At 45.3% G+C, this 60,285-nt stretch overlaps 2 protein-coding genes across 3 annotated transcripts; both read left to right on the forward strand.

Moving 5' to 3' along the window:
• The first annotated feature begins 4,889 nt into the window (after nt 1-4,889).
• prpf8 (pre-mRNA processing factor 8) lies at nt 4,890-27,042 on the forward strand. The gene is made up of 43 exons (XM_046314062.1): nt 4,890-5,075; nt 5,681-5,801; nt 6,024-6,192; nt 6,478-6,642; nt 6,846-7,064; nt 7,396-7,608; nt 7,735-7,860; nt 7,993-8,098; nt 8,489-8,679; nt 8,970-9,089; nt 9,283-9,472; nt 9,878-9,997; nt 10,384-10,518; nt 10,718-10,847; nt 11,155-11,351; nt 11,696-11,902; nt 12,263-12,426; nt 12,590-12,716; nt 12,953-13,145; nt 13,372-13,559; nt 13,809-14,047; nt 14,235-14,381; nt 14,563-14,773; nt 15,088-15,204; nt 15,394-15,641; nt 15,957-16,136; nt 16,413-16,548; nt 16,762-16,931; nt 17,324-17,453; nt 17,550-17,696; nt 17,971-18,131; nt 18,359-18,550; nt 18,807-19,044; nt 19,271-19,399; nt 19,759-19,872; nt 20,129-20,302; nt 22,088-22,281; nt 22,494-22,733; nt 23,075-23,216; nt 23,497-23,637; nt 23,892-24,031; nt 24,955-25,157; nt 26,233-27,042. The coding sequence occupies exons 2-43, from the start codon at nt 5,693-5,695 to the stop codon at nt 26,385-26,387; spliced, it is 7,017 nt and encodes a 2,338-aa protein (XP_046170018.1). The 5' UTR covers nt 4,890-5,075; nt 5,681-5,692; the 3' UTR covers nt 26,388-27,042.
• A 4,135-nt stretch (nt 27,043-31,177) lies between these two features.
• LOC124006534 (RILP-like protein 1) lies at nt 31,178-59,844 on the forward strand. Of its 2 annotated transcripts, none has more exons than XM_046316607.1 (8): nt 31,178-32,157; nt 32,741-32,870; nt 41,703-41,824; nt 44,829-45,017; nt 46,169-46,338; nt 47,607-47,729; nt 47,920-48,018; nt 56,771-57,213. In XM_046316607.1, the coding sequence occupies exons 1-8, from the start codon at nt 31,786-31,788 to the stop codon at nt 56,847-56,849; spliced, it is 1,284 nt and encodes a 427-aa protein (XP_046172563.1). In that variant the 5' UTR covers nt 31,178-31,785; the 3' UTR covers nt 56,850-57,213. The 2 variants fall into 2 exon arrangements, with proteins under 2 accessions (XP_046172563.1, XP_046172564.1); XM_046316608.1 differs by lacking the exon at nt 56,771-57,213 and adding an exon at nt 59,369-59,844 and having other exon boundaries at nt 31,181-32,157.
• Nucleotides 59,845-60,285: the final 441 nt, after the last annotated feature.

Below are 60,285 nucleotides of genomic sequence, written 5' to 3' on the forward strand. Positions count from 1 at the left end.
TGACTGTGCAATCCACTGTCTCATCCGCCCAGGCAGGGAAGTTATAAACTTGATCTCCACTCTAAAAACATTTAGACATGATCTCACATTTCTTTTAGACTAACATTTAGTTTAACTGTGGAGATTTGTATAAACCTCGCTGTCTGTCTAGCTGACATTTGCAACATTGTTTCAATATTCAAATTCTATCTCCAACTGTCCCATAGTAATGTAATGAACATGTAGGGGTCGGGAGTAGGGATGAGAGAGAGAGATGCAGGCAGCATTTCTCAGCCAGTCGAAATCATGAGTCGGCTGGCATAATTTTTATGGATATACAGTGGGGCAAAAGAGTATTTAGTCAGCCACCAATTGTGCAAGTTCTCCCACTTAAAAAGATGAGAGAGGCCTGTAATTTTCATCATAGGTACACTTCAACTATGACAGATGGTAAGTGCTTATGGACCACAAAAATCTGGAGTATATCCAGCAGGCGAAGCGGTTGAACTCTAGACAAGCTAGATGGTCTCTTTTCTTCAATCGATTCCAGTTTATCCTCACCTATCGGCCCGGGTCGAAGAATCTCAAACCGGATGCCCTGTCCCGAGTCTACGCTCCTGCCATTCGAGATGACACGGACATGCCTGTCCTTCCTGCTGCTAAGATCGCGGCTCCGATCTCGTGGCAAGTTGAGGATACCGTGAGACGAGCTCAAGCTATTGAACCGGACCCGAAAGGAGGTCCTGCCAATCGGTTGTTTGTCCCCAAGGCAGTGAGGACTCAGGTCCTTCTGTGGGGGCACTCCTCTCGCCTCACCTGTCACCCGGGCGTAGGTCGCACCTTGGAGTTCATCCAGCGTAAGTTCTGGTGGCCTACCATAAGAGAAGACGTTGCCACTTTCGTCAATGCCTGCCCCGTGTGCTGCCAGGGCAAATCTTCTCACCTCCGCCCGCAAGGACTCCTTCACCCTTTACCTGTTCCCCACAGACCCTGGTCCCATATCTCGTTGAACTTTATTACTGGCCTTCCTCCATCCCATGGCGATACTACTATCCTAGTCATAATCGACAGGTTTTCAAAGGCGGCCAGGTTCGTCCCTCTGACTAAGTTACCTTCTGCCAAGGAAACGGCTGAGTTGGTAATTAATCATGTGTTCCGAGTCTTCGGCATTCCTCAAGATATGGTTTCTGACAGAGGTCCCCAGTTCGCCTCTAGGTTTTGGAAGGCCTTCTGCCAACTCATGGGGGCTTTTGCCAGTCTATCTTCAGGGTACCATCCGGAGTCCAACGGCCAAACTGAGAGGATGAATCAAGAGCTGGAAACCACCCTCCGATGTATGACTCGTAACAACCCGTCCACATGGTCGTCCTTCATTGTTTGGGCCGAATACGCGCACAACACCTTGCGCTCCTCCTCCACTGGTATGTCCCCGCACGAGTGTCAGTTTGGCTATGCCCCTCCATTGTTCCCGGACCAAGAGGCAGAAGTCAGAGTGCCTTCAGCCTTGAAGTTCGTCAGACGCTGTCGGCTTATGTGGAGGAAGACCCGTCTTAATCTTATGCGTTCCTCACAGAGGTACCAACAACAAGCCAACAGATGTCGCCGTCCCGGGCCTACCCTGCGCCCCGGCCAGAGAGTCTGGCTCTCCACAAGAGACTTACCACTACGGGTGGAGTCTCGCAAGCTGTCCCAAAAATACATCGGTCCCTTTAAGGTTGCCAGGAGAGTTAACCCAGTTTCTTATCGCCTACACTTACCCAGATCCCTTAATATTAATCCCACGTTTCACATTTCCTTATTAAAACCTGTTGTTTTTTTCTCCCCTTGTCCCGGCAGACAGACCTCCCCCTCCGCCTCGTGTCATTGGAGGCCAGCCCGCTTATACCGTCCATCGGATACTGGATTCCCGCCGGGTGCAGCGGTCCTGGCAGTATCTGGTGGACTGGGAAGGCTACGGTCCCGAGGAGCGCTCCTGGGTTCCTGCCAAAGACATACTGGACCCTGACCTCATTCGTCAGTTCAGGCCCCTCCACCCTGAGAGAGCTGGTAGGAACGTCAGGAGCCGTTCCTAGGGGGGGGGATTCTGTCAGGATTTGGCCAGGGTTGTTCCGGTTTTTGGTCACTAGATGCCCCCATTGTGCCTTTTGACCTTTTGTTTTCCCTTGATCCCCATTATTATTTGCACCTGTGCCTCGTTTCCCCTGATTGTATTTAAACCCTTTGTTTTCCTCAGTTCTTTGCTCTGTGTTTGTATGTTAGCACCCAGCCCTAGTACTCTGTGAGCTCTTGTTGATCCCGGTAGACTCTCTTGTGGAATTCTGTTTTTTGTTCTTGTTTATTTTTGAGTATCTTTTGAGGCTTTTTTATGCTATACCTTCCACCTTGTGGATTTACCTTTTTGTCTTGGAGGATTACCTTTGTTCTTGTGGAATTCCTTTTGAGGTTGTGGAGTTACATGTTTTCCTGAAGAACTTCACTTTTTACTTCATTAAATACACCGTCTCAAGTACTGCTGTGTCTGCCTCATCTTCTGGGTTCTGCCGACTATTCGTGGCTCAGTTGGTTAAGTGACTGTTTCTCACTCCGGAGACCCCGGGTTCGTAACCGGGTCCTGACACAGGAGTTTTGCTTACCTGGCTGGCATCAAAATGAAACATGGGAAAACATCCTGCATTCACAATTTAAGTGCAGTCATGTATTTGATTCCCTCTGCCCCTGTTTTGAGACAGGAACATGATAATGGTCCACTCTAAATCAAAACAAATTTCACACATACAGTACCAGTCAAAGGTTTAGACACACCTACTCATTCAAGGATTTTTCTTTATTTTTTACTATGTTCTACACTGTAGAATAATGGTGAAGACATCAAAACTATGAAATAACACATATGGAATCATGCACACTCAACTCTCAACCAGCTTCACCTGGAATACTTTTCCAACAGTCTTGAAGGAGTTCCCACATATGCTGAGCACTTGTTAGCTGCTTTTCTTTCACTCTGCGGTCCAACTCATCCCAAACTATCTCAACTGATACAGCACTCCATCACTCTCCTTCTTGGTCAAATAGCCCTTACACAGCCTGGAGGTATGTTGGGTCATTGTCCTGTTGAAAAACAAATGATAGTCGCACTAAGTGCAAACCAGATAGGATTGCATATCGCTGCAGAATGCTTTGGTAGCCATGCTGGTTAAGTGTGTCTTGAATTCTAAATAAATCCCCTGTCACACCACCTCCATAATTCACAGTGGGAACCACACATGGAGAGATCATCCGATCACCTACTCTGCATCTCACAAAGACACAGTGGTTGTAACCAAAAATCTCACATTTCTAATGTCCATTGCTTGTGTTTCTTGGCCCAAGCAAGTCTCTTCTTATTATTGGTGTCCTTCAGTAGTGGCTTCTTTGCAGCAATTCGACCGTGAAAGCCTGATTCATGCTTTTTCCTCTGAAAAGTTGACGTTGAGATGTGTGTTACTTGAACTCTGTGAAGCATTTATTTGGGCTGCAATATCTAAGGCTGGCAACTCTAATGAACTTATTCTCTGCAACAGAGGTAACTCTGGGTCTTCCTTTCCTAAGGCAGTCCTCATGAGAGCCAGTTTCATCATAGTGCTTGATGGTTTTTCCTACTGCACTTGAAGAAACTTTCAAAGTTCTTGAAATTTTCCGTATTGACTGACTTTCATGTCTTAAAGTAATGATGGACTGTCGTTTCTCTTTGCTTATTTGAGCTGTTCTTACCATAATATGGACTTGGTCTTTTACCAAATAGGGTTATCTTCTGTATACCACCCCTACCTTGTCACAACACAACTGATTGGCTCAAACGCAATATAAAGGAAAGAAATTCCACAAATGAACTTAACATGACACACCTGTTAATTGAAATGCATTCCAGGTGACTACCTCATGAAGCTGGTTGAGAGAATGCCAAGAGTGTGCAAAGCTGTAATAAAGGCAAAGGGTGGCTACTTTGAGAAATCTCAAATATAAAATATATTTTGATTAGTTAAACCCTTTTGTGGTTACTACATGATTCCATAATGTGTTATTTCATAGTTTTGATGTCTTCCCTAGTATTCAACAATGTAGAAAACAGTAAAAATAAAGAACAAACTCTGGAATGAGTAGGTGTCCAAACTTTTGACTGGTACTGTATATTATCTAGAATATGTTACGTTTAAATCAAAAATAGCCTGATGGGTGACAATATTAGCCTATCACTTGTGAATGATATATTACGGCTTGTGAATGATGGCCAGCTTAAGGCAAACAGTGCATGCTTTTTTTTGCAACTTTTTCTAATCAGTCACACATCTCATGTAGCCTAGCCCATAGGTCTATATGTTTTGATAAGGTTTGTATCACAACTAAAGTTGCAAAATAACTTCTTAAAATTAATCCGATTTACAAAGGGTGTAGAGCCTGACATACATACGCAGCATGTGAGTTTCATGTTTGGGGAAGATAAGAATTCTCCTTTATAATAAAAGCATTACATGCATAATCTCATTTGTGGTTCCTTTTGAGAATGGTGTTTCCTGGTAATACTGCTGTGTACGCATTGATGAATTTATATTGTGAAGAAATTGCCTAATAGCTTATCAACATTTTAAACTAACCGTTCTCTGTAGCTACATACATGGTTGTAGTCTGATAACAAACCTACCTTGACATTGTCATGCAATTGTTTACGTGTTGACAAATGTATGTTTTTTAGAGGCAGACACAGGATGAACTTTGAAACCCAAACATCCTGTCCAACTGACGAAACTTCCGTTTCTTCATCCGGGGACTTTGAATTAGTGCGCTTGTCTTCTACGTTTGTGCATATTCTTGCGTAGCCCTCTTTGTTTGTGTTGTTCGAAAGCCATCAAACAGCGTACTGTACGTTCGTGAATTCAAGAGAAGTGCGCGCAACGTGCGGTGTCGTTTACACTGCGTGCTTTGGGCAGGAGGAAGGCTCATCAACACAATCGTGAAAGCAGGAAAAAGTTCATATAATTCTTTACCGAGAGATGTTGTTATAATCGTGTGCAAATCGAGGCTATTTTCAATACAAAGCAGTTGCCCTGGACGTGGAGGAGGTACGTTTTGCCAGGTCCTCTGGTTGTGCAATTGATCCGGTTAGCATTAGCAGACTAACGTTAGCACTTTCATTCTGGGCCTTCACAAAAAAAAGTTGTTGCCCAACTAATAAAGACTAGCCAACTAACGTTAGTTAGCTAAATCAACTCACGTATGATGGGTTAGAATTGTATTAATCGATTGGTCAATTAATTTGCCCTCCTGTGCTTTTCCCCATTGTGTGTGCTAACGACACACTTGAATTTGTACGCGTGCTACAGCTAACGTTATAAAACATCCGCTAATTAAGTTAGCTAGCCAGCGACCAAGCTAGCTTTCCAGATTTTGCACTGCTCAATATTTCACCTGCTAGCTAACATTATGAAATATTGACACACTTACTCTCTTAGTTGATTTAGTTGATTTATATTTACCAGAAAACAGCAGCCATTGTAAACGTGTTGGTAAATCGAAACATTTCATGATGAATTGAGCACAGTAAGCTGATGCATTACTTGTTATTGGCACTCATGGACTATGTTCGTTGCTGAAGTACTACCGAACTAATAATACATGATTATTGTTTGACCCTTTTATTATTATTTTAAATTATAAATATTTCTAGTTGTGAGCCGCAATGGCAGCTGCATTCCCTTATCGAGGGGTACCTGGTGGAATGCCCCCAGGTATCCACCCTCCAGCCCAGGTTCCAGATTACATGTCTGAGGAAAAACTGCAAGAGAAAGGTGGGTTCAGCTCAAGGGGAACGTTTGATCAATGTGTTTTATCTAATGTACAGCTACTGGACTGGCCTCATGTGTCTGTCATCTACCAAAAACCATAACATTTCATTGCCTCTTGGCCAAGGATTTCCATGGGGTGGTTGTTCAATTAATGAAATATAAAATTCCATTGCATGAAACTATAATTCAACCATTATTGATTTTGTTATTTTCACAATACAACAGCCAGAAAATGGCAGCAGTTGCAGGCGAAGCGCTACTCTGAGAAGAGGAAGTTTGGGTTTGTTGACGCCCAGAAGGAAGACATGCCACCTGAGCATGTCCGTAAGATCATCAGGGACCACGGTGACATGACCAACAGGAAGTTCCGTCACGACAAGAGGGTCTACCTGGGGTATGAAGCAACTTCTCAGTGTCTCTATGGAACTCTGGGGATTTTGAGAAGAATTTGGAAAATGTTGTGTATGATATCCAGGGGTGAATGTACGGTGGTATGGTGTCCCTGCAAAATAAATAGTGGTGGTATGCTGTACCGGTAAATCATAAACCTATCACAATAATTAAAACAATTGTAGTTTGCTAACCATGCCTCCCCTCCCTTTCCTCTTTTCATCCATCTCCCAACACTCACACACCTCTTCCTCACTTCCCTTCCCTCTTTGTGCGGTCTTCTCCACAGAGCCCTGAAGTACATGCCCCACGCGGTGCTGAAGCTACTGGAGAACATGCCCATGCCTTGGGAGCAGATCAGAGACGTGCCTGTTCTATACCACATCACTGGAGCCATCTCCTTCGTCAACGAGATCCCCTGGGTCATAGAGCCTGTCTACATCGCCCAGTGGGGGTGAGACTGGTTAATATTCTGTTCAAGCTATTTTTTATTTCTGTTTTTGTATATATTTAAAGTGAAGTAACAATTGAGGTCTGTTTTTGGATTGAAGCATGCCTAGTTTCCACAAAGTCCTCTCTACGAATTGTTAGAAACTAGAGTTAGCCATAGATGCCTCAAACCACCTAGATGATCCTTGTTCTCTCTTGTCTTCATAGCGCCATGTGGATCATGATGCGCCGTGAGAAAAGGGACCGTCGTCACTTCAAGCGTATGCGTTTCCCTCCCTTTGATGACGAGGAACCTCCACTGGACTACGCTGATAACATCCTGGATGTGGAGCCGCTGGAGGCCATCCAGATGGAGCTGGATGCAGAAGAGGACTCCTCTGTGGCGGAGTGGCTCTACGAACACCAGCCCCTTAAGGACACCAACAAGTGAGTCACAGCAAAGGATGTTTTGTTTTCTCTCTGGATGGTCCTGATGCAGAAAGGACACCTGCACACAGAGTTTTGCTCTATTTTCAAATAAGCATGGTTTATACTATTGCCTGGTGGTCATCAGAACATTATCACAGTGTACCAAAGACCTGAAACCTATTAACGTAGGCCACAATGTTTAAACACAAGTCTTGGTTGGTTTAGCACAAGTTCTGGGTAAGTTGAAATCAGTCAAGTATTCTTCAAGACAAAACATGACTGAAATGGATGTCAATTTTCTTTTAGTCCTTGTATGAACCTGCCTTCCTCTTCTTCCCTCCAACTCCAGGTATGTGAACGGGACCACGTACAGGCGTTGGCAGTTCACCCTGCCCATGATGTCCACGCTGTACCGTCTGGCCAACCAGCTGCTGACTGACCTTGTGGACTACAACTATTTCTACCTGTTTGACCTGAAGGCCTTCTTCACCTCCAAGGCCCTCAACATGGCCATCCCTGGGGGACCCAAGTTTGAACCCTTAGTTAGGGACATCAACCTCCAGTAAGAGTATGGGTCTTTCGGCTGTTACCCCTTAGTGGTAGTAGCCTAGTACTGTCTACCATGTGGTGGCTTTTGGGCATTACACTGTTGACGTATCTGTTCCTGAACTCTCTTCTCCCATCTCAGAGATGAAGACTGGAACGAGTTCAACGACATCAACAAGATTATCATCAGACAGCCAATCAGGACGGAGTACAAGATTGCCTTCCCATACCTGTACAACAACCTTCCCCACCACGTTCACCTTACCTGGTGAGAAATATGCCCTCTACTGACAATCTCATACAGGCCCCAGAACAACCTCCCAGACTCCTTGAAATGTAAACCTTTTGATATGCACACATTTGGGTGATACACCACCAATGCTAACTAGTGTTTCTGTAGGTACCACACTCCCAACGTGGTTTTCATCAAGACTGAGGATCCTGATTTGCCAGCGTTCTACTTTGACCCCCTGATCAACCCCATCTCCCACAGACACTCAGTCAAGGTATGTGTTGTTTTTAGTGTACTGTACGTAATGCACTGCCGCCAAATTGCCTTCGGGGACAAAGTTCTCTTGAATTGTTATGAACCCTGCCCCAGCAGCGCCTTTTAACTCTGTCTAGGGAACAAAAATGTTTTCTAAAATTATATCTACCTGGCTACTAGCCCTCCTACAAAGGCAAGCAAACCAATGCAAGTGAGTAACGACCAAAGGAGAATTGAATGGTGGATTACTGGTTGAGCTGAACCTGTGTTGCAGTTAGTCCATCAGCATTCAAAGACTTATTTTGAGAATGGGAGAATGGGAAAGTCAACTAATAGTGGATATCTCTATTGCAGTGTGTGTGCTCCTGTTGCTGTCCCCTCACTCGTTCTTTCACACATACTCACACAGAGTCAGGAGCCTCTGCCAGATGATGACGAGGAGTTTGAGCTTCCAGAGTACGTGGAGCCCTTCCTGAAGGAGACGCCCCTCTACACAGACAACACAGCCAATGGAATCGCTCTGCTCTGGGCGCCACGCCCCTTCAATCTGCGATCTGGGAGGACCAGGCGGGCCATCGACATCCCACTCATCAAGAACTGGTGAGGATTCACTCAAAGAACATGATTTGGTAATGTATATGTAGTATGGGAATTGTTGTTGCTGTATAAAAGTATTTATTGCCTTTTTTAATTAGGTAAGTTATTGGAAACATTTCTCTAATATGATAAAACTAAGTAACTTGTCCTACATAGACCTGTAATGACTGAAGATGACTGCTATATCTGTGAACTCTTGTCTCTGCTGATATTGTAAACCTAATAAAGATGGCATATTAATACAGAATTAAAATCTAATTAGTGAGTGTCTGCCTGACTGCCTCCCCTATCAGGTATCGTGAGCACTGCCCGGCCGGCCAGCCAGTGAAGGTGCGTGTGTCTTACCAGAAACTGCTCAAGTACTACGTACTCAACGCTCTCAAACACAGACCACCCAAGGCCCAGAAGAAGAGGTAAGCATCAATGATGATTCTCAAGTTCTTCTTAAATTACCATACGAACCACGAATTTCGGCAATGTTTGTTATTTGGTGTTTCATACGGAAAAAGAACTGAAATCTACTATTATTTGCAGCACCATTTTGGGGGGGGGGGGGGGGGGGGGATGTACAACAACCTGACCAGCCTCCTCTGTCCTCCCCTACAGGTACTTGTTCCGTTCCTTCAAAGCCACCAAGTTCTTCCAGTCGACTAAGCTGGACTGGGTGGAGGTGGGCCTGCAGGTGTGCAGACAGGGATACAACATGCTGAACCTGCTCATCCACCGCAAGAACCTCAACTACCTGCACCTGGATTACAACTTCAACCTCAAGCCTGTCAAGACCCTCACCACAAAGGTAACCAGTCAAACCAGATGCCAGCTGGTGTAAAAAAGGTGCAAGACAGAGCAAAGTAGACCCAAGCCTGGTCCAAAAACAACACCTTGCCTCTGCTTACCATGGCCCTTCTTGCTTAGTTGTCTAAATTGCATAACTAAATCCTAATCTGTAGTAGCTCAATATCAAGGGGTGCTTGTGTCATGCTACATTGCAAGCATTTTTTTATCTGACCTGTACTGAGTTAACAGCTTAGGGGTTTTCGGGGCCACGTTCAGTAGGCAAACTTTGTGGAACGTTGCAGATAGAAATATGATATATAGAACGAACATGCCTCTTTGACAAGTAGAATCATGGCAGTTCTATCTAAGCCAGTTCCACAATGTTGTACCATGCTGAATGCGCCCGTGGTGTCTGTCCCTTCAGGAACGTAAGAAGTCCAGGTTCGGGAATGCCTTCCATCTGTGCCGAGAGGTGCTGCGTCTCAGCAAGCTGGTGGTGGACAGCCACGTACAGTACAGACTGGGCAACGTGGATGCTTTCCAGGTCAGTAACACACATTTGAATCACATTAAAGCTCAAATAAAATATTTTTATGTGGTGTTTAAATAGCATGATTTGATTTTGGCTCACAGTTAGAAGTGTTAATGTCATGTTTTAAGTATCCCTATATTTCCGTTATTACGGGGCTATCACTCTGTTATTAGTGCACCTGTGCAGCAGTCTCGTTGTTGATGAACCTGGCCTGAGTGCAATGGCAACCATGTAGTATGCTAAAACAGTTTAGTAAACGTTGTTAAACTGGAACCTTGTTGTTGTGTCATTTCGAGTTACCAGGAAGTACCTGTTTTTATCAAATGAGTCAAACCTATTTCAATTTAAAGTCTTTCCTAATAGTTATTGTTTCTCCCTACTTCCTCCTTGGTCTGTAGTTGTCAGACGGGCTGCAGTACATCTTTGCCCACGTGGGCCAGCTGACTGGCATGTACCGCTACAAGTACAAGCTGATGAGACAGATCCGCATGTGCAAGGACCTCAAGCACCTCATCTACTACCGCTTCAATACTGTGAGTACTGAGTATACACACAGAGACAGATCTATGTAAATGCACACAAACATTACCTTTATTGCAGATTTAGTAAAGTAAATATGTCTGAAGACACTAAGTAACACACCTGCCCTAATAATGTATTGGTGGTTATTTTGGGACAGAACTAAAGCCTGGGTTTGTTGTTGAAGGTGTGCGTTTTCCTGTGTGTTCTCAGGGTCCGGTGGGTAAGGGTCCAGGCTGTGGGTTCTGGGCCCCAGGATGGAGGGTATGGCTGTTCTTCATGAGGGGCATCACCCCCCTGCTAGAGAGATGGCTCGGCAACCTGCTGGCCAGGCAGTTCGAAGGTAAGGCCTTTTAACTTCCCCTTTGTCATAGGTCATGTTAGAATTGTTTGTGTGAAATGAATCATTATCAACTGATGCGGTATGGCCCATCAATGAACTACTCGTTTGCCAAGTTGCTTTTGTGTCCTTGAGCAATTGTAAATATTTAGATGTGTCTGTGTGAAGGGTTATGAAAAGGGAGGACTGTGATGATAAGAAAACCGTGATGAATTAACTATGGATCATTGATTTACTCACATGAGAAGCTCTTGTACCTATTGTGTTCTCAATTAGTCTATCAACCAATCATGAATGTCCCCTTCAACAGGTCGTCACTCCAAGGGCGTGGCGAAGACTGTGACGAAGCAGCGCGTGGAGTCCCACTTTGACCTAGAGCTGCGTGCGGCTGTGATGCACGACATCCTGGATATGATGCCTGAGGGCATCAAGCAGAACAAGGCCAGAACCATCCTGCAGCACCTCTCTGAGTCGTGGCGCTGCTGGAAGGCCAACATTCCCTGGAAGGTATGATGACATAGAGGGGATGTATAGGGATGAGGAGGCAGCATATAGAGGGAAAGGAATGTTGGGGGCTTCATTCCAGGGGTGTGTGTGCTTGGTTTGACTGCTGAAAAGGTAGGGGCAGTTCAGGGAATGCAGAGTAGATGATTGCTTTAAGAATATTTATTGGTGAAATGTTATAGAAATATAATCTTTCATTAAACGCAGTTGGCATCAGCAATAACAATATTGTAAGCAATAACAATATTGTAAGCAATAAACGCAGTTTGATTCCCTGGAAGGTACTTCATTTACACCTATCCAGTACTGACAGCTTTTGACCTGTCTAATCCGTGTCCTCCCTCCAGGTCCCAGGCCTGCCCACCCCCATCGAGAACATGATCCTACGGTATGTGAAGGCCAAAGCTGATTGGTGGACCAACACGGCCCACTATAACCGCGAGCGAATCAGGCGCGGCGCCACCGTGGACAAAACTGTGTGCAAGAAGAACCTGGGCAGACTGACCCGTCTGTACCTGAAAGCTGAGCAGGAGAGGCAGCACAACTACCTGAAGGTAATACAATGCACACTGTGGTCCTCATTTATGGGAAAGAATGCACTAGTTAACTGCATAGCTGATGCAACCATGGAAGTAAAACACAGTTTTATCTCTATGGTGCAACTACCTACTCGGCTGTGAGAAGTGTAGACAATTCAGATATGCAACAGCAAACCAGCAGAGTTAACAGGGCCACCAGTCTCTCAAGAACAGGCTGAGTCGGTAGTATAATACTCTGACACTTGTTTTTGTCTTTTTCTATAATTTAAAGGTGTAGTTATTATTTGTTTAAAAACTGGTAACTTGGTTTCTATGACTTCATATTGCCATATCCATTTAGAGCAGTGTGTATAATATATAATCTGTCTCCCCCAGGATGGTCCATACATCACAGCAGAGGAGGCTGTGGCCATCTACACCACCACAGTCCACTGGCTGGAGAGCAGACGCTTCTCCCCCATCCCCTTCCCCCCGCTGTCCTACAAACACGACACCAAGCTGCTCATCCTGGCCCTGGAGAGGCTCAAAGAGGCCTACAGGTAACACACCAACTCCCTGTAGCCTCCTGTTAGGGAACATGTACTGTAATGCTACCTTGGATAGCTTATTGGGTGATGAGATGCCTGTAGATTCTTTCTGCTGAGGTATGTTATTTATTTGATCTTGCAATGACTTGATCGTGTGGTTGTTTTCTCTTCCCAGTGTGAAGTCCAGGCTGAACCAGTCCCAGAGAGAGGAGTTGGGGCTGATAGAACAGGCTTATGACAACCCTCACGAGGCCCTGTCCAGAATCAAACGTCACCTGCTCACACAGAGAGCCTTCAAGGAGGTTAGTCCCAGGACCAACTCTATATACACACTGAGATTTTTGCCTCATGATCGGTTTATTAGCAACTTAAGTTACTCTGAAAACACAAGTTAACCTCTAGGTTCCCCCCCAATTTTGTCTAACGAGATGGAGATTATTTGAACTTTCAGTTGACAAGGACAACTGTATCAATACCCAAATCTATCTCTGTTCTATGAACTTAACAATCACCTATTCCTCTCTCCCCTCCTCTCTAGGTGGGCATAGAGTTCATGGACCTGTACAGCCACCTGGTGCCTGTGTATGACGTGGAGCCCCTGGAGAAGATCACAGATGCCTACCTGGACCAGTACCTGTGGTATGAGGCTGACAAACGACGTCTCTTCCCCCCCTGGATCAAACCAGCTGACACAGAGCCTCCTCCACTCCTTGTCTACAAGTGGTGCCAAGGTGAGGACTATGTTGGGTAGACAACATTGCTTTCAAAAGTCCCAAAATGTTGCGTGTTGCTTATAGCAGTTGTATATGTGTATTCACAAAGCCAATGCAGCCAATGCATATTGTATAATAGGAAAACGTATCTACAACCACTTCAATTGTTTCTGTTAGACGCTTTCATTATATATCCATTACTGATGGCCAAAAACACTGTTTGTACCCTATGTTTTGTTGCCAGGCATCAACAACCTGCAGGATGTGTGGGAGACGATGGAGGGAGAGTGTAACGTGATGCTGGAGTCTCGCTATGAGAAGATGTATGAGAAAATAGATCTGACGCTGCTCAACAGACTGCTGCGTCTCATCGTGGACCACAACATCGCTGACTACATGACCGCCAAGAACAACGTGGTCATCAACTACAAGGTGAGAAGACCTTGCCATCTTGAAGATGGGTTTGTTGTGCAGGGTTTAGATCAATTACATGTCAGTCAAATCATGAAGTAAACTGAGATTCCAATATTCCTCATTCAAAAGCAATGAGGAAGATATTGTATTTGCATTGTGAATATCTTTTTGTTGTTCAGCGATGGCATTGTTCACTCTTCTCTACTAACTGTTTAGTTGCGTATATATATAGACCCAGCGTCATATCCTTCCTCTCTCCCATCCCAGGACATGAACCACACCAACTCGTACGGTATCATCCGTGGTCTGCAGTTTGCCTCGTTCATCGTGCAGTACTACGGCCTCGTCATGGACCTGTTGGTGCTGGGCCTCCACCGGGCCAGTGAGATGGCCGGACCCCCTCAGATGCCCAACGACTTCCTGTCCTTCCAAGATACAGCCACAGAGAGCGCTCACCCCATCCGCCTCTACTGCAGATACATCGACCGCATACACATCTTTTTCAGGTACACAAATTAGACCACACCTTAGATAGGACGTAGTACTCCTTAACTGACTCTACATCAAATACCTGAGTAGGAGCAGGAGAAACGCACACCAAAGTTTTACTTGGTTCAGACTAACCGTTTAGACTTATCCATGTAGGTATCTGTAGAAGCTCAGTGGTTGACATGTCCTCCTATCTCCTTCCAGGTTCTCAGCTGATGAGGCCAGGGACCTGATCCAGAGGTACCTGACGGAGCACCCTGACCCCAACAATGAGAACATTGTGGGCTACAACAACAAGAAGTGCTGGCCCAGAGACGCCAGGATGAGACTGATGAAGCACGACGTCAACCTGTGAGTCGTCCCCCCGTTGTTAGTTCTTTAAGATGGAGTTGATATGGAACCGTAGTGGAGTAGCTGAGAAAATAATGCAGTCCTTGTGTGAGATGTACTGACGTGAGACCTGCACATGTTATTTTCCCTGAAGATACTTGTAATTGAAATAATGGTGGTTCCTCCCTGTCTAACCGTCCAGGGGTCGTGCTGTGTTCTGGGACATTAAGAACCGTCTGCCTCGCTCTGTGACCACGGTCCAATGGGAGAACAGCTTTGTGTCCGTCTACAGCAAAGACAACCCTAACCTGCTCTTCAACATGTGTGGCTTCGAGTGCCGCATCCTGCCCAAGTGTCGCACCAGCTACGAGGAGTTCACCCACAAGGACGGCGTCTGGAACCTGCAGAACGAGGTGAGAGGGGACTGAGGAAGGGTGATGTTACTTGGTTTGTACGCACACCAGTTGACCCTGTCCTGCGTCTCCATGGTGATACAGGGGAACAGTGGCATGCTAAACAATCATGACAGCCTCCACCAGATACGGTCAGACCTTCATCACCGTGGTTGACTGGAACTGATACACTGCTACACTTTTTTGTCCCTTGTACTAAAGTTTTATGAATCGCTTGAACACTATTTTTGGGGAAACTATCCCTTCAACTGTAGGATAAATGTGGTGAGATCGCTGTGCTTACTGTGTCCATCTGTGTCTCCGTCTGTATGTAGGTGACCAAAGAGCGTACGGCCCAGTGTTTCCTGCGTGTGGATGATGAGTCCATGCAGCGGTTCCACAACAGAGTCCGACAGATACTCATGGCCTCAGGATCCACCACCTTCACCAAGGTAACTCCTTTACAAAACCACTATTCCTTTCTTCACCGAGGTTGTTTTTCTCACATTTAAATATAATTGTGTATAGAAGTATACCAAATAAAGAAATGTATTAAATTAAATTGAATCATTAGTTGGGTTCATAAATAGTTTGAGTTATGAGAACTGTACTAATGTTGAAATAATTTTATATCCCGTCAGATTGTGAACAAGTGGAACACGGCTCTGATTGGTCTGATGACGTACTTCCGCGAGGCGGTGGTCAACACCCAGGAGCTGCTGGACCTGCTGGTGAAGTGTGAGAACAAGATCCAGACCCGTATCAAGATTGGCCTCAACTCCAAGATGCCCAGTCGCTTCCCCCCTGTCGTTTTCTACACCCCCAAGGAGCTGGGAGGGCTGGGCATGCTGTCCATGGGACACGTCCTCATCCCACAGTCGGATCTGAGGTAAGCGCAAAACGCAGAATATGTAGAAGCTAAGATTTGTCTAGACCGGGCCATAGAAGTTCCTGTATGAGGTTAACAAAGTCAACTTGCTGCAAGCTTTGATAACCTTCAATGTAAGCCTCTGAGCTGGATAACGATATAACGTTTCTAGTTATCTAATAACTAATGAACTAGTAACTAATGAAGATAGACCTGGCTACATTACTGCCTCCCTGAAATGTCACCATTACCGATTGATACATGTTTTAAATTACAAGTTAGATGCAAGATTTCCTTCCTGCCACTAACCCTTCTTGTCCTGCCCCCCTCCCTCAGGTGGTCGAAGCAGACTGACGTTGGCATCACCCATTTCCGGTCCGGTATGAGCCACGAGGAGGACCAGCTGATTCCTAACCTGTACCGTTACATCCAGCCCTGGGAGAGTGAGTTCATCGACTCCCAGAGAGTCTGGGCAGAGTACGCCCTGAAGAGACAGGAGGCTATCGCACAGAACAGGTACTGAACACCTACACAGGCAAGACAGTTGTTCCCTTGTTCCCATGTAGGCTAGATTTAAGCTCCACTCTGCGTACTCAATCACACATTGCACGGGTGGCTCCATATTAATATTTTGGTGCATGCCAGAATGTGTAACTCAACATTTTGAGGTTTTTCTAAGGAGTACACTTGGTGGGGTGTAAACCCAGGTTTAGCTGCATAGTCTGTAACCAGATGGTCAAATGGTTCAGAGGCTTAGGACGATGAGAGTTGATGATGTGTTGTCCCTGTTAGGCGTCTGACCCTGGAGGACTTGGAGGACTCTTGGGACAGAGGTATCCCCCGTATCAACACCCTGTTCCAGAAGGACAGACACACGCTGGCCTACGACAAGGGCTGGAGGGTCCGCACTGACTTCAAACAGTACCAGGTAAGACACGGACCAGTGGGTACTGCAGATTTTAAAAGAAATATGTGCTCTTAACGAAAGATTGACTTGGACATTTACAAATAAACTACAAATACATTTCAATTCTGGTAAATGCCTTAAGCATTTGTCCAAACAATAATTCTATGCTCTTTCTCATAGTATCCTAGGTTGTGGAGCAGAACATTAACTCTAGTCTGTCTGATTGTCCCGTAGGTTCTGAAGCAGAACCCATTCTGGTGGACCCACCAGCGGCACGACGGGAAGTTGTGGAACCTCAACAACTACAGGACAGACATGATCCAGGCTCTGGGAGGGGTGGAGGGCATCCTGGAACACACGCTCTTCAAAGGGACCTACTTCCCCACCTGGGAGGGTCTCTTCTGGTCAGTACCACACACTCATTCACTATATGACTTAATTGTTATTATTGCGTGTGTGTGTGCGTGCATATACTACCGGTCAAAAGTTTAGACACACCTACTCATTCCAGGGTTTTTCTTTATTTTTACTATTTTCTACCTTGTAGAATAATAGTGAAGACCTCAAACCTATGAAATAACACATATGGAATCATGTAGTAACCCCCAAAAATTAAAACAAATCAAAATGTTTCATATTTGAGTGTCTTCAAAGAAGCCACTGCTTTGCACACTCTTTTTTTCAAAAGTATTTTTGGTATGGATGCTCAAAGACACAATATAACATCAGTAATGTAGATGTGAGGTATGGGTTTTTTACCTCGCTAACCTCCAGCCTCATCTCCACTTCACCACAGGGAGAAGGCCAGTGGCTTTGAGGAGTCCATGAAATGGAAGAAGCTGACCAACGCCCAGAGATCTGGTCTGAACCAGATCCCCAACCGTCGCTTCACCCTCTGGTGGTCTCCCACCATCAACAGGGCCAACGTGAGTACCCGACTACACGCACACGGATGCATTTCCCAGATGTTGTTTTACTACTCTTGACACTCACAATTCCGCTCCGTACTCTGTCCTCTCTAGGTGTACGTGGGTTTCCAAGTGCAGCTGGATCTGACCGGGATCTTCATGCACGGAAAGATCCCCACCCTGAAGATCTCCCTCATCCAGATCTTCAGGGCTCACTTGTGGCAGAAGATCCACGAGAGCGTCGTCATGGATCTCTGTCAGGCACGTTACTAGGAGCTTATATCTCAGCTTGATGTATTTGGTTCAATCAGGGATCCCAGGATGTCTGATGACTCTGAGACATAAGTGTAGACTCCAATGATAAAGTTTTGTGTACCTTTGCCTTCACTGCCTTTCCGGGCAGCAAAAACCAAATGTCACTGCATTTCTTTAAAGGACATTCTCTACCAACATCACAAAACAACGTGGTTGAAAAGTCCATTTTGATTGTATAAAAACTTTTCCAGAAAATAATGAATTCCCTCTGTCTATGTAGGTGTTTGACCAGGAGCTGGATGCCCTGGAGATTGAGACAGTGCAGAAGGAAACCATTCACCCCAGGAAGTCCTACAAGATGAACTCCTCCTGCGCCGACATACTACTCTTCGCCTCCTACAAGTGGAACGTCTCACGCCCCTCGCTGCTCGCTGACTCAAAGTACGACACTACAGTCTTTTCAACTTTGTATCAGGTTAACGCTGAAGCCTTTTCTTAGTTGGATATGAACGATGTTTCGCAGATATCCATTTTTAATATGCCCTCAAAATGGAAGATGCTTCCAAACTTGTCAAACAAAAAAGTTTGACAAGAAGCCAAGTTCTTCTTGCAATTTATAAAGACATTATTTCTTTCTTAGTACTAATTCACCCTTGACCTCTCTTCAGGGATGTCATGGACAGCACCACCACCCAGAAGTACTGGATCGACATACAGCTTCGCTGGGGAGACTACGACTCTCATGACATCGAGCGCTACGCCAGAGCCAAGTTCCTGGACTACACCACCGACAACATGAGCATCTACCCCTCCCCCACTGGGGTGCTCATCGCCATCGACCTGGCCTACAACCTCCACAGGTTACCATAGCTACGCTAACATTTCTGCTAATGTCTGCATGATAAGTAATGGAGAAATGTTCTAGCCTGTTGACATGAGTTCTAGTATTTCCACTAATGTCCACATAAGTGATTAAGTTTTGTTAGTGTAGCTAGTAGTCTTGTTTGTCAACCGTTGCCCTCAACATAAAGGGGGTTATTGAACACGTGTTTGTTTACGTCTGTTACATAACATAAGAACTCATCATCCACCCTCTTTTCTCTCTCCTCCCTCCAGTGGGTACGGTAACTGGTTCCCGGGAGGCAAGCCTCTTATCCAGCAGGCCATGGCTAAGATCATGAAGGCCAACCCTGCTCTGTACGTCCTGAGGGAGCGCATCCGTAAGGGTCTGCAGCTCTACTCCTCAGAGCCCACTGAGCCCTACCTGTCCTCCCAGAACTACGGAGAGCTCTTCTCCAATCAGATCATCTGGTTTGTGGACGACACTAATGTCTACCGTGTCACCATCCACAAGGTGAGTGAGGAGACAGACATTCTGAGATTGGTGTCAATGTTCTAGGGATTCTAATTATATGGGTTAGATTCTGTCTGGCACAACAGTACCTCTAGAATAGCTTTTTTTGCAGAGTATAACATTTTCAGACAATTAAACATTTGTGAAAAGAACTACTGTTAGATAGCCTCTGTGTTCAGCATCCTCTGTCTTCAGTCATGTAAATACTCCCGCTCTGTCCTTGCAGACGTTTGAGGGTAACTTGACCACCAAGCCCATCAATGGAGCCATCTTCATCTTCAACCCCAGGACAGGTCAGCTCTTCCTCAAGATCATCCATACCTCTGTGTGGGCCGGACAGAAACGTCTGGGACAGGTACGTCTTCAAATGAAAAAGACCTGTCACTCTCTTTAGCAATGCACAGGGCAATAAAACTCTGGAATGGAGCGAAACAAATATGCATGGAAGACTAGTTGTGCTCATTGGGGTCTAAGGCACTACATCTCAGAACCTGGTTCAATTCCAGGCTGTATCACAACCAGCCGTGACTGGGAGTCCCATAGGGTGGCACACAATTGGCCCAGCGTTGTTAGGGTTTGGCCGGGGTAGGCCGTCATTCTAAATAAGAATTTGTTCTTAACTGACTTGCCTAGTTAAATAAACAATCTAATAAATAAACTTTCCTTGTTTCCTTCCCTCTTTCTTTCCTTCCTCTGTTCCCTCTCCCTTTATAGCTGGCTAAGTGGAAGACAGCTGAGGAGGTGGCTGCTCTTATTCGTTCCCTACCTGTGGAGGAGCAGCCCAAACAGATCATTGTCACCAGGAAGGGCATGCTGGATCCCCTTGAGGTGAGACCCCATAACTCACAATCACATCGATTGCTTGATTGCGCTTCACACTCCTCATTGATATAGACATAGCATTAATCTGCCCAATTTCTACATCAGTAGAGATGAAGGAAAGGACTCAGTTGAACTTGACTGAGATTATAAATATTAACTATTGCGATGATCAGTGATCTGTTTTGATACGATTTGACATTATTAATATTGAAAGACTTGAGATGACCAATGTGGAACATTTTTTATCCCTTCCTCCTCCCAGGTGCACTTGCTGGACTTCCCCAACATCGTGATCAAGGGCTCTGAGCTGCAGCTGCCCTTCCAGGCCTGTCTGAAGGTGGAGAAGTTTGGAGACCTAATCCTGAAGGCCACCGAGCCTCAGATGGTCCTCTTCAACCTGTACGATGACTGGCTCAAGACCATCTCTTCCTACACTGTGAGTCTACTTTCTACTTTTTTTGTTTTAAACTCAGCAAAAAAGAAACATCCCCTTTTCAGGACCCTGTCAGGACCCTGTCTATCAAAGATAATTTGTAAAAATCCAAATAACTTTAGATTTTAATTGTAAAAGTTTTAAACACATGCTTGTTCAATGAACCACAAACAATTAACGAACATGCACCTGTGGAACAGACGTTAAGACACTAACAGGTTACAGATGGTAGGCAATTAAGGTCACAGTTGTGAAAATTTAGGACATTAAAGAGGCCTTTCTACTGACTCTGGAAAAACACCAAAAGAACGATGCCCAGGGTCCTTGCTCATCTGCGTGAACGTGCCTTAGGCATGCTGCAAGGAGGCATGAGGACTGCAGATGTGGCCAGGGCAATAAATTGCAATGTCCGTACTGTGAGACGTCGAAGACAGCGCTACAGCGAGACAGGACGGACAGCTGATCGTCCTCGCAGTGGCAGACCACGTGTAACAACACCTGCCCAGGATTGGTACATCCGAACATCACACCTGCGGGACAGGTACAGGATGGCAACAACAACTGCCAAAGTTACACAAGGAACGCACAATCCCTCCATCAGTGCTCAGACTGTCCGCAATAGGCTGAGAGAGGCTGGACTGAGGGCTTGTAGGCCTGTTGTAAGGCAGGTCCTCACCAGACATCACTGGCAACAACATCACCAATGGGCATGAACCCACCGTTGCTGGACAAGGCAGGACTGGCAAAAAGTGCTCTTCACTGACGAGTAGCGGTTTTGTCTCACCAGGGGTGATGGTCGAAGTCGCATTTATCGTAGAAGGAATGAGCGTTACACCGAGGCCTGTACTCTGGAGTGGGATCGATTTGGAGGTGGAGGGTCCGTCATGGTCTGGGGCTGTGTGTCACAGCATCATCGGACTGAGCTTGTTGTCATTGCAGGCAATCTCAACGCTGTGCGTTACAGGGAAGACATCCTCCTCCTTCATGTGGAACCCTTCCTGCAGGATCATCCTGACATGACCCTCCAGCATGACAATGCCACCAGCCATACTGCTCATTCTATGTGTGATTTCCTGCAAGACAGGAATGTCAATGTTCTGCCATGGCCTGCGAAGAGCCCGGATCTCAATCCTATTGAGCACGTCTGGGACCTGTTGGATCGGAGGGTGAGGGCTAGGGCCATTCCCCCCCAAAAAACGTCCGGGAACTTGCAGGTGCCTTGGTGAAAGAGTGGGGTAACATCTCACAGCAAGAACGGGCAAATCTGGTACAGTCCATGAGGAGGTGATGCACTGCAGTACTTGCAGCTGGTGGCCACACCAGATACTGACTGTTACTTTTGATTTTGATTTTAAATTTTCTGAAAGTAAACGCAGTTGACAGAGGACATTTACATTTTTTTGCTCAGTTTAGAATGAGACTTAAGCAGGATGGTGGTAGTATTGGTAGAATGAGTGGCTCAAGGCACTCTCCTCCCAGACTGTGAGTGGCAGCTCACTTCTTGTGACCGATAATACTGGAATGAGACTAAAAACAATTTAACAGAGATTTCTACCAATTACAGCCAATAAGGTCAATGTAAAAAGTAAAAAAAAATTTTTTAAGAATAATAATTAAAGTATACATAGGAGCCAGCCTCTTGAAGAGTGTTGATATTTATGGCATAATTGTCTAGTCCTGTTTCTCATTCTAGAAGCTCTTCTAGAATGCACAACTTTTATTGTGGGGGCTGTTTCTGTCATTCCCCTGTTTAACCAGTGTCTGTACGGCTCTGTTTCCTGTCTCTAGGCATTCTCACGTCTTATCCTGATCCTAAGAGCGCTCCATGTGAACAACGACCGTGCCAAGGTGATCCTGAAGCCTGATAAGACCACCATCACAGAGCCTCACCACATCTGGCCCACACTGACCGACGAAGAGTGGATCAAGGTGGAGGTGCAGCTTAAAGACCTCATCCTGGCCGACTATGGAAAGAAGAACAAGTGAGTGGCTGTGGTGGCCTTCGAAAAGCTGGCATGAAGCTTCATAACACCTCAAAGAAAAATCTCTAACAATCTCAATAAGCTAATGCAAAAATGCGTCTGACTATTTTTGTTGGAATCAAGTAGCATCTGGGATTCCCACTGCAAGCGAGCATGCATTTCATTCCCAAACTTCCCTCCGCTATTTCTGACTTCAACTTTGTCCTATCCAGCGTCAACGTGGCGTCTCTGACCCAGTCTGAGATCCGTGACATCATCCTGGGCATGGAGATCTCTGCTCCGTCCCAGCAGCGCCAGCAGATCGCTGAGATCGAGAAGCAGACCAAGGAGCAGTCCCAGCTCACCGCCACGCAAACACGCACAGTCAACAAACATGGAGACGAGATCATCACCTCAACAACCTCCAACTACGAGACACAGACCTTCTCCTCCAAGACAGAATGGAGAGTCAGGTATGTAGGGGGAGACTTTGGATTTTAAATGTTGTAGATTTCCCTATATTTTTACAATAATATTAGTGATCTCATAGAATATGATTGTGACATTTGAATTAGGTTTATATATCCTTCCACTCACACATGGTGCTGACAAAGGAATGTAATAAACTTTCATGGAGCTTTATGTTTGGTATATTATAGTTCTCAAAGCGGGAGTTGCAAAATCAAGGCCATAGCTTCAGACATCAGAACGTCTATATTGGCTCTTTGATAACTTGACCTTTTTTAAGAATTATTTTCTGTTTCTATTGTCTTGTCTGAAAGTCCTAACATGGTTCTTCCTCGTCCTCCTGCAGGGCCATCTCTGCTGCCAACCTGCACCTGAGGACCAACCACATCTACGTGTCGTCTGATGACATCAAGGAGACAGGCTACACCTACATCCTGCCCAAGAACGTCCTCAAGAAGTTCATCTGCATCTCAGACCTGCGAGCCCAGGTCAGTAGCCTATGGTCTATCCTGTTTATCACAGTACATTTCTCCTAGTTGTCTCTGCTTGTGACCCTCGAGATAAAATGCCTACCATGATGCTAAAACAGTCAAATCACTCTACCTTCATATCTATCAACATCCCATTATTATTGTAATCCTCTTATATGAATGAAGAGCTCCTGGAACAGAACTATTTGGTCATGACCTTAAGTCATGTCTTGTATAATATTATATATCTGTAAATCTGAATGTGTGTGTTGCTGATGTGTGCATCTCCTGTCTTCAGATTGCAGGTTACCTGTACGGCACCAGTCCCCCTGACAACCCCCAGGTGAAGGAGATCAGGTGTATCGTCATGGTACCCCAGTGGGGAACTCATCAGACCGTCCACCTACCCAATCAGCTGCCTGGTCACGAGTACCTCAAGGTACAGACTTGGGGAATAATGTACACACATGCAAAAAACACGATTTGATGCCATGTGTAATGCATGCGGTTTACTGGATCACGTCTCAGTATTTGGAAGTGATTAACCATAGACCATGACTCATTTTCCTTGTGTTTTTATGTATGCCATAGCCTTTGAAATTGGAAGTGTTCAGTTCCTGATGAGGGCAGAACACACAAATCCCTCTCTACTTCCCGTGTCTCACCTCTTCTCTACCCTGTCTCCCCCTGCAGGAGATGGAGCCCCTGGGTTGGATCCACACCCAGCCCAACGAGTCTCCCCAGCTCTCCCCCCAGGACGTCACCAGCCACGCCAAGATCATGGCTGACAACCCCGCCTGGGACGGAGAGAAGACCATCATCATCACCTGCAGGTAGGCCAGATTCTTGTACTTGCTTTTTTCTTTACACTTACCAGCAGTGAGTTTGCATATATAGTTGAAGTCAGAAGTTTACATACATTTAGGTTGGAATCATTAAAACTCGTTTTTCAACCACTCCACAAATTTCTTGTTAACAAACTATAGTTTTGGCAAGTCGGTTAGGACATCTACTTTGTGCATGACACAAGTCATTTTTCCAACAATTGTTCACAGACAGATTATTTCACTTATCATTCGCTATGATTCACTAATTCCAGTAGGTCAGAAGTTTACATGCACTAAGTTGACTGCCTTTAAACTGCTTGGAAAATCTCAAATGATATTATGGCTTTAGAAGCTTCTGATAGGCTAATTGACATCATTTGAGTCAATTGGAGGTGTACCTGTGGATGTATTTACACCTATTTACACCTGTGGGTGTACCAAATACTAATTGAGTGTATGTAAACTTCTGACCCACTGGGAATGTGATGAAAGAAATAAAGACTGAAATAAATAATTCTCTCTACCATTATTCTGACATTTCACATTCTTAAAATAGTGGTGACCTAACTGACCTAAGACAGGGAATTTGTATTAGGATCAAATGTCAGGAATTGTGAAACTGAGTTTCAATGTATTTGGCTAAGGTGTATGTAAACCTCCGACTTCAACTGTTGCAGCTAATTTGAATAAGGTTTTACTTCATGATAGAGGGCATTGTATGTTGGGTGGTGTTTGAATCCAGACAGTCTACTTGTCACTAGACTGGGTTAGCCTGTTGAGCGAAGGCCTTCATGACTCGTGTAAGGTTATTCATCACACAAGTCTAGTTCACCGTCCCAACCACATTTGTAAACAGATTAAGTCCACCTATACATGCATCTCTTCTTCTTAACATTCTAGTTGCATCATGTATATTTATTCATTTCCAGTTTCACTCCTGGCTCATGCACGCTGACGGCCTACAAGCTGACTCCCAGTGGGTACGAGTGGGGCAGACAGAACACAGACAAGGGCAACAACCCCAAGGGCTACCTGCCCTCCCACTATGAGAGGGTTCAGATGCTTCTGTCTGACCGCTTCCTGGGCTTCTTCATGGTGCCTGGACAGGTTTCCTGGAACTACAACTTCATGGGTGAGTAGTGCATAGAACACGGGATTCTCTGCTAAACCCACACTGCTTTGAGGGCGGATTTCAGACAGATTAAAACCTATTCCCAGACTAAAACTTGTGCTAAATAGAGAATCTTCTTTAATGGCTAACCTCTTCTCAGTGTCTTAAAATCTTAGTCTATTTGAAACCATTAAATTCTACAACAGTGAAATAGCATATTAGGAAAATTAAGCATTTTTACAACCACGTGCTTGCAGTGTTTGTTAACATACTTTTGACCATGTTGTGTATGTGGACACCTGCTCATCTTAAATCTTATTCCAAAATCATGGGCATTAATATGGAGTTGATCCCCCTTTGCTGCCATAACAACCTCTACTCTTCTGGGAAGGCGTTCCACTAGATGTTGGAACATTACTGTGGGGACTTGCTTCAATTCAGCCAGTCGGCGTTCTGTATGGACCTCGCTTGGTGCACGGGGGCATTGTCATGCTGAAACAAGGGCCTACCACAAAGTTGGAAGCACAGAATCATCTAGAATGTTATTATGCTGTAGTGTTAAGATTCCCCTTCACTAAGGGGCCTAGCGCGAACCATGACGATTCTTGGCATGGTGATCTTAGGCTTGTGTGTGTGGCTGATCGGCCATGGAAACCCATTTCATGAAGCTCCCGACAAACAGTTATTATGCTGATGTTGCTTCCAAAGGCAGTTTGGAATTTGGTTGGTGGTGAGTGTTGCAACTGAGGACAGATGATTTTTATGTGCTTCAGCACTTGGCAATCCCGTTCTCTGAGTTTGACTTCGCTGCTGAGCCGTTGTCGCTATTAGATGTTTCCTCTTCACAATAACAGCACTTGCAGGTGACCAGGGCAACTCGAGCAGGGCAAAAATTTGACAAACTGGCATCCTATGACGGTGTCACGTTGAAAGTCACTGAGGCCTTCAGTACAGGACATTCTACTGACAATGTTTGTTCGATTTTATGCACCTGTCAGCAACTGCTGTGGCTGAAAAATAGCAAAATCCACTAATTTGAAGGGTTGTCCATACGTTTGGTAATGTAGTGTATCAATTATACATCCTCCTCTTTCAGGTGTCCGCCACGACCCCAACATGAAGTATGACCTGCAGCTGTCCAACCCCAAGGAGTTCTACCACGAGGTCCATCGCCCCTCTCACTTCCTCAACTTCGCCTCCCTGCAGGAGGGAGAGATCTACAACGCAGACAGAGAGGACATGTACGGTTGAGACTGGCGCTCTGCTCAGAGATGAGAGGATTACCTCTCTATTGTAGATATTCTATGACATGGACATCCTTATGCGGCCCTGTCTAGTACAGTCAGACAATTTGGCCCAGCCAGTCGTGAAGTTATGAATTTAACTACTGCTCCCTGAAGGAGGGGAATCGAGGTACAGCTATAGCGATCTCCATAACTGTGATGGACCAAGTGTACCAACTGATAGGGATGGCCTGAAGATGTTGGAATTTGTATGTATGTAAGCCTAGGACCACCTTTTTTTAGGACACAATGTCAATTTTGAGGGGTTTTCTGCTAAATTGTTTGCTTGAATTGGTTGCCCTCCCATCAGATCTCTCCAATAAGGCTTCAGAATGTTAATTCTACTGCATTTCATTTATGGCATTCCTTTTGACACATTGCTGCTAATGTGTACCGGTATTTGTGTCTCATCAGTCTAGTAGTTGATATAGCTGTAAAATGCATTTGTGGCATTTCTATAAATTGGTGGTTAATCATTAATACTCTTTTCTCCCATTGGAACTGTAAAGGAATTGATATGTCCTGTGTTTTTACGCTACCATTCTGTTACCCATTTGCTATGTTGTGCATTCATTGTGGACGCTGTCGTTTGGGTTTAAATAAAGATTGACATTTTATAAGTATTTACCCTTGTTTGGTTGTCTCAGTTTTTGTGTGTGAGTGCAGTGATCATGTATTTTGTGAATAGCACTGTCTTCTAGCAAGGACACACCTGAGATACTGACTACCATTGTAATTAGGATCATGTCTGCAGTCAAACTTATTGGTGATGGACAGTGGTGGCTCAGCTGGAAGACATTGGTCTCATGGGACTGTGGGAGACATGCAAGCTGTGGCCAAAGACAGATATATGTATTTTGCCTCTGACTAAGAAAGGACTCTTTTACCCTGCTTTGCAAACTGATTGCCATGTTAATGAAGTAAATGTGGGTAGATTGTGTCCTTCGATTGCATTTTTTATTATTTTACCTTTATTTAACTAGGCAAGTCAGTTAAGAACACATTCTTATTTTCAATGACGGCCTAGGAACAGTGGGTTAACTGCCTGTTCAGGGGCAGAACGACAGATTTGTATCTTGTCAGCTCGGGGATTTGAACTTGCAACCTTTCTGTTGGTAATGCGAGTGTAGCGAAATGCTTGTGCTTCTAGTTCTGACAATGCAGTGATAACCAAGTAATCTAACTAACAATTCCAAAACTACTGTCTTATACACAGTGTAAGGGGATAAAGAATATGTACATAAGGATATATGAATGAGTGATGGTACAGAGCAGCATACAGTAGATGGTATAGAGTACAGTATATACATATGAGATGAGTATGTAGACAAAGTAAACAAAGTGGCATAGTTAAAAGTGGCTAGTGATACATGTATTACATAAGGATGCAGTCGATGATGTAGAGTACTGTATATACATACGTATGCATATGAGATGAATAATGTAGGGTAAGTAACATTATATAAGGTAGCATTGTTTAAAGTGGCTAGTGATATATTTACATCATTTCCCATCAAATCCCATTATTAAAGTGGCTGGAGTTGGGTCAGTGTCAATGACAGCGTGTTGGCAGCAGCCACTCAATGTTAGTGGTGGCTGTTTAACAGTCTGATGGCCTTGAGATAGAAGCTGTTTTTCAGTCTCTCGGTCCCAGCTTTGATGCACCTGTACTGACCTCGCCTTCTGGATGATAACAGGGTGAACAGGCAGTGGTTCGGGTGGTTGATGTCCTTGATGATCTTTATGGCCTTCCTGTAACATCGGGTGGTGTAGGTGTCCTGGAGGGCAGGTAGTTTGCCCCCGGTGATGCGTTGTGCAGACCTCACTACCCTCTGGAGAGCCTTACGGTTGAGGGCGGAGCAGTTGCCGTACCAGGCGGTGATACAGCCCGCCAGGATGCTCTCGATTGTGCATCTGTAGAAGTTTGTGAGTGCTTTTGGTGACAAGCCAAATTTCTTCAGCCTCCTGAGGTTGCAGAGGCGCTGCTGCGCCTTCTTCACGACCATGTCAGTGTGAGTGGACCAATTCAGTTTGTCTGTGATGTGTATGCCGAGGAACTTAAAACTTGCTACCCTCTCCACTACTGTTCCATCGATGTGGATAGGGGGGTGTTCCCTCTGCTGTTTCCTGAAGTCCACAATCATCTCCTTAGTTTTGTTGACGTTGAGTGTGAGGTTATTTTCCTGACACCACACTCTTCTACATTGTAGAATAATAGTGAAGACAAACTATAAAATAACATCATGTAACCAAAAAAGTGTTAAAATCCATAAATATTTGAGATTTTTTCAAAGTAACCACACTTTGCACACTCTTGGAATTCTCTCAACCAGCTTCATGGGGTAGTCACTTGGAATTCAATTCAATTAACAGATGTGCCTTGTTAATTTGTTGAATGTATTTCCTTAACGTGTTTGAGCCAATCATTTGTGTTGTGACAAGGTAGGGGTGATATACAGAATATAGCCCTATTTGGTATAAGACCAAGTCCATATTATGGCAAGAACAGCTGAAATAAGCGAAGAGAAATGACAGTACATTACTGTAAGACTGGTGGGGAACCTTTTTGCCATCAAGGGGCATTTGGATATTTCTAAATTAATTTGGGTTCATATTAAAAGTTGCTATTTTCTGCTTTCATGTTTTAATGTGACTTTAATCACTGACATTGGTTTTATAGGGTAAGACTTATGTTTCTTGCTAGTCCTATTTAAATAAATATCAGTATTGTAAATAATATTATGATTACTTGTTCAAACTCACCTCTAATGCGATGGCTTAAAGTTCATATTTGACGAGGCTTTTCATGTCAGCTGGCAGTGAAGATGACGCTACTCGCAGCTGGTTTTCCAGGTTTGTGTCAGTCAAACTGGCTTTGAGCTCGTCATTGCTTTGCAGCTCAATGACTTCGTGTTGAAGGTCGTCTGGCACATCCGCTAGTTCGACGTTAAACGGGGTTGCAAATATGTTCAACTCCAGTTGTATACTTTTCACATTCTTAAACCGCTCACAGAATGTCTTCGCGAGATTTCCACTCTCACCGGCATATTCCCACGTAATCTCAGGCTCTTGTCCTTGCAGAGTAGGAAAATAATCATTTTAGTGATGCTTGATGTCCAAATGATTATATAATGCTGGGTTTAAAAACGATTTGGGCGGATGAGGTGTGAAAGTGCATATGACTTTTAAAATAATTGTATTGTTACTCCTTTCTAGTTGGACTTGTCACCGCTTTAATTTCGTTGCGAACGATTTCACGTTTGACAGCAGATCGCTGAGAAGCTGGTTTGGCCCTTGGAGCTTGACGTTCAAGTCAGACAGATACTTGGTTATGTCCACCAAGAAGGCCAAATCACACATCCACTTGTCATCACTCAGTTCCGCGACAGGTTTCCCCTTCATGAGTTGTTTACGTCATCTTTCAGTCCGTAAAACCGCGCGAGCATGTTTCAACGGCTCAACCATCGTACCTCACAATGGTAAACCAGATCACCATACTCCGATTCAATATCACTCAACAGCTCTTTAAATTGGCGGTTGTTCAGCCCTTTGCTTTTGATACAATTGCAGGTCGACACTACAGTTGCCATTACGTTGTTCGCCTTCATCAGACTTTCTTGATGTATGATGCAGTTGCCTCCAATTAAATCACTTGGATCAAGATCAAGACAATTCATGTTATCACCAATGCAGTTAACCCTTTTTTAGAGCCAACCATGGCTGGCGCTCCATCTGTAGTAAGGTCACTTAATTTTTCAACCGTAGCTCAAATTTGTTCATAGCCGAGAAAAGTCCTCACCTGTCTGGTGCTAGCAACTATTTTACAAATTCTCATTTCAAATTAGGCTTCAGTTTCTTTGCGATAAAATCGATCACCACAAAACTTACTTGCATAACATTTTCTCCATCCAAACAAGGTTTCGTAAAGGCGACTTGTTGGGCACACGAAATTGGCCTTTTTCATTACTGCAAGTGCATCCTCACAAACTAGGCATACAGGTTTGCCTTTCACTTCGACCCAGAAAATATGAATTTGTCTTGGAGAACGCGACACTCCGCATCTACTTTAATTGTATTTACTGTAGCCATTTTCCCAATGACGATGTGTGGTAGCGCCAAGGCTTTGGGTGGGTGGATGGATTTTTAAAAATGTTATAATTATGGGAAAACGACGTCTAGAGCTTTTTAAAATTCAAATAAATGTATTTATGAATTGTCTCGGGGCCTAACCAAACAGCCTCGTAGGCCGTATACGGCCCGGAGACCGGATGTCCCCCACCCCTGCTTTAAGACATGAAGGTCAGTCAATATGAAACATATTTCAAAAACTTTGAAAGTTTCTTCAAGTGCTGTCGTAAAAACCATCAAGTGTTATGATGAAACTGGCTCTCACGAGGAACGCCACAGAAAAGGAAGACCCAGAGTTACTTCTGCTGTTACCAGCCTCAGAAATTGCAGCCCAAATAAATGCTTCGGAGAGTTCAAGTAACAGACACATCTCAACATCAACTGTTCAGAGGAAACTGCGTGGATCAGGCCTTCGTGATTGAATTTCTGCAAAGAAACCACTACTAAAGGACACCAATAATAAGAGACTTGCTTGGGTCAAGAAACAACAGCAATGGACATTAGACCAGTGGAAATCTGTCCTTTGGTCCAGTGGCGGTTCTAGGCCATTTGTGTTATTTCATAGTTTTGATGTCTTCAAAATTATTATACAATGTAGAAAATAGTACAAATAAAGAAAAACCCTGGAATGAGTAGGTGTGTCAACTTTTGACTGGTACTGTATGCCGACTGTTAAACAACAGTACACAGCATCCTCGATCGCTTCCCATGCCTTCAGATGAAACCCAATTGGTATGCTTGGACTGTTTTACTGTACGTTCGACCTAGCATACCAGTTCAACAGTACGCTATGCTATGTGGGTCTAAGAGAATGGTAAACAAGCCGGGCAAATAGAGGGGTCTGAAATGTGGGCGTCCAGTTGACAGTACACTGCTCTGTCTTTTCAAGACTACTCGATGAGGAACTCTGTTCTTTCATTTGAATCGGGCCTCAAGTTAATGTTCTCGACTAGGGTCAAGCACAATGTGTGACGTATGCTCGAATGATGTTCAAATTAGAACGGGTTTATTACTGTCTGGATGACCAAGCATGCAACTAAAGAAAGAGTCAACTTCGAGCATAGGGTGACGAATAATGCATATATTTTAGATGCAGCAGCATTTCGCGATATAGACAAGACACCTGTTTATTGTGAGAACACTCGCTTTAGTTGTGTTTCGACTCTATCGCTGGGGAACTGTCTTGTCACGCTGAGAACGACATTTTATTTTATTTCTGGGTTTCGATATTAACGTGCATGCACACTGGTGCAAACATGGAGAATGATTGCGATATTAACGATCAAAAGCAAGACGTCAAGAAGACCGGGTTTTGTTTTGAAAGGACATGTTCGGCATTAACTGTGGATGATGTATACGAAATGGCTAAATTGATTGGCTCAGAAGTGGAAAAACTTATTGACAGCTACGGTAAAGAGAGCGCCACAGTACTGCTGCCTAAAATAGTCAAAGTTCTAGAGCTTTTGGAGAGCTTCGCCTCGCGGAACAATGCACACAAGTCAAAAGAAGAAGAATTACTCAAAGCATTTGAAACGCTACATGTACAGAAACAGAAGAAGACGAGATCTGTGAAAGAATACGACGAAAGCAGAAAGATTGAAATACAGCGGGTGAGTCGATGGTAATAACAACATGGTACCGTTAGTAACATGGGTAGGCTATATCGCATTAGAATTTGGGAAATCACTTATCTTGTCTGTGATCTCAACGATTATAGATTTGATTTAGGAAGAAACAGTATGTTTGTACTTGCTCTTGGCCCATTTATCTCCTACAGCTTTCCCTACACCGCGTCTCTATGCACCACACACATTCTTTCACACACCACACCATGAGCCCTGCTCATCCCAACATTGCTTCTGTCTCACACCTGACTACACTGTGTATTTTTGGTCTTGTTGGTATCTTGTTGTTATATTGGTAGTCACCATAACACTAAAATTTAAGTTATAAACACAGGCGTCATAGGCACGCTTGTTTTTCTCTTTCACTTGGAACATTCTTCAGCTAGCACTCAGTAGTTATCTATATCTTTGATTTAATTAGGAGGCTATTCTTCCCCACCACCAAGTACCACCAAGTACCTGTAGACTCCACTGGGGGCATAGAATGTCATTCTATTTCTATGGTGGGTATGCTGGGTGTCTCCTCCTAACCCAGAGTCAGTGACAGCTTCTCCTCATCCCCCAACAGGAGGTGCAGCAGCAGGAGGAGGCAGAGAAGCAGAGGAGCAGGTGCGAGGAGCTGCAGGCCCAGGTGTTACATCTACAGACTGAGATTCAGGAGTTACAGAGCTGCCTGAGGGGCAACCATGCCCAGGAAGGTTGGTTTAAACATCTGCTTTAGGGGCAACCATGCCCAGGAAGGTTGGTTTAAACATCTGCTTTAGGGGCAAGCATGACCAGGAAGGTTGGTTTAAACATCTGCTTTAGGGTCAACCATGCCCAGGAAGGTTGGTTTAAACATCTGCTTTAGGGGCAACCATGCCCAGGAAGGTTGGTTTAAACATCTGCTTTAGGGTCAACCATGCCCAGGAAGGTTGGTTTAAACATCTGCTTTAGGGGCAACCATGCCCAGGAAGATTGGTTTAAACATCTGCTTTAGGGGCAACCATGACCAGGAAGGTTGGTTTAAACATCTGCTTTAGGGGCAACCATGCCCAGGAAGGTTGGTTTAAACATCTGCTTTAGGGCAACCATGCCCAGGAAGGTTGGTTTAAACATCTGCTTTAGGGGCAACCATGCCCAGGAAGGTTGGTTTAAACATCTGCTTTAGGGCAACCATGCCCAGGAAGGTTGGTTTAAACATCTGCTTTAGGGGCAACCATGCCCAGGAAGGTTGGTTTAAACATCTGCTTTAGGGTCAACCATGCCCAGGAAGGTTGGTTTAAACATCTGCTTTAGGGGCAACCATGCCCAGGAAGGTTGGTTTAAACATCTGCTTTAGGGGCAACCATGACCAGGAAGGTTGGTTTAAACATCTGGTTTAGGGGCAACCATGCCCAGGAAGGTTGGTTTAAACATCTACTTTAGGGCAACCATGCCCAGGAAGGTTGGTTTAAACATCTGCTTTAGGGGCAACCATGCCCAGGAAGGTTGGTTTAAACATCTGCTTTAGGGCAACCATGCCCAGGAAGGTTGGTTTAAACATCTGCTTTAGGGGCAACCATGCCCAGGAAGGTTGGTTTAAACATCTGCTTTAGGGGCAACCATGCCCAGGAAGGTTGGTTTAAACATCTGCTTTAGGGGCAACCATGCCCAGGAAGGTTGGTTTAAACATCTGCTTTAGGGTCAACCATGCCCAGGAAGGTTGGTTTAAACATCTGCTTTAGGGTCAACCATGCCCAGGAAGGTTGGTTTAAACATCTGCTTTAGGGGCAACCATGCCCAGGAAGGTTGGTTTAAACATCTGCTTTAGGGTCAACCATGCCCAGGAAGGTTGGTTTAAACATCTGCTTTAGGGTCAACCATGCCCAGGAAGGTTGGTTTAAAACACATGAACACACGTGTACACATGATTGGTTTAAACAGCTGCCTTAAGGGCAACGATACCTATAGAGGTTCGTTGTTATAGAACAGCCATAGGGACACAGCTGGCTAAGGGTCAACCATGCTCAGGAAGGTTAGATTAAACATCTGCTTTCGGGTCAACCATGCTCAGGAAGGTTAGTTTAAACATCTGCTTTAGGGTCAACCATGCTCATGAAGGTTAGTTTAAACATCTGCTTTAGGGTCAACCATGCTCAGGAAGGTTAGTTTAAACATCTGCTTTAGGGTCAACCATGCTCAGGAAGGTTAGTTTAAACATCTGCTTTAGGGTCAACCATGCTCAGGATGGTCTGTTGCACCAAATATTTAGCACAATATAACAACAAGATACCAACGAGACCACATGATATATCACACGCCTCTTGGAAACAATCCCCTTCTCACACGCGTTTATGCAAACATACTATACACCACAACAGGTAAAGTACCCCAAAGTAATCTTGCTACGAGAATGGAGTTACTGTGTTGCTCATGCAGAGTATTTACTTCTGGTGGTAGTCACAGGGGCAAACATTGCTGACTGAGGAATTCCAGTGTTTGTTTATTTGGGAAGTGAATGTGGGACTGTAAATGTGACATTTGTTATGTAAAGGCTGAAAGAAGAACAAAGCAGAATAGATACATATAAACTAATATTATACGATAGATGCATATAATTTGTACTATTACACTAACTTATTAAGCATTCTGAAGTATTTGTAAGATATTCATTATTCATCTCGTCTCTGCCTAGTACTCTATACTCACACTGCTATAGAAGCTTCGAAGAGCACCAACCCTAATATCATTCAACATATTAGATGCTCTTATCCTTGATTTACTCATTGCATATGAGCAATTTTCAAGGGCAGTTGAAAGTTTAGTTAAGTCTGTCTACTGATAATGTCCGCTATGGCTTGTATACTGTACCACTTTACTTCAACCTAATGTAAACTGTTAATGCAATGTATGCAAGTCTTGTGGTATTTTTTCACTAGTTTTCAAGGAAGTGTCTGTTCAGCCGCGGGGGGCCTAAATCAGATAAATTTTTTCCCTGGAGGAGAAGGCCATATTTGTGTCAAGAAACATCACAATAATTGGATCTACTCCAGCCACTAAAATGTACATTTAACTTTCTTCATTTTCTCAGGACTAGAATAATAATCTAATTGTGTTCATAATTACATTTAACTCAATTAGATTATATGATACCATACTACAGGGGTTTCAAACTTTTTTTGCCCAGGGACCCCCGCCCAGGCAAACTGGCGACCCAGGGACCCCCATCATATATTAGCATATGTTATTTTTACAAATAATTATACTTCCATATATTTTCTGCATGCTATTTGGTTTTGGTCGTTTTTTTTTTAAGTTGACACTTCTCCACCAAAAAAATGAACACTTAGATGGCCCACTTAAGACTTTTCTATACAGAAAAACCCTTTAATTAGCTCCAATGACTGTAATTTCCACCATATTAAATGGATAGTTCGAGATTTTGGCAAGCCATTTATCTACTTCCCCAGAGTTGAATGAACAGGAACAGCTAGCATGCTAACCGTTGCTGTAGACTTTCAGTCATTGCGCTAATGCTAGTTAGCATCTTTAAATTCCTTCATACTGGATGCTGAGACATAGAAATGGTATCCACAATGATATTCTGTTGTAGTGATATTCATAAAATAAGAATGTATCACATAAAACAATTCCCCAAAAATATTTTTCTATTTTTCTTAAATAAAAAATTACATCGTGGACCCCCTGCAGTACCTCCACGGACCCCAGTTTGAAAACCCCGGTCATACTACACACTGAAAGCAGTTTTCCAGCAAGGAGGTCCATGTTAGCTGCTTGCTGTTAAGTTTTTATTGCAACAGTTTAGCCTAGGAACGTTAGTGTCTCCAATAACCATGCCATAGCTCCACCATAACTTATGTATCAGTTATTATACGTCCAGAGTAGTCTGTCTGAATCAACAGGTATAAACCAGAATGCTTAAAGATGACCGTGTGCTGAAGGATAATCCTTAAGTGTCTTTACTGTTTAACGTCAGACCTTAAGATACACTCCACTGAGCAGATTTGGCTGGGGACGTAGTGTCATGTTTTGTCTTAGATTGTCTTGTCATTATGCTTTCCCTTCTGTTCGTTTCCCCCTGCTGGTCTTATTAGGTTAGTTCCCTTTTTCTATCCCTCTCTCTCCCCCTCCCTCTCTCTCCTCTCTCTATCGTTCCGTTCCTGCTCCCAGCTGTTCCTATTCCCCTAATCATCATTTAGTCTTCCCACACCTGTTCCTTATCTTTTCCCCTGATTAGAGTCCCTATTTCTTCCCTTGTTTTCCGTTCCTGTCCTGTCGGATCCTTGTCTATTGTTCACCGTGCTGTGTCTATGTATTGCCCTGTCGTGTCGTGTTTCCCTCAGATGCTGCGTGGTGAGCAGGTGTTTGAGTCTGCTACGTTCAAGTGCCTTCCCGAGGCAACCTGCAGTTCTTGATCAAGTCTCCAGTCTGTTCTCGTCATTACGAGTAGTATTATGCCTTTTGTTTGTAAAGTAACTTTACTGGATTAAAAACTCTGTTTTCGCCAAGTCGCTTTTGGGTCCTCATTCACCTGCATAACAGAAGGATCCGACCAAGGAATGGACCCAGCGACTACAGATGCTCGTAACACTGCCGTCGAGATCCAAGGAGCCATGCTCGGCAGACACGAGCAGGAATTGTCTGCTGCTCGCCATGCCGTGGAGAACCTGGCCGCTCAGGTTTCCGACCTCTCTGGACAGTTCCAGAGTCTTCGTCTCGTGCCACCTGTTACTTCCTGGCCTGCCGAGCCTCCGGAACCTAGGGTTAATAACCCACCTTGCTACTCCGGGCAGCCCACGGAGTGCCGCTCCTTTCTCACCCAGTGTGATATTGTGTTCTCTCTCCAACCCAACACATACTCTAGCGAGAGAGCTCGGGTTGCTTACGTCATTTCACTCCTTACTGGCCGGGCCCGAGAGTGGGGCACAGCTATCTGGGAGGCAAGGGCTGATTGTTCAAACAATTACCAGAACTTTAAAGAGGAGATGATTCGGGTTTTTGACCGTTCAGTTTTTGGTAGGGAGGCTTCTAGGGCCCTGGCTTCCCTATGCCAAGGTGATCGATCCATAACGGATTACTCTATAGAGTTTCGCACTCTTGCTGCCTCTAGTGACTGGAACGAGCCGGCGCTGCTCGCTCGTTTTCTGGAGGGACTCCACGCAGTGGTCAAAGATGAGATTCTCTCTCGGGAGGTTCCTTCCAGTGTGGACTCTTTGATTGCTCTCGCCATCCGCATAGAACGACGGGTAGATCTTCGTCACCAAGCTCGTGGAAGAGAGCTCGCGTCAACGGTGTTTCCCTGCTCCGCATCGCAACCATCTCCCTCCTCTGGCTCAGAGACTGAGCCCATGCAGCTGGGAGGTATTCGCATCTCGACCAAGGAGAGGGAACGGAGGATCACCAACCGCCTGTGCCTCTATTGCGGATTTGATGGACATTTTGTCAATTCATGTCCAGTAAAGGCCAGAGCTCATCAGTAAGCGGAGGGCTACTGGTGAGCGCTACTACTCAGGTCTCTTCATCTAGATCCTGTACTACTATGTCGGTCCATCTACGCTGGACCGGTTCGGGTGCTACATGCAGTGCCTTGATTGACTCTGGGGCTGAGGGTTGTTTCATGGACGAAGCATGGGCTCGGAAACATGACATTCCTTTCAGACAGTTAGACAAGCCTACGCCCATGTTTGCCTTAGATGGTAGTCATCTTCCCAGTATCAGATTTGAGACACTACCTTTAACTCTCACAGTATCTGGTAACCACAGTGAGACTATTTCTTTTTTGATTTTTCGTTCACCTTTTACACCTGTTGTTTTGGGTCATCCCTGGCTAGTATGTCATAATCCTTCTATTAATTGGTCTAGTAATTCTATCCTATCCTGGAACGTTTCTTGTCATGTGAAGTGTTTAATGTCTGCCATTCCTCCCATTTCTTCTGTCCCCACTTCTCAGGAGGAACCTGGCGATTTGACAGGAGTGCCGGAGGAATATCATGATCTGCGCACGGTCTTCAGTCGGTCCCGAGCCAACTCCCTTCCTCCTCACCGGTCGTATGATTGTAGTATTGATCTCCTTCCGGGGACCACTCCTCCTCGGGGTAGACTATACTCTCTGTCGGCTCCCGAACGTAAGGCTCTCGAGGATTATTTATCTGTGTCTCTTGACGCCGGTACCATAGTGCCTTCTTCCTCTCCGGCCGGGGCGGGGTTCTTTTTTGTTAAGAAGAAGGACGGTACTCTGCGCCCCTGCGTGGATTATCGAGGGCTGAATGACATAACGGTTAAGAATCGTTATCCGCTTCCCCTTATGTCATCAGCCTTCGAGATTCTGCAGGGAGCCAGGTGCTTTACTAAGTTGGACCTTCGTAACGCTTACCATCTCGTGCGCATCAGAGAGGGGGACGAGTGGAAAACGGCGTTTAACACTCCGTTAGGGCATTTTGAGTACCGGGTTCTGCCGTTTGGTCTCGCCAATGCGCCAGCTGTTTTTCAGGCATTAGTTAATGATGTTCTGAGAGACATGCTGAACATCTTTGTTTTTGTCTATCTTGACGATATCCTGATTTTTTCACCGTCACTCGAGATTCATGTTCAGCACGTTCGACGTGTCCTACAGCGCCTTTAGAATTGTCTCTACGTAAAGGCTGAGAAGTGCTCTTTTCATGTCTCCTCCGTTACTTTTCTCGGTTCCGTTATTTCCGCTGAAGGCATTCAGATGGATTCCGCTAAGCTCCAAGCTGTCAGTGATTGGCCCGTTCCAAGGTCACGTGTCGAGTTGCAGCGCTTTTTAGGTTTCGCTAATTTCTATCGGCGTTTCATTCGTAATTTCGGTCAAGTTGCTGCCCCTCTCACAGCTCTTACTTCTGTCAAGACGTGTTTTAAGTGGTCCGGTTCCGCCCAGGGAGCTTTTGATCTTCTAAAAGAACGTTTTACGTCCGCTCCTATCCTCGTTACTCCTGACGTCACTAGACAATTCATTGTCGAGGTTGACGCTTCAGAGGTAGGCGTGGGAGCCATTCTATCCCAGCGCTTCCAGTCTGACGATAAGGTTCATCCTTGCGCTTATTTTTCTCATCGCCTGTCGCCATCTGAGCGCAACTATGATGTGGGTAACCGTGAACTGCTCGCCATCCGCTTAGCCCTAGGCGAATGGCGACAGTGGTTGGAGGGGGCGACCGTTCCTTTTGTCGTTTGGACAGACCATAAGAACCTTGAGTACATCCGTTCTGCCAAACGACTTAATGCCCGTCAAGCTCGTTGGGCGTTGTTTTTCGCTCGTTTCGAGTTTGTGATTTCTTACCGTCCGGGTAGCAAAAACACCAAGCCTGATGCCTTATCCCGTCTGTTTAGTTCTTCTGGGGCTTCTACTGATCCCGAGGGGATTCTTCCTTATGGGCGTGTTGTCGGGTTGACAGTCTGGGGAATTGAAAGACAGGTTAAGCAAGCACTCACGCACACTGCGTCGCCGCGCGCTTGTCCTAGTAACCTCCTTTTCGTTCCTGTTTCCACTCGTCTGGCTGTTCTTCAGTGGGCTCACTCTGCCAAGTTAGCTGGTCATCCCGGTGTTCGAGGCACTCTTGCGTCTATTCGCCAGCGCTTTTGGTGGCCGACTCAGGAGCGTGACACGCGCCGTTTCGTGGCTGCTTGTTCGGACTGCGCGCAGACTAAGTCGGGTAACTCTCCTCCTGCCGGTCGTCTCAGACCGCTCCCCATTCCTTCTCGACCATGGTCTCACATCGCCCTAGACTTCATTACCGGTCTGCCTTTGTCTGCGGGGAAGACTGTGATTCTTACGGTTGTCGATAGGTTCTCTAAGGCGGCACATTTCATTCCCCTCGCTAAACTTCCTTCCGCTAAGGAGACGGCACAAATCATTATCGAGAATGTGTTCAGAATTCATGGCCTCCCGTTAGACGCCGTTTCAGACAGAGGCCCGCAATTCACGTCACAGTTTTGGAGGGAGTTCTGTCGTTTGATTGGTGCGTCCGTCAGTCTCTCTTCCGGGTTTCATCCCCAGTCTAACGGTCAAGCAGAGAGGGCCAATCAGACGATTGGTCGCATACTACGCAGCCTTTCTTTCAGAAACCCTGCGTCTTGGGCAGAACAGCTCCCCTGGGCAGAATACGCTCACAACTCGCTTCCTTCGTCTGCTACCGGGTTATCTCCGTTTCAGAGTAGTCTGGGTTACCAGCCTCCTCTGTTCTCATCCCAGCTTGCCGAGTCCAGCGTTCCCTCCGCTCAAGCGTTTGTCCAACGTTGTGAGCGCACCTGGAGGAGGGTGAGGTCTGCACTTTGCCGTTACAGGGCACAGACTGTGAGAGCCGCCAATAAACGCAGGATTAAGAGTCCAAGGTATTGTTGCGGCCAGAGAGTGTGGCTTTCCACTCGCAACCTTCCTCTTACGACAGCTTCTCGTAAGTTGACTCCGCGGTTCATTGGTCCGTTCCGTGTCTCCCAGGTCGTCAATCCTGTCGCTGTGCGACTGCTTCTTCCGCGACATCTTCGTCGCGTCCATCCTGTCTTCCATGTCTCCTGTGTCAAGCCCTTTCTTCGCACCCCGTTCGTCTTCCCTCCCCCCTCCCGTCCTTGTCGAGAGCGCACCTATTTACAAGGTACGTAAGATCATGGACATGCGTTCTCGGGGACGGGGTCACCAATACTTAGTGGATTGGGAGGGTTACGGTCCTGAGGAGAGGAGTTGGGTTCCGTCTCGGGACGTGCTGGACCGTTCACTTATTGATGATTTCCTCCGTTGCCGCCAGGATTCCTCCTCGAGTGCGCCAGGAGGCGCTCGGTGAGTGGGGGTACTGTCATGTTTTGTCTTAGATTGTCTTGTCATTATGCTTTCCCTTCTGTTCGTTTCCCCCTGCTGGTCTTATTAGGTTCGTTCCCTTTTTCTATCCCTCTCTCTCCCCCTCCCTCTCTCTCCTCTCTCTATCGTTCCGTTCCTGCTCCCAGCTGTTCCTATTCCCCTAATCATCATTTAGTCTTCCCACACCTGTTCCTTATCTTTTCCCCTGATTAGAGTCCCTATTTCTTCCCTTGTTTTCCGTTCCTGTCCTGTCGGATCCTTGTCTATTGTTCACCGTGCTGTGTCTATGTATTGCCCTGTCGTGTCGTGTTTCCCTCAGATGCTGCGTGGTGAGCAGGTGTTTGAGTCTGCTACGTTCAAGTGCCTTCCCGAGGCAACCTGCAGTTCTTGATCAAGTCTCCAGTCTGTTCTCGTCATTACGAGTAGTATTATGCCTTTTGTTTGTAAAGTAACTTTACTGGATTAAAAACTCTGTTTTCGCCAAGTCGCTTTTGGGTCCTCATTCACCTGCATAACACGTAGTCTCGGCCGACTGTTGGTGGTTGATGAGCTACTGGGTCATATTCGTTAGGCACCAAACGGAAGAAAACAGACTGAAACAAGGAGGGACTTCCCAGACTCCATTGACATTATTTATATTTTTAAAAATGTGTGCCCTAATGATGTTCTCTCTGATTTGTCTGTTGACCATTGAATACCCACAGTGATGATATTGCATTGTTGTGGTCCTGTGTTCCAGACCGTGAACAACGGCAGGAGCGGGAGGTGATGCTTAAACTGAAGGAAGTGGTTGACAAGCAGAGAGATGAGCTGAGGGCCAAAGTACAGCAGATAGCCAGCATGTCTAAAGAGGTGGAGGCGGTAAGGACAAAAAGACTACATGTACAGTCCATCTGAATGCAAGTGTAGCCATACACGCCTCAGTTTACACACGCACACACACACGCCTGGGCACAATGATTGTATCAAGACTCTGAAGGTCAGCCAATAGCCAGTCATGAGTGGGGAGGTGTCATAAACAGCCGATAGGAAGTCTGTCTCTCAGCAGTGACCCAGACACTTTTCAGCTTACACACACACACACACACACACACACACACACACACACACACACACACACACACACACACACACACACACACACACACACACACACACACACACACACACACACACACACACACACACACACACACACATATATATACACTGAGTGTACAAAACATTAGGAACACCTTCCTGATATTGAGTTGCACCCCCTTTTGCACCCTCAGAATAGCCTCAATTTGTCAAGCATGGACTCTACAAGGTCAAAACCGCTCCACAGGATGCTGGCCCATGTTGATTCCAATGCTTCCCACTGTTGTGTCAAGTTGGCTGGATGTCCTTTGGGTGGTGGACCATTCTTGATACACACGGGAAACTGTTCTGCATGAATAACCCAGCAGCGTTGCAGTTCTTGACACACTCAAACTGGTGCGCCTGGCACCTACTACTATACCCTGTTCAAAGACACTTCAATCTTTTGTCTTGCCCATTCATCCTCTGAATGGCACACATACACAATCCATGTCTCAATTGTCTAAAGGCTTAAAAGTATTTTGATAACCTGTCTCCTCCCCTTCATCTACACTGATTGAACTGGATTTAAGTGACATCAATAAGGGATCATAGCTTTCACCTGGATTCACCTGGTTAGTCTATGTCATGGAAAGAGCAGGTGTTATTCATGTTTTGTACACTCAGTGTACATTCTTGTTACACACATCACAACTGCTACTACCAGGCTCCTATTATGATTGCTAAATACTGCACAATTTAAACGCTTTCCCCCCAATACCCCTTCCCCAAAACACGTGCAAATATTGGACTATAAATTGTTTCTAAATTATTGGAGTATAAATTATTATACTTAAGCTAAAAATGTTTATTCTATTCTACTGAGCCATTAACTTTATGTTCAGAGTCTTATCTTGTGTTATTTCTTATTGTTGAGAATGAATCGGCAAGTAAGCATTTCACGTGGCGGGGTACACCATGTGACGGGGTATACCATGTGACGGGGTATACCATGTGACGGGGTATACCATGTGACGGGGTATACCATGTGACGGGGTATACCATGTGGCGGGGTATACCATGTGACGGGGTATACCATGTGACGGGGTATACCATGTGACGGGGTATACCATGTGGCGGGGTATACCATGTGACGGGGTATACTATGTGGCGGGGTATACCATGTGACGGGGTATACCATGTGACGGGGTATACCATGTGGCGGGGTATACCATGTGGCGGGGTATACCATGTGACGGGGTATACCATGTGGCGGGTATACCATGTGGCGGGGTATACCATGTGACGGGTATACCATGTGGCGGGTATACCATGTGGCGGGGTATACCATGTGTCGGGGTATACCATGTGGCGGGGTATACCATGTGACGGGGTATACCATGTGGCGGGTATACCATGTGGCGGGGTATACCATGTGACGGGTATACCATGTGGCGGGGTATACCATGTGGCGGGGTATACCATGTGGCGGGGTATACCATGTGGCGGGGTATACCATGCGGCGGGGTATACCATGCGACGGGGTATACCATGTGGCGGGGTATACCATGCGACGGGGTATACCATGTGATGGGGTATACCATGTGACGGGGTATACCATGTGACGGGGTATACCATGTGGCGGGGTACACCACGTGGCGGGGTATACCAGGTGACGGGGTATACCATGTGACGGGGTATACAATGTGGCGGGGTATACCATGTGACGGGGTATACCATGTGACGGGGTATACCATGTGATGGGTATACCATGTGGCGGGGTACACCACGTGGCGGGGTATACCACGTGACGGGGTATACCATGTGACGGGGTATACCATGTGATGGGTATACCATGTGACGGGGTATACCATGTGACGGGGTATACCATGTGGCGGGGTACACCACGTGGCGGGGTATACCACGCGACGGGGTATACCATGTGACGGGGTATACCATGTGACGGGGTATACCATGTGATGGGTATACCATGTGACGGGGTATACCATGTGACGGGGTATACCATGTGATGGGTATACCATGTGACGGGGTATACCATGTGACGGGTATACCATGTGACGGGTATACCATGCGACGGGGTATACCATGTGACGGGGTATACCATGTGACGGGGTATACCATGTGACGGGTATACCATGTGACGGGGTATACCATGTGACGGGTATACCATGTGACGGGGTATACCATGTGACGGGGTATACCATGTGACGGGGTATACCATGCGGCGGGGTATACCATGTGACGGGGTATACCATGCGACGGGGTATACCATGTGACGGGTATACCATGTGACGGGGTATACCATGTGACGGGTATACCATGTGACGGGGTATACCATGCGGCGGGGTATACCATGCGACGGGGTATACCATGTGACGGTACTGACGTAATAGTCATGGTTATTGTTTTGTGCTGAGCATCACCTACACCTTGGAGACAAGTCTGGGCAATAACTCCACCTCCCTATTCACAGCAGCTCCCTCTGTCACACAGTAATGGTTTTAAACTCCAGCTCGAGTTTGTTGATGTTTCTAGGCCTTTCATCTGACCTAAAGCTGTGGGGCCTCCTAAATTAAGTTTGCTCAAAATTATGCTTGAACATGTTTTTGTGTTCATGGGAGTAACTAGTATTGTCACCCTGTGTTTGTGTAATATGGTCACCCTTAATCCCAATGAGTCCCTGCACCCCTACCAAGGCCCACTATGATATCTAGCATATCATCGTCCTGAGTGTGTATGTAAGTAATGTTAATGTTGTTTCATGTGTGTGTGTGTGTGTGTACAGCTGCAGGAGCAGTTGGAGCGCTTCATGAAGATGAATGGGGAGCTGAGACACAAGCAGAGCATCGTCACGGCCCAGGTGAAGAATGCTGTGGAGAGGAAGGCTGACATGGAGGCAGACCTCAGAGAGAAACAGAAAGAGATAGAATGCCTCACCACCCAGCTGGAAAAGGCCAACGCTGCTGTGGGCACGGTAAGAAGTGTGTATTTTTCTCCCTTATTAAAAAGGTAAGCATTCATTTCCATTTTTGAATTGGCCTTGGACATTCATATTATATTTAAGCAAAAAGAGCCGAGGGGGTATGGTATGTTGGCCATATACAGTGGGGAATTCTTATTGGTTGGTAGGTGATCAAATACTTATGTCATGCAATAAAATGCAAATTAATTACTTTAAAAAATCATACAATGTGATTTTCTGGATTTTTGTTTTAGATTCTGTCTCTCACAGTTGAAGTGTACCTATGATACAAATTACAGACCTCTACATGCTTTGTAAGTAGGAAAACCTGCCAAATCGGCAGTGTATCAAATACTTGTTCTCCCCACTGTACCTCAAACCCCTAAGGTGCCTTATTGCTATTATAAAGTGGTTACCAACATAAATAGAACAGTAAACATGTATTTTTGAGTCATACCCATGGTCTGATATACTGTACACACAGCTGAAATGCTGTTTCTGTCAAATCGTATCCAGGACCCAAAGTACCCAGTAATACTACATAAACGTTAGTCATCCAGAGTGGTGTATTCTGACTCTCTTTACTGACTTGTTTGTTACACCTTGCTTGTCATTTCTCTAGAGAACTTTTAGTGTCCTGCCCTCTTCCTCAGTTTATTTTGGAGCTGAACTGTAATCTTTAAACATTTGTCACTGTCCTCTCTCTGCCAAGTCTTACACTTGGCCTTTTGTTTCTTTAAACTCTTCTCCCTGTAAAAGAAACTGTAGCCATTTTGAAATATTTGTTATGACTAAGATAAGAGAAACTAAGGTCATATCTGTGACTTCTTTCTCTGACAAAGGAGTTAACTCATTGTTGTGAGAGAAACAGATACACCTGAGGCACAAGATGTACATGTATGTATTGTCCACCTGCAGTGTAATGTGACTAAGAAATCTCACTACAATAAATCTGTGTCTTTTTACTTTGTAATAGTCACACATAGCCAAATCGTGTCATTTTGATGGGTATTTAGCTTTTGCTATTGCTTTTAGACAATTTCATAGACTGAAGTTAATCATTTCTTATAGCAGGTGAACAACATTTTGTTTCCCTTTAAACACAGCTGTCATTACATTAACACAATTGTGATAGTCCAGCTGTGTTTTCTCCACCCCAACAGGCCAGTCCATGTAGGACAGAGTGGGACCTGACAGGCAAGCTGGTGATAGACCTTAAGGACCCCAACAGACCCTGTTTCACCAAGCAGGAGGTCAGAGAGATGCTGACAGAGAGGAACGAGCTCAAAGCCAACCTGTTCCTGGTGCAGGAGGAACTCTCCTACTACCAGAGGTAGGTACTATAGGGGGTGTGTTTGTTTGTGTGTGTGTCGGGGGGGTGTTATGAGTGTGCATGTGTTTACATGTTTGTTTGTGTTTGTTTAGTTTTATACCTGTGTGTGTATTAGAGGTCGACCGATTATGATTTTTTTCAACGCCGATACCGATTATTGGAGGACCAAAAAAGCCGATACCGATTAACCGGTCAATAAAAAATAAAAAAATGTATTTGTAATAATGACAATTCCAACAATACTGAATGAACACTTATTTTAACTTAATATAATACATCAATAAAATCAATTTAGCCTCAAGTAAATAATGAAACTTGTTCAATTTGGTTTAAATAATGCAAAAACAAAGTGTTGGAGAGGAAAGTAAAAGTGCAATATGTGTAATGTAAGAAAGCTAACGTTTCAGTTCCTTGCTCAGAACATGAGAACATATGAAAGCTGGTGGTTCCTTTTAACATGAGTCTACAATATTCCCAGGTAAGAAGTTTTAGGTTGTAGTTATTATAGGAATTATAGGACTATTTCCCTCTATACCATTTGTATTTCATTAACCTTTGACTATTGGATGTTCTTATAGGCACACGCCTCATCTCGGGAGTTGATAAGCTTGAAGTCATAAACAGCGCAATGCTTGACGCACAACGAAGAGCTGCTGGCAAAATGCACGAAAGTGCTGTTTGAATGAATGTTTATGCACCTGCTACTGCTTACCACCGCTCAGTCAGATACTTAGATACTTGTATGCGCAGTCAGATTATATGCAACGCAGGACACACTAGATAATATCTAGTAATATCATCAACCATGTGTAGTTAACTCGTGATTATGATTGATTGTTTTTTATAAGATAAGTTTAATGCTAGCTAGCAACTTACCTTGGCTTACTGCATTAGCGTAACAGACAGTCTCCTTGTGGAGTGCAACGAGAGAGAGGCACGTCGTTATTGCGTTGGACTCGTTAACTGTAAGGTTGCAAGATTGGATCCCCCGAGCTGACAAGGTGAAAATCTGTCGTTCTGCCCCTGAACAAGGCAGTTAACCCACTGTTCCTAGGCCGTCATTGAAAATAAGAATGTGTTCTTAATTGACTTGCCTAGTTAAATAAAGATTAAATAAAGGTTTTTTTTTTTTTTAACTGCAATTCGGCGCCCAAAAATACAGATTCCGATTGTTATGAAAACTTGAAATTGGCCCTAATTAATCGGCCATTCCAATTAATCGGTCGACCTCTAGTGTGTATGTACTGACGTGTGTGTCATTCATACAGGGAGATCCTGAATGATGAGCGGTGTCCAGGATTCTTGCTGGAGGCAGTACGTTCTGCCATAAAGAAACAGAAAACTGTCATCAAGGCCAAGATGCTGGGCATGCCAGAAGACGAATGCAGCAGGTGACACTGACTCACACACACGGGTACACACACACACACACACACACACACACACACACACACACACACACACACACACACACACACACACACACACACACACACACACACACACACACACACACACACACACACACACACACACACACACACACAGTGCTAACTTTGTGGATGTGATTTCCTTGAACAGTGATGAGGAGAAAGGCCCCCTGTTTAAGAGGAGAGCAGAGACAGAAACCGAGACAGACAGCACACACAGCAAACCACATGAGTCTCGCATCAGGAACCTGTAAGTACTACTGACCTGTTTTTACTCATTTAAACAACACATCTATTAACAGTGGCAAAAAAAAGTACATGAACCTTTTGGAATTACCTGGATTTCTGCATAAATTTGACATAGATGAAGATCAGTATTCTTAAACTAAACTAACACAAATTATTGTATTTTTCTTATCTATATTGAATGCATCATTTAAACATTCACAGTGTAGGTTGGATAAAGTATGTGAACCCCTAGGCTATTGACTTCTCCAAAAGCTAATTGGAGTCCAATCAATGAGATGAGATTGGAAATGTTGGTTAGAGCTGCCTTGCCCTATGAAAAGCACTCACAAGAAGCATTGCCTGAGAAGAACTATGCCTCGGAACAAAATAGATCTCATAAGACCTTAGATTAAGAATTGTTGCCTTGCATAAAGATGGAAAGGGTTACAAAAGTATCTATAAGTCATTCCACGGTAAGACAAATTGTCTATAAATGGAGAAATGTCAGCACTGTTGCTACTCTCCATAGGAGTGGCCATCCTGCAAAGATGATTGCAAGAGCACAGAGCAGAATGCAGAATGAGGTTAAGAAGAATCCTAGAGTGTCAGCTAAAGACTTGAAATCTCTGGAAGATGCTAACATCTCTGTTGACGAGACTACAATACGTAAAACACTAAACAAGATTGGTGTTCAAGGGCGGACACCATGGAAGAAGCCACTGCTGTCCAAAAAAAAACATTGCTGCACATCTGAAGTTAACAGAAGAGCAGCTGACAAAATATTCTGTGGACAGATGAAACTAAAGTTGTGTTTGGAAGGAACACTATGTGTGGAGAAACAAAGGCACAGCACACCAACATCAAAACCTCATCCCAACTGTAAAGTATGGTGGAGGGAGCATCATGGTTTGGGCTGCTTTGCTGCATCATGCCCTGGACAGCTTACTATCAGACGGAAAACTTGGGAATTCATTTTATCAAGACATTTTGCAGGAGAATGTAACGCCATCTGTCCGCCAATTGAAGCTCAACAGAAGTTAAGTGATGCAACAGGACAACAACCAAAAACACAGAAGTAAATCAACAACAGAATGGCTTGAACAGAAGAAAATACGCCATCTGGAGTGGGATGCTGTGGCATGACCACAAGAGAGCGGTTCACACCAGACATCCCTGTCAAGTTCGTCGTAACGATGAGGAGCGTGAGCGTGATATGAATACATTCCTCTTTTAATTAAGAAATAACACAGAACAAACTAACAAAACGACCACGGAGCTATCTAACACAAGTGCTGACAGGCAACTACACATAGACAATAACCCACAAAACCAAAATGGCAACCTAAATAGGATCCTCAATCAGAGACAACGATAAACAGCTGTCTCTGATTGGGAACCAATTCAGGCCACCATAGACCTACATATACCTAGACATACCAAAACCCCATAGAATTACGAAAAATCCTAGACAAGATAAAACACAAATACCACCCTCATCACACCCTGACCTAACCAAAATAATAAAGAAAACAAAGATAACTAAGGTTAGGGCGTGACAATCCCAAGAATATTGTGGAACTGAAACTGTTTTATAAAGAGGAATGGTCCAAATTTCCTCCTGACCGTTGTACAGGTCTGATCCGCAACTACAGAAAATGTTTGGTTGAGGGTGTTGCTGCCAAAGGAGGGTGAACCTGTTATTAAATCCAAGGGTTCACATACTTTTCCCAACCTACACTGTGAATGTTTACACGGTGTGTTCAATAAACACATGAAAAATTCTAAATGTTTGTGTGTAATTAGTTTAAGCAGACAGTGTTTGTCTATTGTTGTGACTTAGATGAAGATCATAACATTTTATGACAAATTTATGCAGAAATCCAGGTAATTCTAAAGGGTTCACATACTTTTTCTTCCACTGTAGCTATTTACATACATAAATGTAAACATGTTTAAAGCATATTTACAACATTCATAGAACCCAATCAGAAGGTAGTTTGAGAAATGAATAGTATGGTATGAATAGTTGCTTGTTACAATGTTATTACTTTGGTAAACTGACACAGGACCGTTATGTTGGAGAATTCCTGCAATAGCCTAATTTGCAATGACAATGAGCCTCAGTTAAATATGCAGTGCCCTACCATAACCCTTACTCGAAGGCCACTGATTGTCTAGGCAAAGTTGAGGCAGGTCTGTGTTTGGTTAGACTGGTTTGGCTTCTTTCATAGCCCTCCAGCATGCGTGAATCATTTCATCAACTTGTTGCTATGTCCTGAATCCTGATTATATTGTCTGCCTGTTAAACTACCTCTGGTCTCCTCAAATCAAATCAAATTTTATTGGTCACATACACATGGTTAGCAGATGTTAGAGTGTAGCGAAATGCTTATGCTTCTAGATCTGACAGTGCAGCAGTATCTAACAGGTAATATCTAACAATTCCACAACAAAACCTAATACACACAATCTAGTAAAGGAATGGGAGGAGAATATATAAGTATAAAATGTATGGAAGAGCAGTGAAAGAGCGGCTAAGATGCAGTAGAGAGTGAAGGATACAGTATATACATGATGAGTAATGTGCATTATTAAAGTGACTAGTGTTCCATTTATTAAAGTGGCCAATGATATCATGTCTGTAGGAAGGCAGCCGCCTCTCTGTGCTAGTGGTGGCTGTTTTAGCAATCTGATGACCTTGAGAAAAAACTGTTTTTCAATCTCTCTGACCCAGCTTTGATGTCCCCGTACTGACCTCGCCTTCTGGATGATAGTGGGGTAAACAGGTAGTGGCTCGGGTGGTTATTGTCCTTGATGATCTTTTGTGTCTTCCTGTGACATCGGGTGCTGTTGGTGTCCTGGAGGGCACATAGTTTGCTCCCGGTAAAGCGTTGTGCAGACCTCACTACCCTCTACCCTCGTGCTGCGGTTGTGGGCGGTGCAGTTGCCGTACCAGGTGGTGATACAGCCAGACAGGATGCTCTCAATTGTGCATCTGTAAAAGTTAGTGATTTTCGGTTTTCGGTGACAAGACACATTTTTTCAGCCTCCCGAGATTGAAGAGGTGCTGTAGCGCCTTCTTCACCACACTGTCTGTGTGCGTGGATCATTTCAGTTTGTCGGTGATATGTACACAGAGGAACTTAAAACCTTCCACCTTCTCCACTACAGTCCCGTCGATGTGGTTGGGGGGGTGCTCCCTTTGCTGTTTCCTGATGTCCCCGATCATCTCCTTTGTTTAGCTGACATTGATTGAGAGGTTATTTTCCTGGCACCACACTCCGAGGGCCCTCACTTCCTCCCTGTAGGCCGTCTTGTCGTTGTTGGTAACCACTGTGGTGTCGTCAGCAAACTTGATGATTGAGTTGGAAGCGTGCATGGCCACGCAGTCATGGGTGAACAGGGAGTACAGGAGAGGTCTGAGAATGCACCCTTGTGGGGCCCCAGTGTTGAGCATCAGTGGAGTGGAGATGTTGTTTCCTACCTTCATTACCTGGGGGCAGCCCGTCAGGAAGTCCAGAACCCAGTTGCACAGGGCGGGGTCGAGACCAAGGGTCTCAAGCTTAATGATGAGTTTGGAGGGTACTATGGTGTTGAATGCTGAGCTGTAGTCAATGAACAGCATTCTTACATAGGTATTCCTCTTGTCCAGATGGGATAGGGCAGTGTGCAGTGTGATGGCGATTGCATCGTCTGTGGACCTATTGGGGCGGTAAGCAAAAATGAGAAGTGAGTGCTATGGGGTGATAGTTATTTAGTTCAGTTACTTTGCTTTCTTGGAAACAGGAACAAAAGTGGCCCTCTTGAAGCGTGTGGGGACAGCAGACTGGGATAGGGATTGATTGAATATGTCCGTAAACACACCAGCCAGCATACTCTGAGGACGTGGCTAGGGATGCCGTCTGGGCCGGCGGCCTTGCAAGGGTTAACATATTTTAAATGTTTTACTCACGTCGAGCCCGCAGTCTTTGGGAGTGGGCCGTGTCGGTGGCACTGTATTGTCCCCAATGCACGCAAAAAAGTTGTTTAATTCGTCTGGGAGCAAGATAATACTGTTGAGTGTCTATGTTTACCTCTAGGCAGACATACAAAAACTTGCCTCTGCTTTGTTCACTGTTCTGCTGTTTACCTTCAACATATAGCTTTCACAGCACCTGCTGATGCCTCTAAGGCCATTGATGTAAACATAGACTACTCCCCCTGGTGGTGTAACCAGGGACTACCTCATATCGGCAGCGTAGCCTAGTGGTTAGAGCGTTGGACTAGTAACCGGAAGGTTGCGAGTTCAAACCCCCGAGCTGACAAGGTACAAATCTGTCGTTCTGCCCCTGAACAGGCAGTTAACCCACTGTTCCCAGGCCGTCACTGAAAATAAGAATATGTTCTTAACTGACTTGCCTGGTTAAATAAAGGTAAAATAAAAAAATTAAAATATCTGTTCAATGTAGTACTGCATGTAATCTCAGAAACCCTGACCAGAACCACGTTTCACATACACGCTTACCGTTTAATGATCACGGTTGGTCACAAGAGACTTGCGGTATATAACCTCAGACACTGTAGTAGAGGTCGACCGATTACACCTTTATTTCATCTTTATTTAACTAGGCAAGTCAGTTAAGAACACATTCTTATTTTCAATGATGGCCTAGGAACAGTAGGTTAACTGCCTTGTTCAGGGGCAGAACGACAGATTTTCACCTTGTCAGCTCGGGGGATCCAATCTTGCAACCTTACAGTTAACTAGTCCAACGCAATAACGACCTGCCTCACGAGGAGCCCACCTGTTACGACTTCTGCCGAAGTCGTTGCCTCTCCTTGTTCGGGCGGTGCTCGGCGTTCGACGTCACCGGTCTTCTAGCCATCATTGATCCTTTTTTCATTTTCCATTGGTTTTGTCTTGTCTTCCCACACACCTGTTTTCAATCCCATTCATTACCTGTTGTGTATTTAACCCTCTGTTTCCCCTCATGTCTTTGTCAGAGATTGATTTGTTGTCAGTGTAGTGTGATTGTTTGTATAGGTGCGCGGCGGGTCCTCGTACCCATGTTTTGTTTGTTTGTACATTTATTGTTATGGAGCATACTCTTGGAACTTTATTAAAAGACTCCATATTTACACCCCATTTGACTCTCCTGCGCCTGACTTCCCTGCCACCTATTACACCTATGCATGACAGAATCTCTGACCAATATATATGAAGTCAGCAGGAGAAGACACTATACCCATGGACCTGGAGGAACGCGTTCAGGAACAAGTGAGGGAGCTTGACTGTATCAGCTCCGTCATGGAGCACATTGTCCAGAAAATGGATCGCTGGGAGAGATGGGGAGTTTCTCCAGCGCCACCACCACCACAACCAGAATCTCCCGTGAACGTTTTTTCCTCTCCGGAATCGAGGATCCATTTATCCCTACCTACGGGATACAACGGAGATACTGCCGGCTGCCAGGGTTTCCTCCTCAAGCTAAACTTATATCTAGCCACGGCCTCCCCAGTACCATCTGACCGTGAGAAGAGTTACACCCTCGTCTCATGCCTCATCGGGAAAGCCCTGGAATGGGCCAGCGCTGTGTGTAGAAGGGAGGATGCGGCGTTGGACCATTTTGAGGAGTTCACCCGCCAATTCCGGATAGTATTCGATCACCCACCTGAAGGCAAAGCAGCGGGTGAGCTCCTCTATCATCTGAGGCAGGAGACGAGGAGTGCACAGGATTTTGCTTTGGAATTTAGGACCTTGGCTGCCGGCGCTGGATGGAGCGACAGGGCCCTGATCGACCATTACCGTTGTAGTCTACACGAGGACGTCCGTCGGGAGCTGGCCTGTAGAGACACCACCCTCACCTTCGACCAGCTGGTGGACATGTCCCTCAAGCTGGACAACATGCTGGCTACTCGTGGACGTCTAGATCGAGGTCTGGTTGTTCCATCCTCCCGCACCCTCTCTCCCGAACCTATGTAATTGGGAGGGATGGTGCGCAGGGAGACCGGAGGGGGTTCCCGCTCGAGCACCATTCATGGTCGCAGAGGGCACACTGCTGGTCGGTGCCGGGTTGGTTCCTCTGGGAATAGAGAGGGCAGGCAGGGCATTCTGGCGTCACCCCAGGTGAGTAGGCACCATTCTCATCCAGAGCCCTCTGCTGCACTAATGTTTGTCTCTGTCTCTTTTCCTGATTTTTCACTGCATTCCCAGTATAAGGCACTAGTTGATTCAGGTGCGGCTGGGAATTTCATTAATAAAAGTCTAGCTCATAGTTTAGGGATCCCTATTGTTCCTGTGGATATGCCTATCCCTATTCATGCCTTAGATAGTCGACCATTAGGGTCAGGGTTTATCAGGGAGGTTACCGCACCTTTGTGTATGATAACGCAGGAGGGTCACAAGGAGAAGATTAGTCTTTTCCTTATTGATTCTCCTGCGTATTCTGTGGTGCTAGGCCTACCCTGGTTAGTTTGTCATAACCCCACTGTTTCTTGGCCACAGAGGGCTCTCACAGGGTGGTCGCGAGAATGCTCAGGTAGGTGTTTAGGGGTTTCCGTTGGTGCTACTACGGTGGAAAGTCCAGACCAGGTCTCCACCGTGCGCATTCCCCCCGAATATGCCGATTTGACTCTCGCCTTCTGTAAAAAGAAGGCGACTCAATTGCCACCCCATCGACGGGGGGATTGTGCGATAGATCTCCTGGTAGACGCTGCATATCCCAAGAGTCACGTGTATCCCCTGTCGCAAGCGGAGACGGAGGCTATGGAGACATATGTCTCTGAATCCCTGCATCAGGGGTTCATTCAGAGTTTCTTTTTTGTGAAGAAAAAGGATGGCGGTTTACGCCCGTGCATTGATTATCGAGGTCTTAATAAAATCACAGTGAAATATAGCTACCCGCTACCTCTGATCAATATGGTTATTGAGTTAATGCACGGGCACGTTTTTTCACAAAATTGGATCTCAGGAGTGCGTACAATCTGGTGCGTATTAAGAAGGGTGATGAGTGAAAGACGGCATTTAGCACTACCTCAGATCATTATGAGTACCTGGTCATGCCATATGGGTTGATGAATGCTCCATCAGTTTTCCAATCATTTGTAGATGAGATCTTCAGGGACCTGCACGGGCAGGGTGTAGTGGTGTATATCGATGATATTCTGATATACTCTGCTACACGCGCCGAGCATGTGTCCCTGGTGCGCAGGGTGCTTGGTCGCCTGTTGGAGCATGATCTATATGTCAAGGCTGAGAAATGCTTGTTTTTCCAACAATCCATCTCCTTCCTAGGGCATCGGATTTCCACTTCAGGAGTGGAGATGGAGAGCGACCGCATTACAGCCGTGGGTAATTGGCCGACTCCAACCACGGTAAAGGATTTGCAGCGTTTTTTGGGGTTTTCCAATTACTACCGGAGGTTTATCCGGGGTTTTGGTCAGGTGGCAGCTCCCATTACCTCACTGCTAAAGGGGGGCCCGGTGCGCTTGCAGTGGTCGGCTGAGGTGAATAGGGCTTTTGAGCACCTGAAGACTCTGTTTACCTCATTGCCTGTGCTGGCTCATCCGGATCCCTCTTTGCCATTCATAGTGGAGGTGGACGCATCTGAAGCTGGGATAGGAGCAGTGCTCTCGCAGCGTTCGGGTACGGCACTGAAGCTTTGCCCCTGTGCTTTCTTTTCGAAGAAGCTCAGCCCGGCGGAGCGAAACTATGATGTGGGGAACCGAGAGCTGTTAGCTGTCGTAGAAGCCTTGAAGGTGTGGAGGCATTGGCTTGAGGGGGCTAAACACCCTTTTCTCATCTGGACTGACCACCGCAATCTGGAGTACATCCGGCAGGCGAAGAGATTGAATCCTCGCAAGGCAAGGTGGGCCATGTTTTTCACTCGTTTTGTGTTTACTCTTTCTTACAGACCAGGCTACCAGAACGTTAAGGCAGATGCATTGTCTTGGCTCTATGACACAGAGGAGCGGTCCATGGATCCCACTCCCATACTCCCAGCTTTGTGTCTGGTGGCGCCGGTAGTGTGGGAGCTGGACGCGGACATTGAGCGGGCGTTATGTGCAGAGCCTTCTCCCCCTGAGTGTCCAGCTGGTCGTCTGTACGTTCCGTCTGCTGTCCGCGACCGATTGATATATTGGACTCACACGTCACCCTCCTCTGGTCATCCTGGGATAGGTCGGACGATGCGCTGTCTTGAAGGAAGGTACTGGTGGCCCACTTTAGATAAGGATGTGAGGATTTATGTTTCTTCCTGTTCGGTGTGCGCCCAGTGCAAGGCTCCTAGACACCTGCCCAGAGGTAAGCTACAACCTCTACCCGTTCCTCAACGGCCATGGTCGCACCTGTCGGTGGATTTTTTTTACTGATCTTCCACCTTCACAGGGTTACAAAACGATCCTGGTCGTTGTGGATCGGTTTTCAAAGTCCTGTCGTCTCCTCCCTTTGCCCGGTCTCCCTCCGGCCTTAAAAACTGTAGAGGCCCTGTTTACACACGTTTTCCGGCACTATGGGGTGCCTGAGGATATAGTGTCTGATCGGGGTCCCCAGTTCACATCAAGGGTCTGGAAGGCGTTCATGGAGCGTCTGGGGATCTCGGTTAGGCTTACCTCAGGTTTTCACCCCGAGAGTAATGGGCAGGTGGAGAGAGTTAACCAGGATGTGGGTAGGTTTCTGCGGTCTTATTGCCAGGATCGGCCGAGGGAGTGGGCGAAGTTCGTGCCCTGGGCAGAGATGGCTCAGAACTCGCTACGTCACTCCTCCACTAACCTTACTCCCTTTCAATGTGTATTAGGGTATCAGCCGGTTCTGGCTCCTTGGCATCAGAGCCAGACCGAGGCCCCTGCGGTGGACAATTGGTTTCGGCACGCTGAGGAAACCTGGGAGGCAGCCCACGTCCACCTTCAGCGTGCCATAAGGCGCCAGAAAATTGGCGCAGACCGTCCCCGCAGTGAGGCCCCAGTGTTCGCACCAGGGGACAGGGTCTGGCTCTCGACCCGAAACCTGCCCCTTCGCCTGCTCTGCCGGAAGCTGGGTCCGCGGTTTGTGGGGCCGTTTAAAGTCCTGAGGAGAGTGAACGAGGTATGTTATAGGTTACAACTACCCACTCATTACCGTATTAATCCCTCGTTCCATGTGTCTCTCCTCAGGCCGATGGTGGCTGGCCCGCTCCAGGAGGCTGAAGTGCGTGATGTTCCTCCGCCTCCTCTAGACATCGAGGGGGTTCCGGCGTACTCTGTTCGATCCATTTTGAATTCGAGACGTCGGGCGAGGGACCTTCAGTACCTCGTGGACTGGGAGGGGTACCGGCCGGAGGAGAGATGCTGGGTTCCGGTGGAGGACGTGTTAGATCCTTCCATGTTATCAGAATTCCACCGTCTCCATCCGGATCGCCATGCACCTCGCCCTCCGGGTCGTCCCCCGAGGCCGGTGTCGACGCGCAGCTGGAGCCGCGCGTCAGGGGGGGGGGGGTACTGTCACGACTTCCGCCGAAGTCGTTGCCTCTCCTTGTTCGGGCGGTGCTCGGTGTTCGACGTCACCGGTCTTCTAGCCATCATTGATCCTTTTTTCATTTTCCATTGGTTTTGTCTTGTCTTCCCACACACCTGTTTTCAATCCCATTCATTACCTGTTGTGTATTTAACCCTCTGTTTCCCCTCATGTCTTTGTCAGAGATTGATTTGTTGTCAGTGTAGTGTGTTTGTATAGGTGCGCGTCGGGTCTTCGTACCCATGTTTTGTTTGTACATTTATTGTTATGGAGCATACTCGTGGAACTTTATTAAACGACTCCATATTTACACTCCATTTGACTCTCCTGCGCCTGACTTCCCTGCCACCTATTACACCTATGCATGACACCACCTGTTACGCGAATGCAGTAAGCCACGGTAAGTTGCTAGCTAGCATGAAACTTGTCTTATAAAAAACAATCCATCAACGACTGTCGTTGCACCAATGTGTACTTAACCATAAACATCAATGCCTTTCTTAAAATCAATGCACAAGTATATATTTTTAAACCTGCATATTTAGCTAAAAGAAATCCAGGTTAGCAGGCAATATTAACCAGGTGAAATTGTGTCACTTTTCTTGAGTTCATTGCACGCAGAGTTAGGGTATATGCAACAGTTTGGGCTGCCTGGCTCTTTGCGAACTAATTTGCCAGAATTTTACGTAATTATGACATAACATTGAAGGTTGTGCAATGTAACAGCAATATTTAGACTCATGGATGCCACCCGTTAGATAAAATACGGAACAGAATAAATGTTTTGTTTTCGAGGTGATAGTTTCCGGATTTGACCTACGGCTCGTTTTTCTGTGTTTATTATAGTTAAATCTATGATTTGATATTTGATAGAGCAGTCTGACTGAGGGGTGGTAGACTCGTAATAGTCAAAGGTATATGGTTTAGAGAGAAATAGTCGACGCGTTCTAATTCCTGTAATAACTTGCGGCTGAACTTGAAAGGGGTTCGTTCCTTCGTTATTTCACCGTTCATGTCTTCCATAGAGAATGTCCTGATCTACTTCAAATAAGGTCTGCGTTTCGTGCAGGCTTAAACCGCCTCGGCGTTTTGATATCATGTAAATCTCACTAGGATAAGGTAACGTTTGTCAAAACATTTTCATAAATCCACTCTACAAAAAATAAGATCTTCGCATATATTTAGCCAATATTGATCAGAGTTAACTTGTCCTATGGATATCTACACAGTTATACAATTGGCAAGGTGGTGTAAGCCTACATGAAACACAGACCTTATTTTAAGTGAATCTAAAAAATATCCTACGGAATAAATGAATGAAGGAACCGCTTTTCAGATTTTGCTAGGTGTCATGGGAATTATGACTCGCACTTTGGTAGTCAATTCTTACCATGTCCATTATTAAAATACGATTTCCTGCATATAGAAATTACAGTTTTTGTTTTCAACATTAATCACAGGTAACTTAAACTCTATTTTTTTTAACTCTAAATGAAAAAATACCACCAACCTGTGGAATCACCTTAAGAACACCCATCCAAAAGCCCATAATATGTATTATATTAAGTTAAAATAAAAGTGTTCATTCAGTATTGTTGCAATTGTCATTATTACAAAAATATGTGTGTGTGTATATATTTATTTATTTATTTTAATCGGCCGATTAATCGGTATCGGCTTTTTCTTTTGTCATCCAATAATCGGTATCGGTGTTGAAAAATCATAATCGGTCGACCTCTACACTGTAGTAGTGTGTAGGAACTACTAGGAAGCGGAACAACTCAGTCTTTCAAGACAATATCTCTGACCTGGGAACTGTGTTGTGGTCTCTCCTCTCCTGTGTGTAGCTTTAGTTTCTTCTGGTCGTTAGTATATCTGATCCTAGACCTGTGTTGTCTCCTAGCTTTGGCTTCCTGACTCGCTCCGGCAGCAACCACAGCAGCCGTAGTCCCAGTGAAAACAAGGCTGCTTCTTCCTAGGCAATCATCGACGACACCAAGACCACCACGGAGACAGAAACCAGACGATCATCATGACAACCCTCAACACCCGTCCAACTACACTTGTCCTCCATTCTGTTCAGTTTTCACTGAATGTTTTATACAGGTTAGGTCTCCATAGCAGCCCTAAGAAAGGAAGAGCATTCTCTCATGCCTTCCCTGTTTCTTTTTTACTACCTCCTCGTCCTTGCTCTATATACCTTTCTCTCCCTCTGTTTCTCCCTCTTTTTCTCTCAGGAAGAGGTTCAGAATGGTGAAATGGCCAACTGTACACTTTGCATTGACAATAACCATGCAGGACATTATTAACAGGAAAATCTCTGTTGAATCTCTGAAGCAAATTTGTATTGCAATATTTTAATAAAGATTTGAAGATGTATTTTGACCACAGAAATCATTAGTAATCGCAGGAACATATACGTGCCAGAAGAGGGCATCCTATCTATTAACAACCATGGTGGACTTCCATGTGTTTAACATTTTACCTAGTGTGTGTTTTTGTTGCCATGCCTTGTGGTTGCTGTAATTGTAAGTCTCTGTCATAGACATGGTGTGAGGGAACGTTTTGCAGTAAAGTACACTGTGTGTTGATTCTGACCCTGAATGTATTGCCTCATAGTAACAGTCATTTATTGATTAGACTTTATATTCTTAACCATCAGCTCATCTCACATATTTGATAGTCTTATTATGAGTTCAATCATGTCTTCCCCAGGACCATGAATTGGGTATTGGGGTTGATTGTTATGTGTGTGTGTGTGGTGTGTGTGCCTGTCTGTCCTGTGTGTGTGTGCCTGCCTGTCTGTCTGTGTGTGTTCAC

The sequence above is a fragment of the Oncorhynchus gorbuscha genome, linkage group LG19 (assembly GCF_021184085.1).
Source record: "Oncorhynchus gorbuscha isolate QuinsamMale2020 ecotype Even-year linkage group LG19, OgorEven_v1.0, whole genome shotgun sequence".
NCBI classification, from domain to species: domain Eukaryota; kingdom Metazoa; phylum Chordata; class Actinopteri; order Salmoniformes; family Salmonidae; genus Oncorhynchus; species Oncorhynchus gorbuscha.

What these genes read in the sequence shown, in the direction of transcription:
- prpf8 (XM_046314062.1), top strand. Translation starts at nt 5,693, where the DNA reads ATGGCAGCTGCATTCCCTTATCGAGGGGTACCTGGTGGAATGCCCCCA. An exon ending in ACCTGGGAGGGTCTCTTCTG is followed by an intron (nt 16,932 to 17,323) that starts GTCAGTACCACA and finishes ACTTCACCACAG; the next exon opens with GGAGAAGGCCAGTGGCTTTG. An exon ending in AGACCATCTCTTCCTACACT is followed by an intron (nt 20,303 to 22,087) that starts GTGAGTCTACTT and finishes TCCTGTCTCTAG; the next exon opens with GCATTCTCACGTCTTATCCT.
- LOC124006534 (XM_046316607.1), top strand. Translation starts at nt 31,786, where the DNA reads ATGCACACTGGTGCAAACATGGAGAATGATTGCGATATTAACGATCAA. An exon ending in GAAAGATTGAAATACAGCGG is followed by an intron (nt 32,158 to 32,740) that starts GTGAGTCGATGG and finishes ATCCCCCAACAG; the next exon opens with GAGGTGCAGCAGCAGGAGGA. An exon ending in GAACTCTCCTACTACCAGAG is followed by an intron (nt 46,339 to 47,606) that starts GTAGGTACTATA and finishes TCATTCATACAG; the next exon opens with GGAGATCCTGAATGATGAGC.